Source organism: Lytechinus variegatus, chromosome 2 (assembly GCF_018143015.1).
Source record: "Lytechinus variegatus isolate NC3 chromosome 2, Lvar_3.0, whole genome shotgun sequence".
Classification (NCBI taxonomy): Eukaryota; Metazoa; Echinodermata; class Echinoidea; order Temnopleuroida; family Toxopneustidae; genus Lytechinus; species Lytechinus variegatus.
Genome location: NC_054741.1, coordinates 12,338,755 through 12,402,127, shown reverse-complemented (window position 1 = coordinate 12,402,127; position 63,373 = coordinate 12,338,755). Strand labels below are relative to the sequence as shown.

Here is a 63,373-nt window from a genome sequence, read left to right as displayed (position 1 = left end):
AAGTGGAAGATGACATGACACACAAGAAACAGTAGGAAGTTCTTCAGGTACGGAACAACATGAAAAATTGTGGTAAGGAGAGAAAAGAGACTTCTACCTGAAGGAACCCAACTAAAATCCTGATTAGGCTATCTTTACTCCAATATCATATTCAATCACCCATTATCCGAGCACATATCATTCTCAGGTCTCATATTATTATATATCTCATAATCTGCTTAATCTTACCAATGCAACAAGACACCATATCCCTAACCATTGATTCTTACGAACAATCCCCCCAAAGCCTGCCATAATCAAGATCTTCAATCCACAGACTACACCCAATGAAACCCTGGGGAACATTTCATGAGACAAAGTAAGTGACTTTCACTGACTAAATTGCTGTAAGCGACTGAAATCCTGGCAGTTGATTGGCCCAGAAAAAAAAGGCAGTGAAAACCACTGACAAGATGTTTCATGGAACACCACCCAGATGTAACCAGATCCAATGTCCATTCCTGACTGTCACATTTCACAATGTTCTGGACACCAAATGAGATGGCAGCATCTCCCTCCAACTTGTAAAAGAAAGAAACCACTGAAGTGCTTTCACACCTGCCCATCAAGAAAAATGGTAATATTAACTTGGTATACAAGCAGTTGGTCTACTTTTCAGATAGTCTATTACCACATTGGCTAAAACCATTTGGTCTAATGTCAACTTCATCTAATTCTCATTTAGTCTTATGCCTATTTTCACTTAACATCTACTATCATTTATACCTTGTCAAAAGAAAATTTGGTGAGTAAACACATATCATACAGATGCTAGACCAAATGCTAAGTAGAAAAGTGGTTGTATATAAACAAGATGAACTTCATAATTTATGAGTACTTTTGTTACCTGCTGGGTGTGAATATGCCTGTGGTACCTGAAATTGAATCAGTGATGCTAGCAAAGACAGGAAGTACTTCCAAGATGAGCTTGCGCACTGTAAGGTATCTTTAAGTGGACGTAATCAAATATGGACAGTGTGTCATTAGAAGTGATGTCCACTTTAACGGTTCGCCCCAATGTCACATGTATCAACGCTGATCTAGAGTGGGCAACAAGTTCTCGTTTTCTGGCAAGAAAAATTAAATGAAGATTGACTCTGCTTCATTCTAACAAAATATTTTCTTATTCTGCCTTTAATTTTGTTTATTCTTTCCCTTTTTACCCACAAATCATCAAATTTCTTTCAAATACTGTTTATATACAATTATCCAAGCCAGGCTTGGATAATTGTTTAGCCCCCCACCCCCTCTCTCTCTCTACATAGCTGGTTGTGTTGCATACTGGTTAGTTACAGCTAGTATTCAAGAATAGATATATCAGTAAAGAATTTTGACTAATAATGCCTTGGGCTATTTGCAGCATTCTATAATTATCATTTTTCACTATACCATTATCAACTCAACTTTTGAAGCAGATGTTTATTTCAGGGTACTACTGCTTCCGTAAAACAATTGAAACATTCTTTGTAACCATCTGCCATTTTCAAGGAGAATGTTCCTAGGAAATCACCTCTAGTATCACCATCATCACGCAAGTGAAATCTCCAATGCGCAAAGATTCTTTCTCCCGACCCCTACCAAAAATGTCAAGACGCCAAGCCAACGATGATGATAAAACGAGATGATAAAAGACGCAATAAATCAACACAAACCACTTTTTAACAATCACTGCTCTCTCTCTTTCCCCCATGCTCAAACTCCCCGCCGTCCCAGTGGGGATAGAGTTTCATCGCAGCCCTGCCATAGCGCACTGCGCTCCTACATCAAACGCAAGTTTAGACCCGTTCATTTCTCTAGACAATTCAGCGCGCTTCAGAATTAAAAAACAGCCGCAATCTAAATCATGCTGGCTCACTTTACACTCCAATTTTCATTTTGTTGATGAGAGTGATTGGACACAAAAAGACGTAAAGAATGGGGCACCACTTATGACAGGAAATAAACTCTCTCTGCGGCATCGACGTCCTCTCTCGTCTCTTCTCCCTCGACTCCTGAAAAGGATATTGAATACAATTGTAGAACTGTTCATTTTTTAGCCATGATTGATAAAACCCCATGAAGCTAAATGCAGAGAACATGGTTTATCATATTACGGGATGCTGTACAGAAATGGAGGTCGGCACTTTGGAACTGGCTGAAAGTGTCGGCATCTAGGTGACAATGGACATGAAGCCCCTCGTGACGAATACTCTCCCAATTATTCTAACCAAATTTCACAATTTAGCCTTTCACAAAATCATCTAACATTGCTGTTGTCCGAGTCACAGTGGCACAATGCAATCATGATGCCCACATGGTGAACAGAATGATTATTCAAGTATTCAATGTCTCCAAGTCTTCCAAGGTTGTTTGTATCTCTGGAGAGAATGTCACGAGCAAAACTTAATCACTTTAAAAACCTGTAGCTCTTAAATTTCAATAACAGCATGAGACAAAATACAAAACTCATTTATTCTCACCTTTGACACAACTCTCTGGTCTTTCCTAATCATGTCAGTCAGAAAAGAATAACTGGAAACATTTACAAACTGTAAAGGCTTGTCAAACTTAGATATAATAAATTAATAAACTTTTGCAACATGCAAACCTCAAGATCAAATCAAATGGAGATACCAGGCAATGGAGCATGTTCCGTCTTCTGAATATAAAACAAATGAAAAAATAAAAACTTTTGAAAAATGTGACATCATTATTTTGTCTGTGCAAGCTTAGACAAAAACCTTGTTTAATTGACAGGAGAAGAGTAAACATTTCAAAGGACAAGTTGTCCAAGTAGGTCTACATGCAATATATTCATATCTACTAGTGATAAGTATGATTCAATGTATAAATACAGTCAATGACATCCCTGGAAAGCTTCATCAGAATGGACAAAACTATCCTGACGTCAAAAACAGAAGTAAACAAAGGAACAGTCCCAATTTCAAGAAGTGCTTTCCTATAAAAACAATCTGAAAGGAAAGAAGAGGGTTATAAAAAAAAATTCGGGAGATATAATTTTGGTGTCCCCCCCCAGTTCACAAGTGCTATTACTGAATGAAACAAAAATAACACTGGTAAGATTTTATTTCACTTTCGAGAAAAAATAAATTTTAGGCAAGTTATTTATTATCATATTGTGCTGAATAAATTTCCCTCATGTCACACAATACACATAAAATAAAAAAAATTCCTCTGTTTTTGCCCAACCTATCATTATATGTTTCTCTGATTCTTCTGATTTTAAGACCAAAAAAGTACCAAGCTCAATTTGTACTTCATACATGTAGTTCTAATTTGAATTTATATATTTTTTGCTGTAACTTCTAACAAAAAAAATAAAAATACCATGTATGACTGTAATAGTATTCTACTGTAAGGTTTGTAAATATTTCTATTGAATTGATAAGTGCCTTGGGCATTCCTTGGAATGTATATAGTATGTTCGCATTTGAAATTATGTTACTACTACAAATTAAAAATAGGCATATTCTCCTTGGGGAGCAAACTCATTTCAAGAAAAAAAACACATAAGGGAATAGGCAAATAACATGAACTTCATAAAAACACAGCAAATAGAGCCTTCATTGTACCAAGCCAAGTCATAATTATTTGAACAGAATATAAGGTCAAGTTTTCATTGATCAACATACAAGGTTCCAGCAAACATGGTTACTGGTCAAAACTAGGGCACATGTATTATTTTGATATATTTATATCCTGAGGCAAATGAAGAACAAGCACTTGAAATTGAATGTCAGATTTGAAATCATAGCTATTCATCCATGCAGAGAAAAAGTGAGAAATTCTTTGAATCATGTACGATTGAGATAGAAAATAAAGATAGAATCCAGGGGCCGTTGCATAAAGCTGTTTGTAAGTTAAGAGTGACTTATAAAACAACTAGTGATCCTTTCTCACATGATAAGCAATGGTGAATACCATTACCACAAAACAATTAACACCAGTTCTTGAAGTCGCTCTTAATTTACGAATAGCTCTGAAACAGCCACCAGTTGTGGAAATGATCATACATGTAAAATGAATTCCAAGTATACAAAATAAAAAATGACAAGTATATATTTGTATATATTTAGATAACTCATGTCAGTATGAATGTATCTTATACACATGACTTCAGAAGAAAATTAAATGACTAATTTCTCCATGATAAAAAAATATATACACAGGACATTTTGTTACAAGATGTTTTTTTACACAGGTATTATAGAAGTTTGTAAAAGGGTACTGAGTAGCTTTCAGCTTTTCCTGCTTACTTCTATTGTTTAACAACACATTTTGCTTGCTTAAAAATTAAACATAACACAAAAGGCTATCTCCTCCTAAATCAAAATGGTTTCACCTTTCAACAAAAGTATTTTGTGAAATATTACTTAGAAAAGCTCCTAAACCTAATGTAATTATCAATTTATGTGTAAAAGTACACAATTGATCTGCCAAGCTGTGTATAAATGAGCATAAATTAAAGCAAAATGTTCACTTTCAATAAAGGATTCATTTTCAGAATTTATCTATCCCAACTCTTATTTTATTTAGGTGAATGGTTGTTTATCATTGCAAGACCAATTGATTTATCCTTGACAGTTATATTCTTTTAAATAGCTGACAATTTTAGAGGAAAAATTGTGATATTTGGACCACCTTAAATTGCAACCAGAAAATTTTAACAAATTATTTTCAAATCTAAAAAAAGTTAATTGTTGTATGTAGTAAGTTAAGACATAAGTTTTCTCTCACTGCTGAATGAGCATGTTTTGACATAAGATAAATGCCAAGATTCATATGTAACATAAGAAATATCCTGTGAAATTAAAAAATGACAATTCTGCATTTCATGTGTACTGAATACCTTTTCTTAAAAAGTTACCCAAGATGACCGGGAGAACATTCTGTTAGTGTCAATCAAACTTTATTTTTTTTCTGAACATTTATTTTCAAGTGGGATGATCAATGTTCTAAGTAAAATCAATGTTTGGTAGCTATACATATGCATTAAAACACAACATAACTAAACCATCTTTTGCATATCAATATCATGATTTAGAATATGTATTTCAATTTCAAGCATTTTAGATGTTACGTTTATTTTTGATATTCTTACTACATTACCGTTTCAAAATAAAACATCGTGCAGGAAGACTTTAAAAATATCTGATCCAGTCTTTTTTCCGCTCTCAATTATGTTGCTCATTAAAGATAAGGATGAAGTTGCCTACATGTATCTACCAAAGAGAGATTGCTAAAAAATCCACCAGGGAACGTTAATCACTGCCCGTTGCACAAGGCGAGATGATAATTTTTCAGGATGTTTTTGTTTAAGACTGCTTGCTTGTGGCTACTTGCTTCATGACTTGAAGCACGTGTCAACAACTGTTCTTTATTGAACCACCTCCGTTATTAAAAAAAAAGTTTAATGATGCCTTTTTCTTTGTAAGATGAGAACATTGCACGTAACATTTTTCCAATATTAATTTCCATCTGGCGGCCATGTTTTTTCTATGACCACCAAAGGAGGTCGCTTTCTGTTCTCTCCCTTTTTCATCAAAAACTTTTTCATTTTCTTGTTCCTTGTCCTACTATGTACTAACATATCGTCGCAAAGAACCTTGTATCTATAAATGGAAAGGCTGTGACAGAAATATGAACTATTACTTACATGTATGTATTGTTTTTTTATCATGTATATGGTTGTTTGGCAATCTATTGTTAGAGTTCTCCATAAGCAAAATAAAAATAATATAAGAAAACACTAATCATGAAAATCCATATTTGTTTTTCTTAATACAAATCTGGAACAGTAATGCTCTGAAAATTCATTCTGCCCAACTGATCATGGGCCCAGCAGCCACTATGCACCCCTAGATCAATGTTGCTCTTTCCCTTGATTTTGTTGAACGCTAAACAGGGGAGCAGCAACTCCCATCTTTTAATGTCTTTTGGTCTTATGTGACCGGGGTTTGAACTCCCAACCTACCAGTTGAGATGGACGCTCTACCAACTAATCCAACACACTGGTCACCAGTTATCACACATCATATGCAAGTCTCAACTTATGCATTAAGAAGTTTGGCAACTATTTCTGGATAACGATAACATCGCTTCTTGTGTTAACTATACTAGTCCTCTATTTGCATTCAATTATGCAGTACTTAGGAATACTGAATTTAAAATAACCCAACTGAAAAATTTGGAAAACAGTTTTTCATTACTTAGCTTAATAAAGATGGAGCAGAAATATAGATGACAGATCAGATTTGTACAAATATATTGATCAGTCACAAAAAATAAGCTGATTAATACTACAAAGTAAAATGCCGTCTTACGTCTGAAAAATGTTAACACTTTGGCGTTAAAAGCATACAAAAGAAATTGATATACATATTGCTTGAAAAATAATGGAAGTGGGTATTGATACTAACCACATTTAGATAATAGTAACCCTTTTCATATTTTACTTTTTAATATTATTCATTTTTTTCAAAGATTTTATTATCATTTGCTTTGCATTTGCTTTGGGTTTTTTTCCCTTCAAATAACCAACATATACTCACAGGTTATTAGGCGTGAGTGAATTGGAAGAGTTTTAACCGCATTCGCAAGTTTTGGCAAGTTAACGCAAATCTCTGTACATGCAAGACTGTATGGATATTGTTCTTGACCGATGATCCATGAATTCTCAATTCTTTTTTAAAACATAAGAAAATCATGCACCCCAGTAGCCAGCAAATATTCAACTATATGCTTAATTTAACAAGCTTGAGCTAAAATGCCCAAAATGATAAGGAATCTCAAGCCAGAAGTTGTCTGCAAGAGGCAGTCGGCATTTTTTTTTTTTTTTTGGTTTAAGGGGAAGTTCACCCTGACAAAAAGTTTATTGTAAATATAGCAGAAAAACAAGAAATGTTGCTGAAGACTTGAGTAAAATCCATCAAAGAATTAAAAAGTTATTACATTATCATTATTTGATTCATGATGTCATATGTGGCAGCTTTCTACATATCAAATGGCATAAAATAAATGATATGTCATTTTCTCAAAAAATTGATAATTGTGTGTTGGGAATGAAATTTCATTTACCACAGGAAGATGTAGAGCCAAATGATAACATTACCTTTTGATTTTCAACATTGTTCTGATATAATACTCTTTCAAGACAGAAAAGTAAAAATAAATTAATTCACAAATGATTCAAAAGATATCATCATCACCATACCATTATTAATTTATTTTTATTATCATTACTATTCTATTATTAAATTCATTACAGTATCATCATTATCATAAAAACTCTCATTATAGAATATATCAAGCATATTTCCTCGCTTTTGAAACATTTTTTGTCTCTGTCCAACATCCCACTCAATAATAACATGAAAACATGGAATGCATTACGAGACACAGATTTGAAGCTAATTTACCACGGCACCAACAAAAACATTCACGACCCTATTTCTTCCACCTTGCCCCGGAGGTTACGGGCTTTCAAATTGTCGCATCACACGCGCCACCTCGCCATTGCGATCATTACATCCCCCTCAAATGAACGGCAAATTGGCAATGCTCTGGGCAGAGACGGCCGGAACGCCAGGAAATGAGGGAGTTTGTTTGATGAAAAAACATCGATGGAGCCATTGTGAGGTTAGATCACCCCCCCTTTTTAAAAATAAGTTGCATAAAAAAAGAACGATTGTTTCATACACAATCATATTTATCTTTGGAATGTCTGAGGTGGATGTTGCCAATGTGATCTCCAAGGTAAGGTAATTGTTACGCTCCATTAATCAAAAGTGCAGGTATAAACTGTTCAGCAAGCCAAGAGAAGTTCCACTTTTTACTGCCATTAGGTAATGCTAGTGCATTATGAAATTAGGTGCGAGTGTGGCCAAACAGTTGAGATAATTGCTTCAAGTTACAGGAGGTAGCTCAAGGATTTGATAAGGGGGGGAGGAAGAATCACTGACCAACGAAAAAAATCAGCTCTTGGCTTTTCTATAATAATCTGTTCTCTATAAGAAATGAGCAAAGAGAGCTTGAAGTAATCCAAGGCCTTGAATGCCCTAGTAATTGGTCTTGGGTGCCCTATCAATTAGCCTCAATATCCCTTTCATCGGTTATGGAGATTTTGTAACCCCTTATGTTTCCATACTTGTGCTGTAATATGTAAAATAGCTCTATTGAAAAATAGTCTTGCCCCAAAACTAAAAACAACCGAACAAACAAGAAATTAATTCTAAAAATTAGGCCTGAGCAACATAAGATTGTGTTATATTTTTTTATGGAAGTTTTTACAAAAATAATGAAGCCTTTATAGGAAACAAGATCAAAGAAAAGAGAGAGTGAGATAGAAGACTGTCATTAAAATGCATGAAGAAAAAAATAGGACTTCAGGTTGCGCTTAAAGGAAATGAGTTTGCATTTATGGCATATTTCAAATAAGAGTGAGGGGAAAGGGAGGGGGTGCGCCTGAACACATGGACAACTGAACCAGCCCCTATCATTACAGTAGGGTGTCTGAGAACATTGAGAAATTAGAGCACATTATTGGTTGATTGCACACACCATGTGACCTTTATATCCACTTCTGCCGAGTGATAGATGAAACTCATCTCACATCTACTCTAGATGACAGAATCAGTCAAAGAGAGCAATACAAATATGCAGTTACCACCTACTATGTAGTATTGCTCTACATACAATGTGTAACCTCTACACAGTATTCACTTAAACACATTTATAAGAAGATAATACATTTATGTATTTTCCAGAGTCAGTGTAATAACAAATTTATTAACAAGCACACATCAAAATATGAATGTTTTTATCATTCAACTCATTTCACATCTAATGTAGATGACATTTGTATCTCTTTTTGTGTGTAAAACATTCCTAATTTCTTCCAGCAAACACTCAGTAATCATCCTAATTGCTCTACATAAAAATTTGTAACTTTTACTTAGTACTTGACATTTATATGATTGAAGATTACATCAATTTCATGTATTTTGCCAACTATACGCTGCACATAAAAATTTGATTGTTTCAACTATTGATAGAAACCTGATTGAATTTGTATCCTTTATAAGTGTGAAAAACGATCCTTATTTTATTTCTTCAGCTAATTAAAAATTCAGTTGTTGCAAGTTTGGAGGGGTAGGTGATATCGACAATCAGGTGATTACATTCTGCCTCAAAGAGAATCTTCTTGTTCATGAGGTTGCAACAAACTTTGTATATCACAACCAAAATGTGTATATCCCAACCAAAATATGTATACTTAATTCTCTATCTCTTTCTTCCTTCCTTCTTTCCTTCTTTTTGTAATCTTTCTTTCTGTCCTTCTGTCTATAAATCTCCCTCCCCTTCTCCCTCTCTGTCTCTTTAAACTAAAAGAAACAAAAGATAAATGTGCCAATTTCAAAATTACCCTCTTCAATTAATGAATGTTCTTAGTAACCAATCTTTACTGTACATACTGTATCCAATGTAATAAAAAGTTCTGAATCCATGTCACTTCCCATCCAAGGCTAGCATCAATTATGTAATGAATGCCGATTGTTGAATCTTCGGGCTAGATTTATCTGAATTTCCCAACCATCTGACTAATATGTAGTGGAATTTGCTGACATCTAAGGCTAAATCTGACATTGTAAATATATCAAGCCATTCTTCCTGAGGCGTATTTCTACATTTGTTTTTACTATCCTACCCTTTGAGTATCAAATTTGAGAAATGGCAGTCTTAGATATCATACTGCCCAAATTGATCATATTTATAATCTTTTTACTTTTGGTATATCTGACAAACATGTCAAAACCTATACAATAATCCCGCCCAAAGTGATAGATGTTAACATATTTCTTGGAATTTCTTTAATTTGATAGCATCCAGTCACCAAAATTGGTCAGTAATACCTCTATTAAATTCAAATTCAGTTCAATACTACTATCAAAGTTTTGGTAATGTGCAAAAAAATTGTTTTCAAGAGTATTTTTAATAATCATGTTGCATGTATATTTGGCCAAAGTTGTCTCGATGAGAATTCAGAAAATGATTTTAAATGTTATGTTACATTCTCAAAGATAGTGAAATCAAGTTGCCACAAATCTAAATATCCAAACTGGTCAAAATTATCAGTATTATCTGAAGAATATCAAACATTAAAAATCCTTTGCACCCCCCCCCCCTTTATTTCACCTGACCCCTCCAATTCTCTGCCATATTCCCCCTCCTTTCCTACCCTTAAAACTCCTTTGCTGATGTTTTTATTTGTTCTGACAATACAAAGTCATGGATATCTTCAATAAAAGCAAAAGTTGTAAGTGACAACAAATAAATATCCTCATCTTTGAAATAACCTCTTTTTATCTAGATGACGTTAAATTCCAATACTTACACATAAAAATATTAGCCACTGACAGGTGAGCAATGGTTCTCAACCCTCGGGTATTCTAATCATCTTGTCAAAGAAAATTGGGTCACAAATGAAGACAAAGTTTATCATCTTGATAACCAGATTGACAGAACAAGATTACTAAATTGCTTCCAGGCTGAATACACAAGTATATACTGTCTCCTATCTGAGAATTATCAACATTTATGTTTATATTTTATTGAATGGTCGTGAGTACCCAACTGCTGTTGCTTGAAAATATAGGCCTGGTTAATTATACATGTATAATATCAAAGCTGCATGAAAGTTTCAATATGTATCACACATATTTTTTTAATGAACTTCTGTTTAATTGAAAAAAAATCACAATAACTGTGCACCCTAAATTATGTATCTTGTATATTGCTCTCCATCACCAACAATTCGTTCATATAAATATCCATAGCAATAGCACTTTAGATCAAAATATGTAAAAAAATTTAAAGAGGAATTTGAAAAAAAGAAGCCTTTAACTTGTAAGGCTGAATTCCAAAAGATTTTTGCCACGATGGGGTTGAACCAAGGCGTGTTCAGACTTACTGTAGCCTATATGAATGTGCTTCATTCAGCCGGTACACTGAGTAAGTTTCAATAATAAATACATGTACAAAACATATGCATACTCCTAGATCATGACAACCATACATTTAGTGCCTTATGCCAGAGTGAACATTTATTTTTGTACATTTCTCAGTGAATGTGTTGAATTTAGTGCAATAATACACAAATAATGCACGTAAGCGCCTTCATGCAGGGCCAAACAATGAACGATGTGCGAGAAGAGCCAATGGATGTACCCCACCAAGGTCCGCAGGACCAAGTGCGGAATATCCATCTGGCGAGTCGAACACAGATATCATTGAGGTCCTCTATGCACAAGAAAGTGTGTATTGTTTGTTTTATACAACCCCCCCACCCTCACCCATGTTACTGAGTTGCCCCGAATGCTATATTTGATCTAAATTCTAGATAATTCTAGATAACTTCAGAACTCGCACTATCCTGCACTCTGATGTCAGAGTGCAGGATAGTGCATTTTGGATGCAATAGTGCAATTTGCTAAATATCATGTGATCCGATTTCGACCAATCAGATTACAGAACATTCTTTCTGCACTGTCCGTGGTAAAAATTTAACCCATAGTTTCACATCTATTAAAATACATACAATGCAGTAATGCTGTAGCTGCAGAACCCGTTTTCTTATTTATTTTTCAGAAAAACTGCTAAAAACTGCCAAATTCTATAATTATTCAGGTTTATTTTAAAAGAAATCATTCACATCAACTTGCAACTTTTTTTACAATCAGTCACAGCTTTGCAGGTTAATGGTTTGAAACAGTAAGAGTTCCAACTATAGCTCGAAGAACAAAGGAGGTTTAAACAAACAAAATATAAATGCAGTTTTCTTCAATCCTGAGCTTGAAAATCTAAAATGATTCTTTTTTTGATAATGGGAGTCTCTAAGTCATGGAATTCTTCCAAAGAAACTGATCCTCATTCATATAAAAGACCTTTGTATAAGAAAAACACCGTCCAACTTTGCAGCATTACCTGTACCACAACAATTCCTCAACTTGGATTGAACCAGTCAGTAGGAGCTCTCTACACCTGATGTAGACAGCTGGCAGCCGTCTGTTTCGAGGAGTTTTTTAACATTTTTTTTTTTCATTTCTCCTCGTACACAGACGGCTCGCTATCGTGCAGCCACCATTAGGGGACTTGCAATGCAAAATCCCCCCGTTGGGGCTTTCCAATTTTTGTCTTTAATGAATAAAATTTTCGAAAATTATAGTGACCAGAGTGTAAATTTATATTCCCTCTTGGCATCAATTGCCAAAAAACGGAGAAAAATGAAGTTAAAAGGAACAAAAACAGTGACTTACCTCGGCTGTCGCGCAAATTCACTTCCCCGTTTTATCCGATCTTAAGTACATAAACATATGGCCATAGAGTCCCCTGTACAGATCGCGCTAGAACTTCGGTCTCTGTATTTGGTGAGTGAAGCCAACGAAGTTCAGCTGAACAACCAACATAACAGAGTACCGAAGCTTTTGGTCTACACCTGATGATGCACACACAGCAGAAAATGTCAACATCTTCATGACTTTGATATTTTCTATAAATTCTACTTTGACTGGATTTAATCATGAAATAGAAGTTAAAAATAATTTCATTAGTGAAATTTTAAAGTTGACATTAGTGAATTTATATTTTTCATTGTTTGAGGTTTGTTCTAATTTTTTTTCTGTTTAAATTAAAAAAAAAATCCAATGTTAATTTTCAAAAATCTGATTTTTCTAATTTGAAAAAAAAAACACCCTGCAGGTCATCAAAGATCACGTTTCCAGTGTCAATGAAATCCTTATTCTGCAATTACCATGAGTTATGTTTGTGTTTTGGATGATACGTTTTTCTGATTTCTGCTTATGTGGTTGCATAAACACAGCCCTAAACATATACAATCTCTTAACCACAGCACAGCAATCATGATTACAGTACACCAAACAATTTCCTTTCAGAATCAGGATGAGATTGGCTTAACTTGATTAAGAGTTAACGGTACCTACCGAGAAACATATGGCTTGCCAGAGTCCTGGAAAATAATTATCACTCATCAGACCTACTACAGAGAGCGAAAAGGTGAACGACCTGAAACCATGGCTATTGCCTATCAGCGCTGCCTATAAAATACAATTGCAGCAGTCATATCTTTTCGGGGCTGGTTTACGCAGATCTCCATTTTGGCCTGAAAGTCGGCGGTCAGAAAAGGCATGTTAATAAAGTAGCCTAATCAGCAAAGTGATTCATCTCATAGGGGCTAAGATCAATTTAAAGAGATAGATTAGGAGGGGTAACAGCAAAGAAATCCTGCTGAAATTAAGAGCCTTGGAAGAGCCATGGAGTAGAGGTTCTGACTCTTGACTTGTAATCAGAGGGTCGTGATTTTGAATCCCACCGCAGCCTAGGGTCCTCTGGCAAGGCATTAATCCAGACTTTGTTACTCTGCACCCAGGTGCTAACTAAATGGGTACCCAGTAGGATTTGAAATCATTGTGACTTGTCCAGTACTGCACCTCAATGACTGGCTGAAATACTCCTCAGGAGTGGAGGATTTGCATAAATTGTGTGTGGGAATGAATAATCAAATACCTGAAGATACCTGCAATTTATATCTCAAGAGCATTACAAATATCACATTTATTATTACTATTAAAAAGCGTCTCATACGACTACGCATGTAGGTATGTGTGACGAAATTGTGTGACATTCCTCACTTGCATTCTGGCAAATATACGTAATGTCCTTTTCATGTATTTTATTAGACTGTCTCTATTTTGTCAATGAATGAAAATCCAAATCTTTTATTGTTTGATATTGAAATCAAAATTGGAATCATTGGAAAATTCATTTTGCCAAATACATGTAGATCATGCGCCCAGCAGCCAACAAGCAGCGCCAGATCAATGTTGCTCTTTTCCATATATCTTTGAATGCCAAACAGGGTAGCAGCAACTTCCATCTTTTAATGTCTTTTGGCCTGACCCAGCCAGGGCTTGAACTCTCGGCCTCTTGGTCGTGACACAGATGCTCTACCAACTGAGCCAACACACTGGTATCTCCACTACCCTCCCAGGCTCCAACTGTCACTATAAAATGGTGTTTTATTTGTAAAACATCACAGAAAATATATCGACTTATTCACACATTGATTCCAGACCAATAAAATAAAACCAGCATCAAATTTCCACATTTAAATTTGTAACTCTCAAATATACATCTTCGTTTTAAGGCAGAATTCAACCCAATTCCATTAATCTGTAACAGATCACATCTTAATTCGAAAGACCAAAGGAAGGGAAATTTCTTAGGGCAAGCAGATGGTAAAGAATGATAAATCAATAATATCAAAGAGTTTGTATAATCTACAAGGATCCCATAATTCAAAGCCCAGGGATCATCCCTTTCAAACAATCACATGATACCAAGGGTCACATGACATCAAAGGTCATGTGATACCTAGAGACAATGGCATAGGCCAGCTGAATTTACAGAGATAAAAGTTGGCAAATACCGAGCCATCCAGAGCCCTTTAGACAAGTGACTTTGATACTTTACTCACAAGCGGAATAATCAATATTACTACAAGGACAGTAAAAATTTCAAATCCATTTTCGGGCAATTCTACCTAAACGAAAAATTGATCTAAATAAAAGGATAAAAATCATAAAGGGATAACACTAAATATTTCATCAAAATCGGAAGCAAGATAAAGTTTTGACCATTAAAATGTTTAAATTCACAAGACAGATAATAATCCTAGGCATTTATATACATGTAGCAACATCTATCTAGAAATAATCTATTCCGAAGCACATTGTTATTATCATATTGTTAGTATTACCTCCAGCTTTAGCTCAAGCTGCCTTTCAGCGCGCAGTGCATTCAAGGAATTAATCCTGCCGGTACCCATTCAGTTCACCTGGGTTGAGTGCAGCACAATGTGGATGAATTTCTTGCTGAAGGAAAACATGCCATGGGTGAAATTCGAACCAACGTCCATCTAGTTGAAAGATGAGTCATAACCACTGTGCCCCATATATGCAAATCCTGTGCATGTAAACAGAGTTTTTCTGGATGAACAGTGTTTATCATGCCAGAAACACTGTTTATCCCTTGATAAACATTGTTTTCGTGGATAAACAGTGTTTACCAGATTCAGCTAATGCATCAGAGAATGGTCATTGCCCCTATTTTATCCTCATGAATGCTATATATACATAGAAGCAATATTTGTAAAATTGCAATCACAGAAGATAATGTCACATCAATTTTTTTTGCCAACAAATGACCTTCTATTTAACAAGATTCTCCAAGCATGCTCAAAGTATCCAGTCAATTATAAAAAGTGGTCATGCTGAATCACAGTTGTTAAAATTTTTTTAACACCACAGAGATCTTTGAATACAATTCTATGGCTGAACTTCTTTTGTATTTGCATGTTGACCTTTTCCCTGAATCAAGAGAATATCAATGTAGATTAGTAAAAATAACTGAATGCTATCCTGCAGTGTCTTTTTTTAATGTTTGATTTGTGGTTCATTTTTGTGATTCTTGCCTAAGAAAATCAATTGACCATGCTCTAGAAACACCTACAAATACACACCTTTGAAACTAAAAATAGTCTTAATAGTATCATTTGTTGAACTTATAATCATATGTACTTGCAGAAATAGCGCTCAAAACACTTGCTTTATCCAAAGTCTCTAAAGCGCTTTACAACAACTCAGCACAATGTAGCTGTTATGCGCAATGCCTTTCAAGGAATGCCACGTTTGCGTTTTACATCACTGGGTGAGAGTAGCACAAATAGATCAGTTTCTTGGTGAAGGACACTGACGCCAGGTCCAGGAGTAGGATTTGATCCGAAGACCTTCTGATTCATGGTCAAGAGTCAGAACCACTGCATCATGTACAGTGACTACAGTCCAACACTTGGAAGATGCAAATTTCTGCTAATACACTAGAGTATCTGGTGACGCATCTTCAATCACAATCTTCTAGGGAGCATTTCACAAAACAATTAGTCAGTGGACTATTGTTATAAGCTATTGAAAATCATGCATCTGATTGGTTGAGAGCAAATAAGTGGTGAAAATCAAAGACTTAACTATGAATGCTCCCTAAGACTCCTGAAAAAAGCACTAAGTTTAGTAATTGAAATTTATGGTCCCTTGATGGGTAACTGGACTCAGAATAATGGAAAAAACGATTGCATGTTAATCATTGAACCTTCATGAGGGAACCCCTTCGTGTTCTGCCAAAGCCTCTGTAAATTAGATATGTTAAGGTTCGATCACACTGACTAACAATTTGATGATGCATGCAACCTCAACTCAGTCCTGATAGATACAATTCTAAGATGGGGAATATAATGTTCTTTCATAAACTAAATTTTAATAGGTTTTTGCACTGTACAGGTGAAAAAAAAATTGTAGGCAGTGGGAAGAATTCCAATTGACTCGTAATCACTTGATGTCTACAATATCAAAACAGAACTTCAAATTCTCTCCTGTTCCCACGGTGAGTGATGCACACTGGAATTTCAATGTATGGGACTACAATATGTGATTTCATCACCTTCGGGGTTGAGCATCGCATTACGAATAACCTAGCCAGTGAGAACAAAATACTGAACCTCTGAAATTGCTTCTCAGAGAACTTTGCCAAATGGCAATGAAGCATTAAGGGTTACAATTTTAGAAACAAAACGTGATGCCGTTAGCCAGGAGTGAACATAATTGGCTTTGAAACTTTCAACAGAGCTCTCAGTTTTATAGCTCTGCATGTGGAAGGGGAGGGGGAAAAAAGGCAAAATGATGTGAGATGCTATGCCTTCTTGGCGATAAATCAAATTCATAACATGACACTTACATGTACATACAATGTGTCAAAGCACTCAACCCACCCCACCCCCCCAAAAAAAGTGTACAACAAGGTGCAGATTCAAATGGAATAGACACAATACGTTGTTCAGAGGGGTCGAATACTGACTACAATTAATGCTGACCCTGAAATGGAATTGCAATCAAACTCCCTGGATCTGCCAGTGTGTACAAAAGGGGAATGGATGTTTGGTCTACAGTTCGTCTAACTTGTGTTCAAATGGTCCAATCGTAATTCACTTACAACCAGTTTGTCTAATTTCAATTTGGTCTAATTACAATTAGGCCCCCTTACCATTTTGTTTAGTTTATACCCATTCCTTTTTATATCTTAGCCTATATTAAGGTTAGGTGAGTAAACAAGTGGAAATAAGACCATTTGGGGATTCTGGGCATTAGACTTAGTTGAAATTAGACCAAATGTAGTGTAGACCAAACAGAAATTCAACCATACCGATAGTAACCCAAGTGGGTTTAGCCCATGTGGTATTAGAATATCTAAAAAGAAGACCAACTTCATGTTGGACCAAGGGATCATGAAACATACCATGCAAATTCATGTGACAATGAAGTTCTATACTCGGTGAAGATCCAGAAGAAGACTTTTACGGATGCAAATTTGTCCCAAAAATTGACAATCCATATATGCTTGCACATAATTATTAATAGCCTCAGTGCAGAAATACACTTAGGACATATTTGTGAGTTGCTAAAATGATTTTGCCCGGAGAAAAAACAGAATTTCCTTTGCTCACCACAAAGCTGATTTTAGTAACAACAGAAGCAATTCTTCACAACTTTACAACTTTCAATTTTAATTTGATTATGTCTCTCAATTAAATACGGTAGGTGGTGTTCTGGCCAAATTCTTATGAAGATTTGCGATTTGCAATGAAAATAGTCCACCTCATACTGTATTCATTTTCATAAGAAATTTGATTTTGTTCCAGTGAAGATTGAGAATCATAATAATGGTATCATAAAATCCTCATCCTGGGTCCAATAACACAAAGGTGAATGATTAATCGTACGCTTGACTTCTACGGCTACGCTTGATTGTACATTGTAGTCAATGGAATCAATCGTAGAAAAATGTTCTACGATCATTGCTAAGCTTTGTGTTACGGGCCACTGGGCCTATAACATAAAGCTTAGACCTAGATTTTAGACTGATTTTTACAATTGATCATACACAATAATCAATGCAATCTATTGTAGAGATCAGCGCTACAATCAATTACTAAGCCTTGTGTTACGGTCCCACATGGATAAGTGTAGCATATACATCTGAGGTCAAGCAATGAACAGAAGTACCTGCACGAACTTCAAATAATGCATCCAGGTTAATGAGCAGTGCTTCACCTGGGGAGTTCGAACACTTCTTAATGGGGGGGGGGGGGGATAAGAAAATACCCTTTAAAACATATTAAAAAGGTTGGAAATCATTGTTTAATAGGGAAGAGCTGAAGTGATAAAGAATCATGGGTACTCGCATCTTCTTGCTATTCCTGGCTTGTTTGATGTTACTTAATGTGTAGTGTCACCAATGGAAAGCCTGACACAGGAAAATTAGCTGCTATGAAAGAAGGATGAGTAGAGGGGGGGGGGTGAATAGGGAAAAATAATCGATAAAAGGAGAAATATTACAAGGCATAAACAAAGAATAATAAATAAGAGAAAAAGAGAGAGCAGATTTTAGGAAAAAAAACAGAGGGGAGATTAAAGTGATGAGAGAAAAGGGCAATGAACAAGGTGGTGGAGGGGAGAAAAATGGAGTGAGAGAGACAGAGGAAGAAGAGGAGAAAAAGGAGAACAGGGAGAGAGAGGGGAAGAAGGGGCAAGGTGAGCAACAAGAAACGGAAGAGGAGGGAATGATGAAGAGTAAGGAGAAAGAAGAAATAAAGAGAAGGAAAGAGGGAAATGGGAGTGAGGGGAAGAATAGAGAATGGAAAATTATGGGCAAGAGAGACATGAGAGGAAAGGGAGAGAAAAAGAAGTAGGGGGAAAGGGAGAGAAAGAAGAGTAAGGCAGGAAGAGGAGAGCAAGGGGGAGATGGGCGAGATGAGAGAAAGGAGAATAATACTTCCATAGAATATATACTTAAAATACTTTGCAGTACATTTTCAGACCAAACTTGAAGCAGAATAGAAACCCTTCTCCTTGAACCTCACCTTTCAAAACAGATGCAAAAGAAGCCAACATTTTCATTTCTATTTTTGAAAAATATTAGGTCTCCCCTCTAGACAATTAAATTTCTTTTTCATACCAATTTAATAAATGAAATATCCAAACAATCAATAATACTCCATTGCCACTTCCTCCCTCTTTTCTCTCCTATATGCTTATTATATTCCAGCTGTACAGACATTACATCACATAGGTTAAATGCTTGTCGCTCTGAAGCCCAGAGGCAAATAAAATTATATGAAGGCATTATTCAAACCAGGGGGACGGGAACATAAAACATAGGGATTAATTGTAGAGACTGATTTTATGATCGACCATACAAAATCATCAATGCAATCAATCATAGAAATTATCCTAAAATCAATCACTAAAGCTTTGTGAAATGGGGTCCAAGCCGTTTGCAGTATGAAGAAGATTACAATCCAAATAACATGGGCAACTCTTAGTTCCATTTCATTCGATTGGATTACAATACAAAATCGTTCCAAAAATGCTATAAGTATGAAACTTAATGGCACCATATATATATTCCATGTTTCATAAATTAATTTAAAAGAAAACTTAGATTTTGCTACATTTGTGTACAGAAATTCATTATAAAGTGTCTTTTCATGTTTATACACTTCAAAGTTGAAGGTATATGTAAAAAAAAAAACTTTCTCATCAAATTTAAATCTTTATCCATCCACAGGAATACATGTTTAAGAAAATCATATTTCTGAGAGTTCTGTCTCTTTCAGCAAACAAAAATACTGAAAAAGTGTCTAAATGAGAGAGGAGAGATGGAAAGAGAGAACAAAAGAGAGGTTGAGCTGGGAATGACAAAATAATTTAACTGAACCAACAACGGTCGAGAGAGGGCACTCTTTCTTTTCTCGCTACTGGGCAGATGATGCTTGCTATATTTCAAAACCCTCACACATATAACAGACTTGTTTGCTTCCAGAAGCTGGTGGTTCCTACACTAATATAACAACAATAGAACAAAAAACAAGCTTAAAGATAAATACCTATTGTGGCAACGATCTCCTAATGAGTTCAAACAAAATCAAATAGAATGAACACCCATATATAGTGCCAAATGGCTCTGGAAAAAATGTGCAATTGCTGAGAAATGAGCAAAATAAGCACAGAATTTCATAAGATGTCAGTTATTTTTTCAAATAATATCAATACACTGTCCCACATATGCCTTTTTTGTTGGTGATCATCAGAATTATCGGTTTTCAGCTAAGATTTCATGATTTCATAAAGATAAGTATATTTCAATGTACCTACATGTATTAAGCATTTAACCTTGATTTTAATGATTTTCTTTATAATTATTTTACAATCACCATCATCATCAACATGATACTCATAACCACCAACACCACAATCATCATCATCATCAATACCATCATCACCACCATCATCATCATCATCACCACTTCACCACCACCATCATCATCATCAAATTCAGTGGCATACCTGTTAACACCTTGTCAAGAGAGACTAACAAACTCTGACAAGCAAAAAAGGTGGAAACAGGAGTCAAAGATCACCATTTCTGGTAGAACTTACCAGTTAAAAAAAGGGAAGATTTAAAATAGAATAGAGGGCATTCCTCCCCTGCACCCCCCTCTGGTGACCATCACTACTATGACACCATTCTCACTACCATCCTAAAACTAGTTTAGTGGAAACTAGTTTAATACGTAATGAGTACGGTCGAAGCAGTCTTGGAAGCGATCTTCCAAAAGAGTTCGGAAAACCACATCGTGATGTAGTTTTCAACTTTCAAGATCACTTTACTTGTTAAACTGGTTTTAGTGTAAGTGAGGACACAACCGTTCTTTGGGAAGCAATCTTCACATGTGCACACTATTGTGTGTGGAATGCCTACGCTGCAGTTTCAAATCTCGTGCGAAACATTTGACCCCCACTGACAGCATTCCCATTGCAACAAGACCGCTCTACGTAAAGTGGTTTTGAAAACCACTTTCTAATGATCAAAAGGGAATGCTAGCAAAGCATTCTTCCAAACTGGTTTCCTTAACCGGTTTCCAGTAAACCAGTTTTAGAAAGTGTAATGAGAACGGTGTCTATCATAGCCATCATCTTAATTGCCATTATCACCATCATCAAAATAATTTTCATAACCATGATCAATTAATTAAACATTATAATCAACATCCAATAAGCATATCTACAATATATAATTTCCAAGGACATTGAGCTTGCAACTACAGAGTTTCATTATCACCGTTATTGATACAATTATTGCAACATCAATTTTTTCTGCAATCACCCTCAAAATAACTGATGGCCAAATACATCAAATTATCATTCTGTCAGAAACAGATACTACCTCAACACAAACACTACCATTACCAATACCACCATCACCACTGATCATCATCACTTTTACTACCACCACCATCACCAACATCACAATCACCATCATCATCATCACCATCATCATCATCATCATAACATCATCATCATCGTCTATCTCATTCCGCTACCATGACCTTCAGTTCACCCTCACGTTGTTTAATAGTCCTATTTATGATCATCATTACCATCAGTGTCATTGATAAGATCTATTTATCTCTCAAAGTTGGTATTTGATTCCGACACATTCATGGAATTTGTTACCAATACCAATCCCCCACTGCATGCCAACCAGACGCTGCGCACTGCCACTGGAATTTCGACTACAACTTCACTTCAACGGTCCTCATCACACAGAAGTCACCGTCATCATGCATTGATGCAGTCAGCGGGGAGCTATACCCGCGAGATCCCCGTTTACATCTCGATCGCAGGTGATGCACGCCCAAAGATATTAGATCTAGTCCCATCATGTTAAGCATTAAATGAGCAATACAATCATAGAATATCAATCCGGTACTCACATGAGCCAAATGCATCCAGATGAATGTATTTTTGCTATATAAAGGGCTACTATGGTATCACATCATCCACGTACGGCCGGAGGAGATTTACATGAAACCACTCGACTCACCGGCACCAGCGCGGCATCACGTCGCACTTGTTTGTAAACATAACTGGGATCGAGCATGTTAGCGTAGCATTCATAGCTCGCTGAAGTCGCATCTTCACCGCAGATGGGAGTATTCCAATTTCAATCACAATCCGACCCCCGGCAGCGAGGTTGCATGCTACTCGCGAATATCTGCACGACCTCATACTTTGGTGTACTTTGGGTACTCCGGGCTGAAATTGTTTTTATCTAAATGATTGTGTCTAACCAATGATTCAACCTATCAGAGCAACTTTGAACAAGGTAGGCCCTACATTTACGCATGAATCTCATCATATAGGCCTAGGCATATAATTATTTTCTGCCAATTAATAAACGAAATTGGCAAATCCCCTTTTCCATAGGCGGATCCAGGTGAGTTATGTATATCTCTAAATTAATTCTAAAAAAAATTCTTAAAAACACCCTTTCCATGACAGATGATAAAAAAATTCGGCTCGAGATAACCCATGCATCCTATTCCTAATTATAAAAGTGCTTAAAATGACAGGTTTTCAGGCCATAATATCAACAAATTTTGCGTTGTTATTAGGCTTATTAGAAAATAATGATATATTCACGAATTTTCCCCCCCTTTTCAGATTGGAATATCGACAAGTTTCATCTCGAGCTTATAGCAAGAAGAATAGGAAGATATCATTATGATGACATAATGTCTTTAAAATATCCCGGTCCTGAATAAAAATAACACTATTGATATATCAGCTCGCGCCTCACGCTCGCACCATTTATTCATTGCGATCATTATCCACTTCACAAATTCCCTATACAGCCCTTGAAATAGGGCATAAAGTGACCCTTCTTAAGATCGGAATATCATTTTTTTTCAGCTCGCGCTTTGCGCTCGCATTATTGGCTATCATAATAAAAGAAATGTATTTAGAATGTCCAGAATCCACGTCGCATTATCAATGTATGAAGATACCCAATTACTCATCCTTTTCACGATTTCCAAAACATTAATAGAGTGTTCCATTTTTAGGCCCGGTCTAACTGTCAATTTTTTCCCGCTCGCGCTTCGTACTCGCATTGTTCTGTTACACCTATCTTCTTCATGATTACAAAAAGTGCCTAGAATTTCCAGTTGTTAGGTCGGAATGACAAAAAAAATTCCGCTCGCCGACTTCGCGCTCGCATTATTTAATTTTCGAATTATGTTTTGTCTTCATGGGTAACTGCAAACAGTCCTTAACATGCCCCTTTCAAGCCCAGAACGTATCATCTTGCTCGCGCTTGGTGCTCGCAATATTATTATTTAGTAACAGGCACATCTTGTTCAGGATCACAAACATTGCTCAGAATGTATATATAAACTCCTCAAAAAAAATTGGAAATCAGAGTTTGGCCATTAAGTTCTCAAAACTTTCGATTTACACAATTCATATTTGACATTATTTTAAAATCATTTAATTTTCTTTAAAATGATACCCTACATGATATGAATATTGTTCACATGGAGGTGCAGTGCCTTGAAATGTGGGGGCAAGGTCAAAATTCAAAAGTTGCAAAATGACACAATATTGAAAGTCACTGTGCGTTTTTTCCGTGGTGAAGAGTGAGCTTATCAGCGGGTTTTTTTTCATGCACCTCTGCATCAACAATTTTTATCATACAATCAAACACACCTCTGCACAAGCAAACAAATAACAAACAAACAGACGTTTATGTTGATGTTAAGGTGCATGAAAACAAAAGAAACTACTGAGAAACTCATTCATCACCACGGAAAAAAAAGAACAGTGACTTTCAATATTGTCATTTTGCAACTTTTTAATTTTGACCATACGCCTCTAAAAGAGAATTAAATGATCTTCGATCTTTTCATTGGTATCAATAAATCAAAAGAGGGATTATCGATCAAAGTCAGACTTTCAAACTTTTTGAGGAGTTTATATATGTATATATATATTTAGAAAAAAATATCATAATTTTGTCATTGCACTTTCCCTTTCTTTATATATTGAGTCATTGGCAGTGGAAGTAGTAGGGCCTAGTAGATGTCAATGTTCCCGTCGGTCTCGGTGTTGTGCTCTAAGTCAACGAGGATAGACTCCGAGTCAACTAGAGCGCATGGGGTGAGCTCGTTCATTTTACCGCCATTTTGAAAATCACTTGATTTTTGTTAGTTCACTTCATTCAGATTCATGATGTAAAATAATTGGAAAACATACAAATGATATGAGAATTGAGGTCTAAAAGAGTGTATAAAGGGAAGTAACCATGAAAACCGACAAGGGTCCTTAAAATAGCTCATTTTCAGTTCACTTTTTCAAAATTTTAACTTGCGCTTCGCGCTCGCATTAAAGGTATTGTCCTTCTCGTTTTTTTAAGAAGTGTGGATCTTGGGGGCCATGGACCCCAACAAAGGTTCACGACCAAAAAAGGATAAAAAATAAAAGGAAAATTAAAAAATGTGAAATATGGTATATTCCTTTTCATACCTTGGTCAGCTCGGTGTGCAACCTTTGGCTTCATGCACTCGGAGATCTTCAGGCAATCTGATGATTTGACGACTTTGTTGTCTCTGCGTGCTGGGATGGGTCGTCTCACCTCAATGGTTTTATGGGGGGGGGGGGTCTTCGGCGTCGTTGACGGCACTTTGATATTATTTTTGATCTTTTGTTGAGACACTTTTTGGCTATTGGTGATAATAGTAGGCTTATATGATAATAATATTCTAATTTGTAGAGTGCAGAAATATGTGCATATATTCTACTGCGCTGTAATGCTTATGAAATGCTTGAAAACAAATTTAGAAGAGGGAAAAGGATGTATGGGAATTAAGTGAAAATATAGGTTTTTAGTCTAAGTTTGAACGTTTCTACTAATGGAGAGGATCTAATTAAATATGGCAAACTATTCCATAATTTTCGGGCTGCACAGGCAAAAGCACGATCTCCCAAAGTGATTTTTGTATTACGAGTGTGGATGTCAAGGAGCAAATTTATCGTCAGAACTGCACAGGTTGTGAGTGTGAACTTTTCTCTGTAAAAGCCGATAAATATAGCTGGGGGCTCGGCCACTTCGTGCCTTGTATACAAATAACAAAATATTGAAAGATATTCGTTCAGAGATTGCAGAGTCCGCTTTTTCTTTGATTAGTATTTGACAATTTTTTTTTCTATTCGCCAGCTTTCATTCGAATTTGGTGTTTGATTTAGTTTAGTTTTCCATATACTTGGAGAGTTGAGATTCATTTTTGCATTTTTCATGTTTCATTGATTTGATGTGGTTCCTGTATCTGTCCTTGCAACTATGGTCTTGCGGGGGGTGTACAAAAAGTAAATTGATATTTAATAAAAATATGACCAAGTTTACGATGTAGAACCATTATTATATATGTGTGTGGGCGTTTTGGGGGGAAAGGGGGGGGGGGCATGGGGAGAGGGATTGGTAGGCTGCTGTGTATCATGAATAATCGTGCAATCACATTGCCTAAAGTGGTATAGCGACCTCTCGCCTCATGCACGATGATATTAAGGGATTTCTTAAGCATGACAAACTGCAACCTACCATTCATACTATTCCCCTCCTCTATATTGTCTTCTTTCTGTCATCCCATTACCACTATCATTGCCACCCCCTCTGTGTGTGTGTGTTTTATAATACATTAAATATCCAGGGTAGCCAATAACAAATCTTTTGTCCCGGGTCTTTTGTATTATTCATTCGGTCAGTTACTTATCCCAAACATTTTACAAATATTTTCTGACCCATTATTTTGGCTAGTTGTTCAGTACAGCAATTACAAAACCTTAATCATAATTTCTCTATCACTTTTCTATTATTTTAGCGTAAGAAATCTCAGTAACCCATTAATCCACTATCTGAATCACCTATACCACCACGACCATCCTCCTCCTCCTCTTCCTCATCATCATCATCATCGCCACCCCTATGCACCACCTTCAAAATCATCATCACCACCACCATCACCACTACCACCTCTACTATCCTCGTCACCATCAGCACCACCTTCAAAATCAGCACCATCATCATCATCACCACCACCACCACCGCCACCACCATCACCACCAACACCACTATCCTCCTCAGCACCATCATCAACATCGCCTTCAAAATCAATACCATCATCAACACCACCACCACCACAACCATCTCAACGACCATCAACACCACCACCACCGCCATCCTCATTACCATCATCAATACCGCCTTCAAAGTCAACACCATCTCCACCACCATCACCATCACTGTCCTCCTCATCACCATCATCAACGTGATGATCAGGATTATGGACACCACCCTAACACAAACACAACCACAGGGGCGGATCCAGCCTTCGCCAATAGAGGGGGCCCGGAATTTTTTTCAGCCATATTTTCCCCGATCGGCCGCTCGAATATGATTTTTGCCGGGATTTTTGTTTCTTTGAAGGGGTATTCCTAATGGTCACTTTTTAGCTTTATTCTTGTGAAACATAAAAGTATAATACCATAACCCTTATTTATATAATGCGAGTGCGAAGCGCGAGCTAATCTTTTTGGAAATCTTATGTACTTTTTCCTAAAATTTTGAACATTCTGGGAAATGTTTGTCTTCCTGAAAAAAAGATGTGTATGCAAGTTAATAATTACTACGAACGTAAAGAGTGAGCAGAAGTGAAGTGATGGAAAAGGTACTGTTAAATACTTGCTTGCAATTAGCCATGAAAACGTTACACATTTTTAAAAATCAAATAATGCGAGCGCGAAGCGCGAGCCGAAATTTTTTGAAATTTTTACCTAAGGAATGGAAATTCTTAGCACGTTTTGTTAAACAGAATAGGTATATAATTAAACATGCGAGCACGAAGCGTGAGAATTTTTTTTCGAGATTTAGACCTACTGAACAAGACACTCTATTCAATTAGTTTTGTAAATGAAAAGGATGAGTAAGTGGGGATCTTCCTTACATTAATAATGTGAGCGCAGAGCGCGAGCAGAAAATTTTTGTATACGTTTTGAACTGCTCGAAATTGTACCTGTTATGGACTGCTTGCATTTAGCCATGAAGACGTTGTATATTTCAACATTCAAATATTACGAGCGCGAAGCGCGAGCTGAAAATTTTTGACTTTTTTTACCTGAATAGTGGAAATGCTAAGCACTTTTTGTAATCTTGGAAGGACTCTGAGTATATAAATTAAACTTTATTGATGCGAGCACGAAGCGCGAGCGGAAAAAGTCTGGACACTCTATTCATGTTTTGTAAATCATGAAAAGGATAAGTTATTTATCTGCGAGCTGACACTTTTTGATATTGTGATCTGAAACTGGATAATGATTTAAATAGAGAACAATCTGCGTATCTGAATTAACGTGTGTTTTAGATTTCGACCTAGAATTTGGGTATTCTAAGTACCTTTCTTATCATGAAAATCAATAAAGCGAGCGCAAAGCGCGAGCTAAAAATATATGATATTCCGATCTAACAAAGGGTTAATTTAAGCTCTGTATTGCAAACAATTTGTGGGAAAATTGTGGATCGTGATGGATGACAGTTAAAAAAGAGCTAATGTATTTTATTATTATTACTTTGAGTTTTTACATAGGACCGGGACATTCTATAAGGGCATTATGTCATCATAAGAAAATGATGACTATCTTCCTATTTGTCTTCCTAAGCATGAGAGCGCGAAATCTGTTAATATTATGGCCTGAAAACTGGACATTTAAAGCACTTTTGTAATTATGCATAAAATGCATATCTATCAATGCGAGCGGAAATCGCGAGCCGAAATTTTTGATAAACTGTCATCGAAGTAGTTTGATTTAGAATTAATATTGGGATATACATAACTTACTAATCAAAATGCTAGCGTGCAGCGCTAGCTGATACGTTTTGACAATCTTACCTGAATAGGGAACTTTTTGAGAACTTTATGGAATACAGGAACATAAATAGGTACCTGACAAATCAAATTTTGCGAGCGCGCAGCGCAAGCAGAAAATGATAATATTCAGACTACAACACAGACATTTTTACAGAGCACTTTTTTAAAATCAATTTGTAAATCAAACAAAATAATGAAAGTTCAATTTCCCAGCTGAAATATGTTTTGTATATTGACTTAAAAGTTTGATATTTCAAGCTCCATATTGAGCAAGATATGCAAATTTCCTAAAAGACAATAAGAGCGCGAAGCGCGAGCGAAAATTTTATATCCTAACAAAAAGATTTTTCAAAAAATTATTTTCAAAGTCTTCCCTCATGTGCCCCCCTATGAACCATATTTATACAGTATCATATATATATTTCACCACTCTCTTCCTCTTTCTGCCCACATAGACAAAAACACTCTAGCAATCCCTACTTTTTGTGGGGAGCGGATGGTTAAATGTCGGAAAAAGTTATATAAAAAGAAGAAGCAACATTATATGCTTTCATCTGTCTGTCGCACTTTATTTCATGATTTCATCTCATACCCATAATAATTATAGTATAAGAAGCAAATTTAAATATGAGTTTCTTTATAGCATAACAGAATATTAATTCAGCAAACAATAGGATCAAAGGTTATAAAAGTGGTAATAAATGAGTTTAATAGAGTGCAACATGATCTGTGAAATATGCGTTTTCATATTTTGAAAACGAAGTTGCAATGCTATTTTTAAAAATAGCTTATTAGAAATTTAATGCACATAATTCATATGTGTATTTGTTCTACTAGATTGCCTATGGCTGTTAAACATAATGGGCGTTAAATATAAACGTTGAAATACAGACACTGATTTCAATCATACATGGAATACAATACAAGTATATGATATTTTCACAAGGAGTTACGAGAAAGATCCTTCTACATTTAACATTATTTACCCGTGTTCAAAATAGAGTTACATTAGTACGTTGAGTTCAATAATAATGGCTGGCTTTTCAAAAAGATAATGAGGGAAAGAATAAATATTTCTTTGTAATTTCATCATCAGATGACTATTTAGAATAAGGGTTTGACATTCTTTCCAAAGGACTTGGTATATTTGACTTAATCAGAGGACACTGAAACATCAGTTGGGTTTCGCTCCAAGGGGACCTGGATTATATTACACAAAGCAACCAATCGAACTAAGGATATAATTTCATGATTGATAACCAGAATGATTAATCACTTGGTATCATGTTATAGGACCCTAGATGTGAGGCCAACTGCTATATCAACAGATACATCAAATCTTGAGGATAACCAATCCTGCCATTTGATTTACAATAGGCAAGCCAGTGATGCAATGTTCGTTCACTCTTATCTCAAAACACAACAAATGCAATGGCGAAAAACACCAGGATATTCTCTCTGCACTGAATATATGAGGCAGAGTTATAATGGTGTAGTGATAGTGATGGTGTAGTAATAAGGATGGTGTAGTGATATTGAGGGTGTAATGATATTGAGGGTGTAATAATAGTGACGGTGTAGTAATAGTGACGGTGTAATGATAGTGACGGTGTAATGATAGTGACGGTGTAATGATAGTGACGGTGTAGTGATAATGAAGGTGTAGTAATAGTGAAGGTGTAATGATAGTGACGGTGTAATGATAGTGACGGTGTAGTGATAGTGATGGTGTAGTAATAGTAACGGTGTAGTAACAGTGACGATTTAGTGATAGTGGCAGTGTTGTAATATTGGCAAGGATATGTTTGAGGTCTCAAGACCATTGATCAACATTATTAACAAACATAACATGGACGTTAATAAGATTATATTTTTTCTATACAAGTTGTTAACTTGACCTAGCCTTCCTGAATAATTTGTTTGAAATATTCACAAATATTTGAATTCTGCTAGTTATTCATTCATTTTATTAATTTGTTTGTCGTTGATATCATAAGCCTTGTGACAACTAAGTTAAAGTTTGGACTCCTTTACCACAAATTAATATTCTACTTACATGTATATGTTCAGGCAAAGTATTATCCCTCTTAGACATTTGGTTGAGAAAACTGTGACACATACCACAGATATGCCTTCCCGTCATTTCATGATGATAGTACAATGATGAACTTGAAATAATGGTTTAGTTAAACATTAAGACTATAAAGTTATTCTACATGTCAAAAGATACGAATGATACTTCTCATAGGCAAGAAAAATGGCTCGTGAGTCAAAAACGCAGTAAAATACAATCCTTTTCTTCATGGATTAGTGATAGTCTTGTTTCAGTTAGTTCATACAAGTTTTAAAGAAAAAAGACACGCATACAGGGAGTAGAGTAGTTTAAACGAATTAAGTTTCAGAATGACCATTAATCAATATCTTTTCTCATTAAGCACTATCAACCAGGGGTGGGCAATGGGGGTCAACCATCACCAATTGGAGGGACATAATAGGAAAGAAGAGTAAATAGTGTAAAGAGAGTTCTTGGTCCTAGAATATAATTTCTTTGAGAAATATAAGATGTCTTCTTAAGGTTGTCAGTTTCCCCAGCAAAAATACACTTGCTTGATCCCTATTATCACGCAACCATTTGATTAATTTTGAAATTAATAACTAAACACTTGTGAATTTTTGTGCACTGCTTGAATTGAGATAAATGACATCAAGCATAATACGTAGAAAAACATAGAAACTGATCCCCTATCCCGGGATAAAAGCAGAAATATGAATACAGTAAAATTATGCAGTAAAAGGTAGGATCACGGCTATCAATATTCTCATAGATTAATGAATACATTTGGATAAATTTATAATTCATATATTTGAAAAATAGGGATAAGAAAACACAAATTGAAAGAAAATTAATACATCCTCCTTATCAACATTGTGTTAAACGCACGCAGAGCAGCTGCAAATAAATACGTTTAAGCATGTAAACATTGAAAAAAATAAAGATAAAGAAAATGCATAAATTTGGCAATTTTCCTAAATCATCAGAACATAAAATTAATGAAAAATAAAACTCCAATGTGTACAAATGTGACTTATTTGTAAATTCAGATCACAAGCACTCATATCTTCTTTTTTTTCCTGTAAAAAATAACATGCTTTTTTGATATAAGGTGAGTATAATAAAGTATGAGATACATTTTTTTTGAGGCCTTTAAAATATAAATGTCATTTGAAAATGATATTTACATATGTACATAGAAAGTGGGAGATACTAAAAAAATCGCCATACTATGTACATATTTACAATAATTTCATATACAAAATACTGTACAAAATTTAGCAATGAATTACCACACAAACAGTAATGCATATCAAAACATATGCAACACTCAATACACAATGCAATTTGATAATTTTGGAAATCATGTTGATGTGGGTTCATAGCATATCATATTTTCTGAGTATTTTCATAAGTTCACATCACAACATAATCTACTGAAAACAAAGAATTGTAGAAGAAATAATGCACTAAGTGCATGACACAGGTAGAATTTTAGAATCAAGAATCAAGTAATCCAGTATTATCAACTCTTACAACCCTTGGAATTAGCAGACAAATTGCTAAAAAAGAGGGCCACAATACAGATAAAGTAAACAGAGGTAAGTTGCAAACCAACGTATTTAGCAAAAGATCCATGGATTTTATCTCTTTGTAACTTGATACATGCAAAAATGCATTAGTTTTCTAACCTGTTTCACTCTTAAAGTGCGTTTTGATCTATTTCATAAACATGAGCCAAAGTTGCTCATATACTCAAAAGCTGATGTTCAAATTGTAGAATAAATTAACAATAATTTTCTGAAAATTAGGTATAAGAATATAAAACATTGTAACATAATCCAAATGAAAACACAACACGTTACTGCAGTTGAGGCACTTACATGCATATGCAAAAGTTTGAGTCAGAACTATGTGTACAATTGAACGTCACAATCACTGAATGAATATATACCTATATAAGATAACATTTTTCATACATATTTTCTACAATATACCACACAATTTGCGCGAATTTAGGACAGTACTTGGAAGATGAACACATTTTGTACAATACAACATGACATGGTCATTCAAAGTATTCAAACTGGCTCCTTCTCTCATTGGCTATTTGACAGGACACAAGGTGTACTGGAGAGAACCTCGATTCAAATTCAGGATGGTACCCCTATACCTATTCATTATACTCACTGGAAAAAGATGTTCATACAAAGCAGACATTTCTTGGTCTTTATGCTCGGTGATGTCTTTGGCAATGACCATGGATACTTTGTGAGGAACTTTGAAGGTCAGCCATTCAGTGCACAGTTTGGCAGAAGAGAAATGTTCCATCCATACAGTCTCCAACATCAACTTTGATAAGGACAGCGCCAATGTACATGAGGTCTTGTGGGCAACACTGCAAACAAACTTTGATATCCTGAAGGCCACAATCGACGCTGAAAAGTTAGCAACACATCAAGAAAAAAACCACTGCTTAATGAACCGATTGTCTTTGAACCTCTGACATATCATCAAATCATCTGCTTGCATGATTGATGCTTCATCGGTTTCATCTGATGTGCTCTGATTGAGAACAGAGGTGGATTGTTGTTAACTAGGTTTGTCACATAATGTTCAAACAGACACAAGATGGTAGACAGGTACATAGTTCTAGTTGGTTTCTAGAAAATATCATGTTCTACTGATGAATCGGAACTGTGCAGGCCTGTCAGGAACATTTGTGAGTCTGAAGATAAGTTCCATGTCTTCCTCATGGTGCCACTCAATCTTGAAGTTCTGAATGATCTGTAACAAAAGAAAAGAGGTTCACAGATTAACATTTTGGAAACTACACATCTATACGAACTATCTCACTATCCCAATCATAACAAAAAATATGTAAAATGCATGTATATTTGTCATATGAGGGCGGAGGTGGTGGTTTATTTGCCATGTATTTTCACAATCAGTCATGGAAGTTGAGTAGTCTACAGTCCATGACTAGAGTTATGAAAGGACAGGATGATCCGTGGCTACAGCACCTATGCTCTTGAGCAAGGCATTTAATCAACAGTGCTCTTTTATCCTATGTTTAAATAGATGAAAGTGCTATAGGCGTTTTTGGTAACTACTGGTAACTTCTCTCTTGCAAATATTTGACTAAATGTATGTTGGTGGAAATAAATGATAAAATATTCCATGCACTTTCCTATGGTATTTTCATTTTGGTGGCAGCAGTGGGATTACTGACCCCTCTAAATACAACCCGAGTCCACTGACACAAAAAGATACCATCAATCACACAATTAAGTGCATCTTTAAGTCTACAGAAAACCATGTACAAAAAGTTACAATCAAATGTAAATATTTAGCATATCTCTTCATGTTACTCCTTCTGAGTACATACCTTGATGAGCATGATGTATAGGTCCTGTTCAGCCATCCGCCTACCCGTACACATCCTGGAACCATGACCGAATGGGAGGATGAGATAGGGATCAATGTTCTCACACTCTGCATCCCCCCTCAGCCATCTTTCAGGTTTGTATTTCTCTGGTGAAGGAAAGTACTCTTCCATGAGCCCGGCAATGCAGTGGATTCGGACGATTGTCTAAGATTAACATACACAAGTATTCAATCAATCAAAAAATCAAGAAATGCTTTCAACTGAGTAACTGGAGGAGGTTTCATCATTTTTTTCAAAATCAGTTTTGAATGATCTGACTGCCCCAGAAAATATATCACACATTAAATTCTATAAACGGTTGACACTGCATCTGCAAATTCCCATTAAAAATAATCTAAAACAAGAAATTTTCAACATAAACAGTATGTTGACTTTGATAACAATCTTCATACAATGGGAAGCTTTAACAAGCACAAATGACTAAAGAAATGTTCAATAAAAGTGAGTTGACTTAAGACAAAAGTAATCTTAAGAAATAAAAAATACATTACATTGAATGTACTATTAAGAGATTAAAAACAACTTACATCCGGAGGGATTTTGTAACCAGCAAGGGCAATTTCTCTCGATGGTATTCTGTTCGTTCCATCAACAGTTGGGAAGACCCTGGCAATAAAAAAATTAGAGAAATTGCACGATGTTAGTATTGTTTATTGATGCACGCCGTTTAAAAACTTGTTATCAGAATAATACTAATTATAGCAACATAATTTTGTGTAATCCATGACAAAAAACTTTTAGAAACTAACAATTGAGAAAGTTTAATTCGCAATGGAACAGTAATTTACTTTCAGCTGCAATAACATCTTCTATGAAAAAAACATCCCCAATTGCACTAATAAATTAAATTTGGTTGAGTTTAAATGACAACTGAAATCTTTTCAATCCCCTTTCCCATATCTTAAATAAGAAATTCTTCTTCAGACTAGCTCAATTTGACCTCAGTTCATTTATTAGTCTAGCGCCCTCTAACGGGGTAGCTAAAGTTGGCACCATCGCCAAAACATCTGAACAGGAGGGGTTTCGTATGCAAAGGGGAGACAAATATCTAAAAAGATGGAAACGCCACTCATCTTGAAGAAGCTAGAGCAAATAATACACAAGGGTTCCTCAAGGGTCCATTCACTCACCTGACAGTTTCTTTTATGCAAGCCTTGAGGTAAGGAAGATTCTGCAATGACTCTGCAGTGATTTTTGTTCCTGGTGGTATAGCTTCGTTGATCTCTTGAAACACCTTCTCTTGGACATCAGGGTTCTTAGCTAAGCAGTACAGGTTAAACGCCAGAGTGCTCGCTGTCTGCAAAGGTTTAAAAAAAATCAAAATCTATCACATTGTCCTGCTATTTACTGTTTTAATCAGTTAAACCCAGATCAGTTAAACCCAGTATAGATTTAAGTGACAAATGTATAGGACACTCGCCAAGTACGCCTATAGAGAAAATTTCTAAAACCAAATATTAAAATATTTTTTTGAGGGGTATTTCGTTATTGCACAATTCCATGAAGAATATCAGAAATCAAATTTTAGTCAGAGGCACCGGAATATGATTAGCAAACAAAATAAGGGGCTCTTTTGCTTACCCTTCCAATAGATTCTGCAGTATGTTCTAAGTTACTGAATGAATTAAAATTCACTTGTCGAGAAAACTCACCGTTTCAACTGCTGCAATCATGAGATCATTCATGAGATCACATAGGCTATCAATATCAAAGTCTCTCCGGGCCAGTAGGCATTCCAGAAAAGTTCCTTCAGAATTTTGAGTTCCAGTGCCGACAGCTGTCTTCATCCTTTCAAGTGCTAATGTGGCATACTTTTTCGACATTCTGTAGAAAATGCAGATATATTTATTTATTGAAAGGGTTTTGTTAATGCTTGCTTGAAGTCTGGAAAAAAAATATCTGATTTGGGGCATTTTTGTTTTAACAAAATTGGTATTAAATGAACTGTGAAAGATTCAGCCTATAATTTTTTTTATACTGTGGTATACATAAAATTCTGAGGTATAGATTAAAAAATAACTAAAAATTTGATTAGGAAAAAGATGAAAAATGATAAATAAATGCTTTAATAATGCAAAAATATGGTTCAAATCCTTTTGTTGGAGCTTGCCGATTATCTTAGAGGAGGAAAATTGGTATCTAGCATTTGATTCTGTTCACATCTTTAAATACTGATTCGTTACATCACAGCAACTAGCTCATGCAAGTAAGTTTAACTTTTGACCTAATTAAGTTTAACGGAAGTTCTTCATATCCAGGAGTTGGCCAAGACGGTAATTAGGTTCCCGGAGACACAACAGGGGATATCTAATTACTAGTCAAACAAGACTCCATCAACACTATCTTACTTCCTACTTCACCAGTGAGGAACTTTTCTTTCCCCGATATGGATAGATTAAGAGCCCAGTGGTGTAGTGTCTTGTGTCACTTAATATGGTTACATGATTCAAGCATAGTATTATTTACACTTACAATTCACAAATGAATCACAAATCAAAAGTGTGACACAAGCAATATATGAGCAGAATTTTAAATGCAATCAGTTTACGAGATAAATCAACATTAAAGTGAAATACTTCTGAGTGGTCAATTAATCCAATATGTTAAATGACAAATATGATTCCTAAAATCCGGTTTTAAATATCAATACTATTACAAGAGAGAATTTCAGAGAAAGATTTAATCTTGCTTTTTAAGTTCTATTGCACTAAAATGACGTAATCTATCCCATTACCATATTGGAATTCAGAACTTTTGTCATATCACCAAATTCAAAGTTATTTGATCATAAAATCATACTAAAACCTGACTTTTCCTTTTTACATCGAATGAAACACAACACTCCAACTTTTTAAAAGTATGATTTGTAAGAGATCCGATATCGTAAACTCTATATGCTGGCCAATTATTTCACTTTGATATTTTACAACTTCTGTTTACAATAAGAAAATGACCGCCATTTTTACTGATGGGTTAACAAGTTCTTGCAGGATTCTAGCTTAATATCTGCCCCATGAAGTGAACTTACCCGAAAAAGTAGTCCTGTGCCTCTGTGAACTTCGTCCATGCCTTTGTGGTGATACCAAACTTCCAGAAGGGAAAGCTGAAAGTAAGGTCTTTGAGACTGTCAAAGAAGTTGGACACCGAGACGATCATCTCTAAGGCTTCAGGGTTGTTGTCAAGACCGGTGTTCAGACACCCCATCCTTGTGTCAAAGACAATGGCACATGTGGCTGTGGACAAAGTGTGGAAGGGTGTGATTTATATTAACAACATATTGGAACAAATTTTTTGAAAGATGAAAACAATTGATTAAAAATTAGAAAGACAATGATGAGTATTCATGGTGTGAGATATTTAATTCTCCTACAAGATCATGAACAAATATTGTCTCTTTTTGATACCTTAGCCTAAATTTGATGTCAAATTCAAGAGCATTGCAAGCATGCTCATTCGTCCTCGAGTACACATGAAAATATTGACTATCAAAATAAGACCATATGACACTTCCACCATAGGTTAAGAAAAGACACGACTGTAAAGAAACAAGTTCAGATGAAATCCTAACAAGAATTGAATCAAGGAGGCCTACTGCTCTAGAGGTCAACTTACATTCTAACGTCCATCTTTGCATTTTGTGGTTGAAATCGGGCACTTCTTTAGATTCCATGTCTTGTGTTTCCCTCATCAGCGTCACAAAGTCATCGGCACATTCTTCCATGATGGGAATATAAGCATTCACGCTGTGAGGCTTCATCAAGAGATGCTGAACTGGTTTCCGAAGCTTCTGCCATTCGTCCCCCTCTCTGTGGATTTTCAGGATATAATATAAGCACACAAAAGTTTGAGCATGGAAAAAACGTCAACAGTAACAAACATAAAATGTTCAAAAAGGAATAATCATGATTGATATGTAATTACAAACCATACATCAAATACTGAAAATCACTGCCAAATTGATTTTCAAGGGCAGAATCTTCAAGTCTTTGACCCACAAACAGGCAGATACACCTCGTATGAATATGAATTATGTCTTCAAAGGGTATTATCATGGATTGTAATCAATAATATTAACTAACCACACATTTCGTCCGAAGACAATTTGTTGTTGGAAACAAGTACATGAAAGAGTGCCATTTTCGATAGAGGTAACATACTGCATCAAAGTTCATACCAAGCACTCAGTAAAACTATGTCAGGTGTAATTCTTATAAAAAATCTTTGCTACTAATATTTCAGGTGATAGGGTTGAAAGGGTCGAAAATTGAAAACAATATACCGGAAAAAATCTATATTTAATGCAGCCCATGTCCTCCAACTTTAAAATCAGTTTTGGAATTTGGTATGGCAAAATCTGCACAGTGACGCACTTCAGGATTTAAAGCATACTTGATCCTCTGACAGTGTAAGACTCCAAACTTTTTTATCTATTTGTTTTCAACATGTCAGTTGGCATTATGACGTAAAGCCCTTGACATATATTTCTTCCATAATGCATAATACTTTATCAAATAACCCAAGGAAAAGAAACTATTACAGTACAGTACCCCATTCAACACTTTGTCTTAAAATATACCTGAGCATAAACAATAACTAAATAGCTATTAATAGAAAATACAGCTTCTATGAATTTTCTTCAAATATATTCAATTTTGTTCTGTGGTTAAACCTAGATTTATCTGTCTGTAGACAACACAATCGAACACCTTTTGAATATTTAAAATGTACCGAAACACAGCAAATTGACATTCTCTTGTAACAGCAAAGTCTTATGGCAGGATGTTAATTCTGAGATAGGAAGGAATTGGACCCACAATATATGTGGATGACCTACGTGTTTGCCATGCCAATGTGTCTGCTCCTTGTCTGCCTGTATTTGACCATAGCATCTATAGGCGTTCTCTTTGGACTCCTCCCCTCGTTCCTGAAAAGTTCCCGGACATCTGTAGGGTCGATGATGTGGACATGCGTGACACCTGCCAGAGTCTCCTTGAAGATCGGTCCAAAGTTGCGGAATCTGTCTACAGTAGCTTCGTGAAGTTTGTCCAACTTGTAGGGGCCTGTATGAATGCAAAATGTTGACAACATTCACGATCTAAATTATATTACTTCATTATGTTTATATCAAGATTTAAGAAATTCACTTGAATTCATATACAATGATCAACATGCCCTGTTGTTTTATAATATTCAAGCAATGATTCCCTAAGCATAAAAAGTTTTTTCATAAGGTCAATTGATTTTGAATTTTCTGTTACGTATGTCTTCATCTGTACAGCTAGCTAAATAATAAAAATGTGTGTGTGTGTCTCAAGATCAAGAAAGTATAAGTATATATAGAATGACTGACTTATACGTAAAATATTTTTTCTAACTGCTAAGCTGTAGATTTCTTAAAACCAAGAAAGAAAGTTGAGATTTACCAAGGCCAGTGTAGTCAAAAAGTGATCCAAAGAAGGGTACTCCTTTAGGTCCTGGGATCTGATCAAAGGGTTTGACGTCTTCTGTATGTTCCGAGCTAACCATTGTACTAACTTGTCTGTGGAGGATCTGTTGAGCCATGGATGCCACACGGCAGGCCGATGTCCGGCCGACGCTTGATGGCAACATCTTTGACAATCTTGTTCTGCAAAGACACACAAAATAATCTGTTACACTATGAGATTCTGCAGTGATAGGAATAAAGAATTTATTGATCTATGAGGTTTAACTGTGCACTCTTGGTGAAAAAGGGGTAAACCTAGCATCTTAAATAATACCTGATTGGAAGCCCTGGAGGCAACACTTGTAATTCAGCATCTTTTTATTCTAAAAGATGCAAAACTGCTTTTTTAAAGGTTGCATCTTTTAAAAACGCAAAGTTGAAGCCGATATTAGGTGATCTTGGAGGGGGGCGGTGATCTTGAGTATGAGACAACCTGGATTCAATTTTTCCCGATATACTTGAAATGAAACAAGCTATTTCAGGAATTCAATGTTGCAAAAAGTTATTCCAGGATGTTTGCCAACATGATATAAAGGCTTAAAAATAGATGCCTGGGATCTGACATGATACGTTATGTAAACACTGGGAATGGAATTCAAGCTGGTGGAGGGGAGGATGTGGCGTACTCCTTTCATTGACTGAATCGGTTTCCGTGATGTGACATGAAAACCATGAAGCATTGAAGAATGTGATCAAGAATATGAATCAACATTGCTGTTTACTTAAAGAGACATTCCTTTACCCCCAGTGTACTGAACTCGCGGTTACTTCCATCTTCTTTGTAATGCCCTAATCTTAAGATATTCATATCACGACTTGTTCTCCATCCATCCCCACTCTCTCCAGCTTATTTTTTCTTTATCATCTTTTTCTACTCATGTGTAATTTAGATGGCACTGCTCTGGGAGTCATTCCATCGAATAAATATCGTCCTCCACCTTTGCCTCAGGTTTCAAGTTCAGCCTTCGTTGGAAGCCGGGGTGATTGACTTGCTACGGGAGCAGGAGGGGACCGAAGCTGAGCAATTTGTAAACACTTAACAAGAGGCTAACGGGGACAGCGTGCATTGGAACAGTTGTATGTATAAGCCCCTCTCCATTTTCTCCATCTTTCTCACGCGCACACTCGTGCACACCCACCATAGCACGCATTCCCAGCGTTACAAAAATCGTTCCTCTTACACCCGGCCAGTGATAACTCAACACCTGGTTATTATAGTTAACTTAAAATGGCACAGGCATCACGTTATTCTGTGTCATGAAAATGAAATTTCTATTTAAAAAACGTATCAATACTTTGCAAATTCATGTTAAAGCTCACTTCCTAAAGCTTACAAAATAGGTCCTATATAGCCTACATGTACATATATGTTTAAAACAATGGACAACATCCTACCTGCATCCTGCGTAGCCTATAAGTCGACCGCGCTCCTTACGATTGGTCTGCGACCCAATTTCATAATAAAATGTATTAGAATTTGATGATAATATTGAGACTTGGAATATCTTACTGTGTAATGTTCTAAATCATCGTACGAATACCTATGTTAAAATCTGTGACTATGCTATCATCCTTCTTAGAATAAAAGAGAATTAAATTTATAGTCGTAATGACGTCATAGCAGTCGTACGATTGGCTACGATTTGAAACTAATCAGGCCTTTAGTATTTACTCCAAAATAAAAGCATTTTTTCAAAATGCTTATATTAGTATTTTTTCAATTAATTTTAACCTCAAATAAAATGATATGTTCCATTCACATTTTCAGAAAATGAATAAAATGCGATTTGTTCCAAAATCGGATCGCGAACAGTCGTTTACAAGGTGTGCGGTGGCCTTAATACCCGCTGACATTTTATTCATGGGATTAAGAATAGTCTCCAACTTGGAAAGTCAATCGCTATTGGTCATAAAAAGAAAATGTAATTCATAGGAGCGAATAATCATGTGAATACATTTTTGAAATATCATTCTGATATGCAAAGCAATCCGACAAAATGTGCAATTGTACTACAAGTTCTTTCAAATTAACAATTATCTCTTCATTCAGGCAAACCATTTCCCCCGATGTCTGCAAAAAGTTGGGAGCTTTAAACATGACTTCTAAAGAATCTTTCATCTAAACACCCGTTGGTATTGAATCATGAGACATCCGAGGTATAACGCTCCGAGAAGAAAGAGAGAAGAAAAGAATACCTCTGAATTATCCATCAAATTTGAGCGAAGAATGGGGAAAGAAATACCATGTGTATAAATTCCTTTTGACATGATTGACTTTAACTCCCTCTTCATTGATTTATTGACCTACGAAGGCAGAGGTTCACTGACATCACCAAATACTAGTCTCAAACCACCAGTCGCTTTACATCCAGCTATTTGAATTCGAGAAAAGTTTTCAAAAGTTACTGGGAAACTTCGAAAGAAGTTTGTTAAAGCACGAATGTAAGTATTGCCCGCAAACAAAGATGCTGGATCAGAGAAATACTGGTTTCCTGAGGGGACAGTACAAAATCAAAAATATGGTTGGGTAAGGTTGGGGGGTGCAGTACAAACATAAGGTTCATCGGACTACCTTTCTTTCTCTGGTTTGCTCTTCCCTAATCGGACCCCAATCTGAGCAAACACTTAGAACAGCACTTGGGAGTTCAAGAGTTTAACTGCAGGATAAGATGACAAAGACGTTTATTTCTAGTTTGATAAATTAGTTCGGTTGTTGTGCAAAAAAAAAAAAAAAAGAAATCTATACCTCGTGGCTGAATATTAAGCCTTTGAACAATTGAAGACCGCGGTTTCTTTGCCAAGTTTATTCTCCTTCTATTTTGGTCGTAAATACTTGATAATCGGCATTTGTAAGAGTCGACGAAATAGGTTAATACTTTTGAAAGGTAATCATAACAACTGGTTGATCGCATATATAAACTTTAGAGTTTGGCCCACATACCATACTAAATATGTCGAAACAAGTTAATATGTAATTGCGAGCACAAAATTTAATGTGTAATTGACGTAAATCAAGCTATATATAGGATCTACAACCTTAAAGCTGCAAATACTACACTAAATATAAATTTTAGTTCAAGCTCGGGGGCTCTAGAAAAGCCACAATGAAGGATTCCGCTCACGTTCAAAGTAGCTATTTATGTGAACTACGTCCAGAGAAGGTAAACATGTTTGGTATTCTTTCTTTTTCAGACAAGACCAACCTATTAAAGCATATGATGCAATTTCTGTCTGAATTCAAAGTAAGTGGAAAACCAAGGTGTCGCGACTCATCTCATTTTTAAAAAAATAGCTTCATGTGGTATTAAATAGAAAATGAACAAGTAAAACATAATAATAAAACCTTGGACACAAATTGCCTCACAATGGTAGATCGACAACCTTCCAAAAATGTCTTATCATAATCGGTAAACTATAACAACTTTTTTTAAAAGCATAATACACTTCTCTGAACAAATTAAGAGAATAAAAACTCACATTCTGACACTGCATAGAAGTTGAAATACTGTTTAAAATGAAAGGGGGATGCCTCTATTCGTTACGAGTTATCTGTAGTCGCTTTTCGAGAAATGATCCCACGGACAATGACACTCGAATCCAAAGGTTGACACATTTGCTCAATCTAAACAAACGAGGTACCGTTTCTCATCCTGGGTAAATATTTGATTTAGGTTCAGTTGGAACAACTCGATAGTGCACATACACTTCTGGGAAATTGTGTTTATTCCTATCGTGAATTTTCACTGCTCCTTATTTCAATGATTGTGACAAGTCAGTAAATTGCAACACGTTTAGATCTTTTCCCCCCATTATCTTGGACAATAAAGACAATGGGAAACATCAGAGAGATCTCGTTAGAAACGAAATCTAGAACTTTGAATATGCGCTGTCTACTCAGTATTGATCATAGGGATATATCTTCGACTGAGAATCAATTAATTTCTTTGCCGGAGATAATACAGGAAACAAATGTAGTATTCTGAATGAAATAGTGATTGAGATCCAGTTTTCAGGGCTTCATTAATAACCTATAAAACACTATTTGCAACATTAACCCTAACATCTAAGACGAAATAAGGCCCTGAGCAATTATCGCAGGTGCAAATGTCATGTCAGCCATTTATACAACAGACACAGGTAACAATTAGACTACAGACACAGACCCTGATTGGAACTTTGATCAACAAGTGGGTTTCCACGCAAAGACTACCACATACAAGACTTGCTTTTTCAATGAGCGAGAGGGCTTTTAGTACACAAGGCATTAATAGGCTGCACATTCAGACCCTTAACTCGAGTGAAGGGTTTGCATAACAGACTAGGCAACAACTGGGACCTTACAGCTGGAGAGTAATCATTGTCGACCAATATCTAATGGCAGTCGAAAACTCACCAATCCGACATTACCCAGGGCTGACTGTATACTGATTACATGTAGTCCCATTATCAACACTTTTCACCAAGCGTTTAATACATCACTTTCGATATTTATGACGCATTTAATCCGTATAAATATTATGTACAGGTGCAAAAGGTGTTCCATCACGAAAAATGAATACGACTTTGCTCAGTTATTAACAGTATACTTTTGTGAATCAATGTGTTTGATACGATGTATGAACATCGTTCGGTCCTAATATTGAAGCTTCATACTGGTCTCTGTATACCAGTTTTCCAATATGCACACAATGTTCGTCACATTTCAAAAGAATTGGTCATATTTTACTACATGCTCCACTTCACTCACATTTCAAAGAACGGCATTATAAACTCGTATCAATTATATTTTAAGTTAATTTTACATTCAACAACCCTATCGAGCGATAAAGTTTTGTTATTCAAGGAGGTTAACCGGATAAACGTGAAAATGCCAAAATCGCAGACTCTAAAAACAGCCTTGCATCGACTTTATTAATCCAAGGAAAGGCGGGCAAAGAAGGCATTCCGAAATCCGATGTGCTAGAAAGATATAGGTCGCACTTGTCATCAGGATCGTGCAGCCAGTGTAGGTGTAAGGAAAACAACCCAAGGGGAAAGAAGACACCTAGCTTGTATCTGAGACGCTACCATCCCTAAGCTTATATCAATACAACCAGGCAAGGATGAAGGTGTGAACGACAGTCTCCTATCTTCGGTACATGTGAGGGAGGGGGAAGGAAAGGGGGTTTAGGTCGTACCATCGAACTCGTTTCACTTGATAAAACGCGTACTCAAAACTTGGGATGTGCATTTGGTTAATACAAAACCTCGTTCCCTTTAGTGTTGGTTTCGTCTACGGTAGATCGAAAGTCATTATTCTGGTTGATTACAGAAGCAAGAACTACAGCTTAGGGTTAATGTAAATATGGATAAACGCTGGTTAAATTGAAAATGATCAATTTGGAATCGCAAGTATTTTATGCTATTTATTAGAACTACACCTCTCTACTCATGAAAAAGTACTTAAATTAATTGCGTCATAATTGCAAACATAAAACTAACCTGACTGTATACATGGCGTTTGAAGAATAAATCAAAGACGTTATGCTTATGGTGTAGCCGTATGACACTCTCCCGTCATCAAGAAAAAACACCTCTTGTCTGAAAGTAAAGACATTTCCTCGTTTTGTCAAAAAATCATGGTGATAGTAGTTAATACACAAGTAAGATCAACCTTCTTTTTGTGACGCTCTCTGTGTTATCACTTGGAACCAGGTCTCTATGGGACAGGTAGGCACGTATCATCAGTGATCTCCTCATCAGCAGCAGCTTCGGTAGTAGCAGCAGTAGCAGCGGCTAGGGACGATGTGGAAATGACAGGACTATCTAAGCCACCAATTAGGGCGGGACCCCGCTTGCAAGGGGGTGATTGGTATTAAGCTGTCACTGACACTTGGAATGCGACACGTTTCGACCATTCCCCTCCCGCCCTCCTACACCACGAGATAGTGCGTGACAGATTACCAGCAAATAAAAGGGGGATCCCTGGACCCCGTGCCATATTATTCTAACACCAAGACGCCGTGGGATCAAGACGCCGTGGGATCCAAACGCATCTATCTACTCTAAAGTGGGCAAAGAAAACTAAATTCGACAAGTCTTTGCCGAGAACGAGACTTTGACTAACTTTAAAGTCAGCCGCTTAACTGTTAATAGTTTCCTATTAAATTCAAGAAATTATTCAAACTTCCCTCCCTTTCGAAATGGAGACTGCAGTGCTGATCGAGTCCCCCTGATATGTGCTAGCCGAGACCGACGTGGATTAATCACCATTTAACATGACCGGGTTCGGAATTTCAGATATTCCTATCCCACCGCTAACTTGGCCCAGTTTAAGGTTAGCCGCACGTGGTTGGAATTCACATCTAGTTAACCCCTCTTAGGTACCCCCATTCCTGGATAAACCAGTGCTCGAAAAAAATCCGATGACTGATAAACCATCCATCTATAAAACTGTCTTTGTTAAGTTTATAGGCAATAGGGAATGTGTGCGCGTGCGTGGAAGTGTGCGCGTGTATGGGTACGTTACTTTCGCATTCCACATCAAATTATGAATGGGCCACAGACGGGGAAATCAACACTTACGAAGTTAGTTCCTATATGCACCCCATATAGGGTCAGAAGAATATCACACTGCGGTTAAACCACAGTTTTCTTGGGAGAACTCTGCCTCCTGACCGGCAGCAGGGAATCAGGGTAGCGAGACCGAACGGTTTCCCGGAGGATGCACTTTAAAACAATGACCTCAATACTTCACTGATCCTCCTGCTCTGCTTATGCAGTTCTATGTACTTTGCCATGGTAAGCCCATGTTAAATTAACTAATATGGAAAGGTAGGTGTACCAATGGAATAGAGCTGTGCGTGAAGGGACATCCCGCGGCGAGAGATTTGACGATCTCTATATAAATCAACAATACTTTCGTACAATCACTTAAATACACATGAAAATGTTGTATGTTAGATATCACTGAATAGTTGTTCATGTGTTGATTTGCGAAAGGAAGAAATGCAACTATCCAGCATGATTTTTTTCTCAATATTCTGATCCGTTGAAGACTGAACATCAATAGCAAAAAGACGCTTTTCTCTCATTTGACTTTGTATGCCAGGGATTTTGCAAGCAGCATCCAATTAATTGCAAATGCAGTCGTACGTTTGATCTTTTTTTCATAGAAAGTATATTCAGATATGTATTCATCACGAACTCGCAACTGATGAGGGGCAATGGCAAGAGTCACCGGCGTTATAAATTTCAGAATATTGCGCGAATTTCTGTCGTTTTCATATTCATTGACTATAACTATTCATCACGTTAAGCCGACAGTAAAAGCAAACTTCATGAAATATAATTTTTCTCGCAATTCATGACGTACAAGATAGTTTTAGCATATCAGATCTATTTCAATACGGTTTCTTTTAGGTGTGAATAAACTTTAACACAGTTTACTTTCGAAATATTTCATGCAACGTCGCTATTAACTGTCATTCATGAACGATTCTGACATAGCCTGATTTCTTGAGAAGCAATTAGCATATCTCTTGCTCATCGAATCCAATGAGTGGAAAAATCTGTCTTTCGAAGTATTTGGCGCCACCGAGAAGATAGGAACATGTTAGAGTGGGTTGTATCACTTTGACAAATAACTGACACTTTGCTTGCGCCTGAAGACTAGGTCTACTTGGCAGCTGACAAAAGCCTCTGACGTGAATGAATGTACACTCGTCAGTGTAACATACCTTGTAATAGGCTCTCATTCGTATGCTCGCTGGCGACTGACACAAGTCAACGACCCCCACACGGAAGTAGATCGGCATGCACACGGGAGAAAGCTGTCTGTTTGAATTACTTGCACTACCCTCGTAAATGCCGTCAGTTCACTCCTCGTGCTGCTCCATAACCTGAAGATCACTCTCACATGAGCTACACTTCCATTGCCTATCATTTTGTATGGCATTAAAAAACAGCATTCCAAGGCAAATGCTTTTGTAAGGATGAATAATGTTATGCTACATGAAATTGAATAATTACAATGCCTCCAAATCATGCATGTATTTTCATTACCGAACTGTTCTACCCCATGGAATCAAGAGAATCTTGTCCTTTTCCATCCACCTCCTGCTGAATCACACTATGCTAAAAGGGGTATCAAACGATTCTAGGGTTATTAACTCTGTTTTCAGAAAAAAAGTGAAGTTATAAATGCCTTTTAGACATGAAAACTGTTTCTTTAACGACGGATAGGGACTTGTATAGCTTCGGATGGTCCTGTGGTAGTTCTAATGATATTGTTTTTGACAGGTCTTGAATAAAAACGGTCTGGTAAATGGGGAAAAATGTCTACTGAATCATAGAAATTGATGGCACGACTCGCAAGAAAGTGACACCATAAGATCATAAGAGACATCGAAATTACAGCCACGCAAGGCCGGATCCCCCTGGGTAAAACGTCTATCATTGATTTGTCATCTAAGTTTTTGTGTCCGATTTGTCAGGCAATTACGTGCTTTGGCACTGGTGGCAGCATGACAAAATAGTTCGATAACTGAGAATTCCTAAATGTTTCTCGTTTCTTAACGGACTCTTACAGGAGACTTACATCGGAAAACGAGACACCATTCCGATTTTACCTTAGAATTCTTACGAAAAGGAGACTCCCATCCCGAATTCCTAAGACATAATTTTGTGAGTGACCCAATTAGCATTCCGAAAGAAGGAGGGCATATTGCTTCAGTTGCTGAGAAAGAATTTGTTGTGTAATTACGCGAACATTCACCGACCTCCAAAATATGTCTAGTGAATGAATGGATAATTACAGAGGGTGGGTGGTATTTTTCGCGATACTGTTATTTTATTCATTGCGATATGAAAAGGATATCATTACTGACAGCCATGCATAGCATGAAGGTGGGAATAAAAAAGCAAACACAATCCTTGAAAAGCCGAAGGACATACCTGAAATCATCTTCAGACAAGAAGAGAAGTGAAAAGAAAAAGAAAGAATGAGCACCAGAATAAAACTTTATCTGGACTTCCCATCGACAGATAAAATAACAATTCGTCTTACAGCGGAAGGGTGTTACAAAGCGTGAGCAAAATTCAAGATGATGTTCTGCAATTAATCATGTTACCATCCAACTGATGCCAATGTTTGCTGCCCTGGCAACAAGCAAGACAAACACGGCGTTTTCAACGAACAGCTGACGGGGAGATGTGACGTGACGTGGGAGCAGCGAAAAGTGAAGGAGCCCCTTTCAGCTCGGCCTGCGATGCCAATGACCTTAGGGGGAAGTCATTCGCTATGAGTCAATGACACTATCCATTAAACGGAGCTCTTTCCTGATCAGTCTAATGATACGAACCTGTTTATATTCGCTTTGAGAGTTGACAAGAACAAGAATGACAAGCCCCATGTTGCATGGTCTCGATTTCCTAATTTCACAAAGCTTCAGAAAATATTTAAGACGCGCGATGACTCTGAGTAATGTCAAGCTTGAAAATAAGCAAATAGGTGTCGACAGTTTACACCGATATGGAATGATGTCACGTGACCGAATTTCTAACATCGAGGGCAATTATCACGAACGTCCGATTAAATAAACCATGTGTGTAGTATGAGATTCATGAAGTAATTAAATCATAAAGGGGCTAATGCAGAAGTAGCATACGTTATAATCTATATGTGTACTACTAACTAATTTTTTAAACAGGGGACTACTGACGACATACTAAGTATATTGACAGAGCAGGGAGAGGCAGAGATGCGCGAGGAAGCTTATAACCGCGCACGTGAGATAGCAGGGGTAATTTGCACTCATTAGATGAGAAATTGATGATTCTAGAGCGAGGATGGGTGATGGCCTTAGATACAGGTGTGTTGCAAAGGCAAAGGCCAGGGAGGACAAAACACACAGGATATCACGAATGAATCGATTAGGAGGCAATCAGAGGTTTACCAAGTGCTAGGTTGTGCATTCAGCCTGCTGGCATTCACGGGCTTATACAGTCCCATCTGCATCCCAAGTGACAGGGCTGTGAAACACTTCAACTCTTCCACATCAATGGATTCCCCCGGGAATTGCTTTATAGGTGAGATTGTAATCACGGCGCAAGTGACCGGAAGTGCATAATCATCGTTCGGTATATTTCTTGATGATCTCTGTGCACCTTGAAGGCGACTACGGCACGGAGTGACCGTTAGTATGGGGCTAATATTTTGATTGATGGGGGCATGAAGATGTTCATTGACCTTTTCAACTGGAAGTGCTGTTACCTACTGCTAAAAGAGTGCCTCCCTGACGACGCTCTATTCAGCACGGATGACAGTTAGCATGCCACGCATATCATCAGACTATTCTTAGGTATCAAGAAGGGGACCATATCCTTATCTTACATCCAGGCACTTTGGATTGCACTGCGTTTCCTTTACACAATTGCTATCAATTACTATCCCAAGTATTCATTTCATTGACCTTGCAGAAACGAGGGAATAAAGTGTTCTGTCAAGACAAGCCGAATGCGCTATCTTCTGTAGATCAAGAACTATTATTGGGACAAATCTATTTCACCGGTTCCAAGTTATGCAAACAGCGCGAATGACACAATTTCAGTGCGACGGTGACCTTTTTACATTAAAAAATAAACTCTGGTCCTCGCTGGACCCTGATGTAAAAGATAGTAAACTGATGTGGAGCAATTGATGAATGATTGATTGGGGGTAAAAGCATGGACATTGAATAGTGTTTATTGGGGAATTATGGAACTATTACAGCTTTATGGGGAATGGTGACGTGAGAATTCTGGGGTTGTGACGTGACACGCAACAATCATCACCCTGAAGCCCCAAACCCCAATCTCTTCACGTCATTTTGAACCCATGTTGAACAGTTGCCAATCCTGTTTCATCACTGGTGTATGATGTTCATTTTGATGGCTTTATAAAGAGTACATTGCTCCACTGGCTCTGATCCCTTTCTAGGAACTGGTGTAAGAATGTTAAAGCAACATTTCTTGCCTCGATAAAACAAATACAAATCACACAATCTTTTAAAAAAAATCCTTTATATAAAAGTAATTTGTCCGGTAAAAAGGTATTTTTGTAACTACCCAACAATCAATGTCTTTAATGAGACAAAATAATCAAATCAAAGTAGAAACTTCTTGCGACGTGATTGAATTTACAAGGTCCTTACTCATTTTTATGTCACTTGAATTGGAGCAATTTCTAATCATATTCTGTTGAAAAATCTAAAATAACCTATCGATTCCAAACTAATTTCAGCAATAAATCATCTCCCTCTTTAAGACATGTCAACATGTTGAGTCCCGAGATCAGATGAGAATATTTGTCAATGACCAAATAGACAGGTAGAATCCATTAACAAGTCTTTAGCATCTGGAATGAGACCATGTGCGATCCATTCGTTTAGTCTGCGTGGGTGTCCTGTCGGTTCAAATCATAACCTGTCCATGAAAATCGACGACGTTACAGATGGCATAAATGACACGAGAAAATAACCTGTCTACACGATTCAAACGAGCAGTGCACGACTTATGGTTCGGTAATTATGACTCCTCTTTCAAACAGAGGGTCGTAGGTTCGAATCCCAGCAAGAACTTTATTCACACTGAGAGCGTTTAACAAGCCTTTAAATAAAGATATGTTTAATTATGTGTCAGAAACCATGATCAATAGTGAAGGTATATGGTGATACTTTACCTTCATGTGAAATGAGCTTTGTGGAAATTGTTTTTAAAAAATGAGTAATGACATCACTTTATACACTCTTTACTGCAGTGGTTTTCAATTATAGAGATTTACGATATTTAAACTTTATATCGAGAAAGATGATTACCAATACAAAATTTAAATGACTATAAGAATACGAAATAGAGGTGCGTGGAGAGAGATAGAGCAAATTGGGTACGCCTTTAGAAGAGAGCGCGGGTAGGGTTAAGGTGAAACTGGAAGAAAGGATGGGGTCACTCGAGGTGAATAAGTGACCTCAAATCGCAGGATTGCTTAACACGGTCAGCGCGCTAATTGGAACGCTCCTCGGGGCCATGCAGTGCAGTGTAAAAAACTGTCCACTTTGTAAAGCGTGTGATGATGACGGTGACACGAAGTCTCCGGCATCCGTTTTACTTCCAAGACACTCTTAATTCAAAGTCAAGAACATTCCTCACAAATAGACATTTATAAAATGAGTTTAGTACGCATTGTCAATTAAAACAAAAAATGAGACCGAGGTTCGCTTAACCTCGGTAAATTATTATAAAATTCTAAACCATGGACAGTATTTTCTGAGAAGCAATATTTTTAATGACAAAGGGACATAAGGTGGTAATTCGTTCTGTGACTCCTAAATCCCAGTCGAGGGAGAAACCTTCCAAAAGCCTTCGTCAACTCGAGAGTGTAGCACTTGAACTAGACTTCGCTTTCCCGGCCGCTCGATATAAGAAATATATACACTGCCCGCTTGCTTTTGAAAGCAGGGCATTCCCGCCTTGTACGATGCATTTTAGTAAGCTTTTCGTGTCCATGGAGAACATTCTGTGTATCAAGCAAGTCAGTTAAGGTTAAGTCTGAATTATTGGGCGGAAGAAATGCTGAGTTCCAGGAAAACGCTTGCTTTCATAGCTACCGTGGTCGCCGGGCGCCATTATTAAAACGAGTTGTTTAGCATGCGGTGTTGGATGCGGGGCTATATCGGCTTACCTTTACAAATTGCATGTACTTGCCGATGGGGAAAGAAAGGATGGCATCTGGATACTTTCTTCAAATTGGAATTTTACCTTCGAGGCGTATATACGATTAGGTGGGTTAGTGTGCCGTATTACAGACAGAAACATGCTTGTAAATACTTATGCCAGCTAAGTTTCCCAGGAAAACAGAAACCACTACAGCACTAAAATGCATAAAATAGAACAGATTTGGTATTATATTTGACTAAGATTCAGGGTTCATACAAACGTAAAATATGCAATTCCAGCTACACAATACCAATGAATTTGATCAAAGTTCCATATTCTAAGGCTTTTACCGTCTGTATTATTAATGTAAAATTATAATTAAGTTAATTACTAAAATTGCAAACATCTCACTGAAGGGCTTGCGACCTTAGTTAAAATTTACATTGAACGCTTCAAAACTAGGCCTCAAGATTAATCGCTATGCAATCCTTCGACAAAATTCGTCTTCTGCTCTATATTTTCACACCAACTCATCAGCGAATGAGAACGGAATAAACACCGGGAAAAGAGACAAGCCAGTAAACAAGAACTGTTGGTGATAGATGGCTTCGAAACAGAAGGGAGGTTCAGAATTGAAACGAAAAACTGAACCATGAAGATCCAGAGAAATGCCATGGCTATTTTTTTCTTTTAGTTGTGGAACCATCGACGATATTATTTTGAAGCAGTCACAATTCAATATATATAATAATTCTAAGTACAAATTTGGACGGTATCTTTCAATAAGATGGTATTTCCTCTGAAACAATCGCAATTGCAGAAAAACCATGTATACTCACGGAGCTATCTGTTAATAGCTCTATGGTATACTCGAGGCTAAACCACCAACTTAGAAAGATTTCTAGAGTCAAATATAACATCAGAAATTACAGTTTTGTAAATCAGATCGCGATTGGTCAAACTAATATTCCTTGAAAGAGAAGAAAAGTGCACACATCAATATCGATCCTCTTTTCAACATCCCCCGAACAATGACTTTATTAGATACCTAAGGGGACAGATAATAGATCATTAAGTAGGGAAAAAAAACTTTTAAGGTTTTTCCTTCATGAACAAATCCAAAGGAATGTTAAGTCTTCTTTGAAAAGGTTGCTCAGTGATGATGCAAGACGTTTCCGTTTCATACGATTCAGTGACTTTATTACAATTATTCGAGAATCAACTAACTGCAGTGATAATTGAGTAATCGTGTTTCATGTTTTTCTTTGTTTATAGTTTCTCTTATTTCATAGTTGAAAAAAAACCCATTGTGGTGGATTGTTTCAGTTTTATTTTCCAGATTAAAAGATTACTAGATTCAAAATAAACACATCCCAATTCCATAGTTCCACAAAAAACAACACATGACAAAATAAGATGGCATAGATAAATTTATGAAATAAGCAGTGTTCAGCAATGAGGAAGATTATTGTTCTTTATTCCAGGTTCCAGGATAGGAGTGAACATTAATACGAAGATTATAATCATACACCCATCACCAATCGAAAAAAAATCACGTCAACTTTTTTTCTTGTTCGAGTGCCCTTGACTATTGAACACCATAGGCGACCATATCGCATCAACTCCATCAAAAATCAATCCACGAGCTTTAACGGTTCGTAGTAAAGAGGTCAGGTAGCGGTCATGTACATGTAGCATCTATTTCTTTAATGGTTCCTTTTTGAATGAACGACAGTTTGTACAGGTAATATTACTATGTCGTTTCAAACCATATACTGATGTATCCAAAGGTTGCAGAGAATGTTATAGTCACAGACCAGTTTAATGACATTGGCTGAATCTGCAAATACTTCAAACAAGTAAAATAAAAACGTTATATTTTTCACGTGACTTGAGTAAGTATGGAATGGTGTTTGAATTTTGAGTCTCCAATGCAGCTCGATTCCTAGCCTACATGACTCGAAAAACATGCGCATATGATGGAAAGAGTGATTAATCATCAAACATGTCATAGTCAATCTTATCTGCTGGAATGTGATTTCCAATTCCCGACTGATAACCATCTATTCATTTTCAAACAAAGCTAGTATGTTCTACAGGTAAATGAACTTGGAGAACGCTACAGATTCGGTCCCCTGTTTGCCGTGTACTGAGGGGTCACCTCAAGTTAGATGGCGAACAGGGAGTTTGGGATTCAGGAAACAATAGTTGGTGATGAACTGCTCGTACTGAGGCTGTCAGTTCGTATTACTGTCAGTCCCATTCTTGTCACACCGATATCTCCGCCAAGGAAAGCACGCGTGCTATCTACTGTAGAAAGCTGGCGACATCGTTTCCCCCATAGACCGTTCCAGAAAAAAAAACCCTACAACATACCCTTCAAAGGTGATCTAGAATAAACTGGGACATCGTTTACTTTTGATGAAGAATCTAGGATAAAACGTGGATTCTTTTTCTTTAATAAAAAAATATTATATTTCACGGGGAATCTGGATGGTTGTTCATGCTCATACTTTCTAAAACATTGATTTGCATTATGTCTGTGATATTTACATTTTCGAATCGAGTGGCGATTCTCTAAAGCAATTAAAAACATAATATGAAAGACAAACTTCTTTTCAGAATACGTTGCGATGCAATTTACATATCCCTATAACTTAAACACGAACCTCTTGTGTATATGGGGTTTCATAAAGAGATCAGATATTCATGGCAGTGTAACTTCATTAATCGCAGAAGAGACATGCGCATAGCGCCGTTTTTCTTTTCTTCAATCAAATCGTTCTCCCTAGGCATTTCTGCAGCTCCCCTCCTCTCCCTTTCAACTTCTATTCTTTCTCCATTGATTCCTCATTGGTTCATGTCAAGTTTAAGTTTCTCTTCATCAATCTGTCATCGGGTCAATTATTCAGAGGGAACCCAATAGGAGAGAACGAGCCACTGCCCTGGAGATCGTTTGCCTTCCATCGAACGTGCTTCAGGTTACTCAAGGATTACGAGCGACAATGATTCTCTCGATTGCTCCTAAGAGCAAGACAGCAAAAGCTCTCCTAAAGACCACGTAACATGGAAAGGCATGTTGCATGTCACATCCTCTTACAGAGTAAGAATCGCCTTGTGCAAATTTTCTTCCTGATTTGAAAATCCCAGAGCTCCCGATCTTCGTTACAGCTGATCAACGATTGTAAAGTAAGGGGCCCTCTATGATAGCTATGAAGCATGAAGAGAAATATGATTCACATCAGGCTTTCGATGAAGGGGTATGGAACTTCAAAGAAAATGGAAGGGGGTGGGGAGGATAATTCAACATTCATATTGCATCGCATCGGTATAGAGTTGTAGGAAAGGCTATAGAGTTACATCATTTCTTGTATTTATCACATGATGATAATAACGATAACAACAATAATGAAAATATTCGTATTATAATACGAATAATAAAAGGCAAATAAGCACAGAGTTCTTGATACACGATTATAAATTTATTAGGAGCTTTGAAGTCATTCATTGGTATTCATTAATTGGTGTAGTAACGTTGAAAATTGAAATTATAACAAAAGTGTGCAGTAAGCCAATATAAAAGCAAAACTCATAAACGGGAGAATTGTAAAAAGAAAAAATATTCGAGAGTTTCAAGATGCTAGAAAAATTGATACAAAATTGATACCTTTTCCCGCCTCAAAATTCATTAATAACTCATCATCATCCCTTTTCTTTTGAAGTACCTAAAATCAAGAATCAAGATCAATGTAATGATCAAACAAGCATTTGAAAACCATCTCCTCCATGCACCTTGATCATAACAGAGTTCACGATGGTGACATAGTGGTTACATCAAGAAAATAGCTTAATAGGGTTAATGCCTGAAAGGCTTCGAGACAACATGACTTTCTTTGATGCTTTGGGATTCGGGGGTTTTCCGTTACGGAAACCCACCCTCCCCTTCCGAACTAGGTCAATCGTTTAAAAGGTTCTTGCCCTAGCTATCCTAGACAGATGGGCTATATCATCGGGATGAGAGGGTAGGAAGGAGGGGTGGATTGGGGGAGGGGTTCTATAGGAAGAGCACTGATTACAAAGGCCCCCTACAATGTGAGCGTTTTTATTATATTGTGTCAGGAGTCAGAACACCTCACCTTAACTGCATTTTATCATCACCGACTTCAAAACAAAAACACTTTCGAACCTGCATGTAATGTCAGTATCCTTTTTTAATACGGGTTATCTGAAGCAGAGAGGACTAGGTGTATATTGCAGTGCTGCAACATAATCACGAGGTGTTGGTCGTTGAAGGTTTCCTATATACTTACGCTGAAAGTTTAAACAAAAAATCCCCGGAATACAAATATTCTAGGATAGAAATTTCCTCGTACGAAATAATAACATTCTGATCACAGTTCATCCACTGTACATGTAACATGTCCCTTTGGTTCATCATTTTACAAGGCGAGACACAGAGGCAAATGACCGCCAAAACATGCTCGACTAAAACTCTACAAATCAATTCAGTGATTAGGAGAACCAGAATACCAGATTGCAAAACATCGAGTAAATCAAAAAGGGAATCGACGATCAAGTATACCGTGCGAATGAGACGAACATCGGCTAGTCATGCGGCTCATGTGTCGTTGCACTCTTTAATGAACACAACCTCTTATTTTTCGCTTTATTAAAATGTTCTTGCCCGAGGCAAGTTTCGCTTTTGGTGCATGATTGCATGCAAATACAGACACACTGGTTTAATGTTCTGAAACTAAATTTAGGTCTAATCAACAAAGGACGATTACCAAGGAGGCCCTTCACACATTCAGTTCAAGCATATACCCTGCAAAAACACACGCATTTTAAGTGCGAAAGAACCTCATAAGTTTCTATATGGGGGCCATACAAGAGTTGTGTATTTGTGTAACAAGACAAAAAACAGAAAAGTTCATGCTTTCATTCTGCAAATATCCATACACCTACAATGCACCTATACACACCAAGACCATAATTATTATCTATCTATAATTATAATCTATTAATATATATGTGAGTAACGCAATCTCAATACAAAGCCCTGCTGTTTAGCATCTTCTAGGCCTTAAATTACACGTAACTTATTTTTTAGAAATTCTATGAAAAAAAATCATCGTGGCATCAAATTCAACTTTGATTTTAGTATCAAATTTCAAAACCTCTTACCTTCAGTCTGTGAAAGCTGTTTAAATCTGGTAAAACCGGCGAAAACTAAATTTAAAGCTCCAAATCGTTTACAATGGCCATGGAAATAATATTATTTATGCCTTATGGCCTTGCACGTGCTTTTTGTGATGATTAATGTGTCTGCGAGTTGAATAAATTCCTCTCGCAGGTAACGTATTTGCTGTTTTCGAATAATGTCGTTGAGAGTCTCAGGCTAAAGCAGTTAGTATCGGTATTTCATTTGGTATTGGAATCGATTTTTTAAAGATGACACCGCTTCATAAAGTTTTAGAAGTATAAACAATGCCAACAGACTTCGAAGTGTACATTGAGGTCATGATCATCGATGAGTTTAATATGAAGAAAATTCCTTTTCGATAATCCTGACAATGTATATCAAAATGATGTTGATCTATTCTAGGTATGTTCCACACCCTTTCATCCGTAAGAGACCTGCGAGAAAATGCACCACTTGACTATACAGCATATAGTATCACCAGAAAGTCCGACTCCGATGGTTTGACTACACGCGAGAGGCCAACATACCGTAAGGATAGGTTCCAGAAAGTAGAGGCAGGTACACTAGAGTCTGTCTGTTCCGTACGTCCGCTCTGCATCACAGGATCATTGCTACTGACGATCGGCTCTTACAGCAGCGCCGCTTACCCTCGACAGGATACGACCCTCAAACAGATGTACATACTAGCATGATTGTCAGTTTACGATCAATTACCCACTGGCGGACTCACTCTATACAACGGTCAATGAACCAACCTTCCGCCCAGAATCTCCCTCTCACGACATAAAAGGCAAGGGCTAATGCCCTGTGATTATCGCCCCGATGAATAACAATGACTGATCCGAAGTGGCTTTGCCCCCCTATTCTTACCCCTATTCCCATTCATCACCAGCCCCCATGCTTCATTCATTCTATCACACAGACAATTGCTTCTTCTCTTACCCACTCCCCTTTTCTGTCTCTCTCTCGGAAACAACCACTGTGGTGACTTGCTCATGCGTGGACCGATAAATAGTAAACCCACAGAAGAAATAGCGAGGGACCAGAATGCAACTATTCTGGGAATAATAGGCCTAAACACATTTATCTTCCACCTTTTTCTCTTTTGACGTCACTTAGACAATGGAATAAATAGGAAAAAAGTAATGGGAATATGCACTTAATCGTAAACAACGTCAACATTAGTCACAATAAGTCGTGATTTATGCAGAAATTCGAGAATGTAATTTAATGTACATTTCAAGAGCAAGGGGTCATTCACCGAGTACTGATCTTTATTGTATTATTCTGCACAATGCACCGATCAAATATGTCTTCAAAACAATTTTAAGATGATAATCAAGATAACTATACCAAATGGTTAACAAAATATGATAAAAGTCAGTTCACTCGAATCCTTCAAATTAAATTAGCCTTACGGTAAACTAAAAGTATGCAGTTCGCATACATACACACCACTCATTATGTTCTGAAGAAGAAGACGCAGAAAAGTGAAAACATGAACATAAAATAGTAAGAGGGCTTTTATTTGAGATCTTATCTAGCTGCCATGGCTGTACCTCATGAAAGTAACAAAAAAGAAAACTCCAAACATCATTTTTTCTTGACAAAAAAAATCGGTGTACAAAGCCCACGCAATTAGATTTTTTTAACGAAATGTGTGACAAAATATGAATTACCAGTGCGCCAGGATATAAGAGCTTCCTAATTTTCCCGCCATTATATGCCTATTTGTAAACTTGTGCATGTTCACTAGCCTGCAAAAAGTACACTTCTACATTAGTCTTGGCGAAACAGACCTCAAATATCTGAATAATCGCAGTCTGATACCGACATAATCCTCTGCGTGCTGTGTGTGGGTGGATGACCCACAAGGCGACTTCGTCAAGGCGTTGTATTGTCTATATATTTTGGTGACACCGATTCACCTCCTTTCAGATCCCAGTAAAACATACATGACAGGTGAATGTATTCTTTCAATGAGTTGAAAATAGTTCCTCTTTGTGTACATCCCTCCCGGTCACTGACACTTACCGTAAGCTTAGAGCAGATAAGAGGATGCATGTCTTTAGCGAGCCATAGGATAAGTTAGTTAATCCTATAACGTGCCATTCACGGCCTAGCTGATATATATTTGTGCGCTATGGATTGGGTTTCTCCGGGAGCGCCTAGAACGCCTGGAAGTGTATTACAATTTCTCTCAGGCATGCTGGTGAAGGACTGAGCGAAGTATCTCACCTTCAGTGAATGTATCTGGGTATTTTGTAAGAAATTACCTATTTGTGACAAAAAATGTAATCTTGAAGACTTATGAATAAGTCTGAATTTTCGCAAAAACACAAATGTATTGAAATTATGGAGGAAAAAAATCACTGAAACATAAAAACTCTAAAGCTTACATAAGTAAAATAATAAATTTCCTTCTCTTCCTATACAGAGCTCGTGATCCAAAAGTGAGTGGGTTGCTTAAAAAGATTCAAGTCTGACCTAAAATTTTACAAATAAAAAAAATTGTAAGAAAGCAGGTTCAAAAGCAGAATTATACCCATTGCAATTTGTAAATGCAAAACACTGATTGTGACAAGAGTCTCTTGGTAGGGTCTACCGTCTACACCTTTGTCAGTCATTTCAAATTCCTAAATGTTAATTTCAGTTTCCGGGTTACAAAAAACGCATATACCTGCTGAAGTCTATAAAATGTATAAGACCTATACTCAACGAGAAATATGTAGAAATGTATAGAATATGTAGAAACGTCATCTGAGGCTCCATCTTTTGCATGACATGTTGCGAATAAATGATAATTATTAATGACGACGATGATGTCAAATTGTCGATATTCTCTTGCAGAACTGGTCTTTCGCATCTGCACAGAATACAAGGACAATCATTTTAAAATAATATTAACTTAACAAAAGCGCTAAGATTCGAAATTTGTGTTATAGCTGCAGCGTACATGAATAAGCAGTCGACAAGGAAAGTGCGTTTTTAGTATAGTATAGCTTATTTTTATTGGTGATGGGTGGTGCGCACACTTTAAGGGAGGAAATGCACTAAGTGTACGAGTGTTTAGAAAGCTGTGCGATACATCTGTGTGTGACAACGCACACACTCTTTCCCTTAAACCACTCTCATCCTCCACACACATGTACGATTTGATGCGGCCTCGGTGTGTGTAGTAGGATGGCGTACAGTAACACAGAGGCGGTTGAACTAAATTCAGAATCCAAGTAATGAAAATGGTGTTATTAAAAAGGTTATTCCCCTCGTACCTTGATTCGGAAAATGCGCATTGCAATTATCAATGTACCAGATTTCTCATGTATTTGGTACACACAATCTTGCGCTATCATCCAGCTCATCTGCAACAATGTAGCACTTTTAGTGGTCATGGAAACTAATTTAAAATCTGATATAATAATGTTGTAGCATACAACACTCGTTAAAAGTTTACGTTAACATAACAATCCTGTGAAAATTGTTTTACATTCCCTTTTGAATTTTCATTTTCTTTGGCTATTTCCTCTATTTCATCTTTTCACATATCGGGGTGAGAGTACGACCAAGAGCGTATTTGTAAGGATAAAAGCCCTACACTTAAAAACCACAAACCCAATAATTTACCAACAGCGTGAAATCCATTGAATTCATATTAATGGAACCACAGGAAGCAAACAGACGGATTATGAGGACTAATGTTAAATCATGAGTACAATGTGTCAATGACCGTGCTGTGTATCCTAATCATGTATTATCTTCAGTGACTCTGTTGCGTATAGGCCAAAGTATAGATAGATAAAGATATATAAATACATATGTGTGTTTATTAAAACCATTCAAGAAGCTAGAAACTTAAACACTTAGGCCAGTATTCTGAAGTCAGGTTTAACTTAGACCACGGTCTGTGCTAAAATTATGGGGACCCAAAATTCAAAAATTCTGTTTATACTTTACATCTCTTCTGTTTACTATTTTGTTTCCCGTTGCTTTCATAATGAATATAAATACTTCAGTTATCATTCCCAGATAGTTATGAAAGATTTTTAGTTTCAAATGAGTTGATAAAGTCAATGTATACTGTTAGGGATTTGTGCCCCAATTGGCTCTCGATAGTTAACCCACAACTTTAAGAGTTCAGAATACGGGCCTTATTGTTTGAATGAAATGCATATGAATAAGCTGATTCTTATTCACCCTGGGTAGGCACAGCTCTTATGAACTGTTCACCCACCGGACCCTGCATGTCAAAATATTTTTTTTTACCCTTCTTCATTCTTATACGTCCAAAACCTGATCCCGTTTTTAATTTGTATGACTCGACCAGGGATCGAACTCATGACTTCCGATTCATGGGTGCTCTACCACTTAGCCGCAATGGCCAGTCACCTTGTTTTGGACAGTCTTAATAAGAATTGATCAAAATCAATCTTGGATCTACTTTCTCCCACAGCAAAGAACTGAAAGAGCAAAACACACCAACCATCCACTACCAGGCGATGTTCATAATGCTCAACATTTCTCAGTCTTCACAATTATGTTAAAAAAAATACAGGACCCACTGTACCGCCTAGACCACAGAGCTCTTGTTAATCAAAGACAAGAGGTTCAATAAGCCATGGCTGAAGAAAACTAGATCTTCTTTATAAAGCTTGGGTTGTTTGTTTCAATCTATTTGTTATTCAACCGCTCTTCTATTTTACGATCCAAAGGATGAGGATGGTTCAATGTCTCTTCGCTCTTTCCACTGCTCATCACGGGCGAGTGAATCCATGATCGCTCTACATGGCCTTGGCAATGAACTATTTGCACACGCCATAGTCAAGAGCGCGAGGTAAGTGAACCATGCGGTGCTTATTTCCATAAGTGATAATGCAAAGGTGACTGACTGAATGCACTTGGGCCTACAATTTCTGTACCCCTAGCATATGTATGGATTTAAGAGAGGTTCATTTACCTCGTAAATGTTCACCTCGCCCGCCTCTTGACCTTGAGGTCTTGGGTTCGAACCCACCCGAGTTATAGAAATGGGGCCTTCTTGCCTTGTATAGCTGGGCGCTCAGTACTAGGATTGGAAAAGGGGTCATAAAGGGACTGCTGGGAGACGTGCAGACCGTGCCAGTAAGATTACTTTCTGTAAAACCACATTTCACGATATATTTTTTAAGTATGAAAAATTATAATTGAACGGTTTTCTAGTCAGCGTTACATGTTCTAAAGGTGAACCGAACCAAGCCCTTCTCTAAACTAACCCACTTCGTCCCACTTTCGCAATTGTTCCTTTTCCAAGATCAAGACATTATAATTTTTGAAATGCAAACACACCTGCAATACGCTAAAGATGGTGAGCGTGCTGAAGGCTTCGAGCTATCAACTAGAAACACAAAGATAGATTCATCCACCCATGGACCTCCATGATCCACCATTGCGAGACGGAATGTTACTTTAAATGAGCTTGTCAGGTGTGTCAAGGTGGGCGTATGTTCTTTATTTAGACCTGGAAGGTAAACAGTACCTTCATGTTCCGATTTATTATACGGTATAATGACCTTGATCGTCGGTGAGTTGTTTAATAACTCGTTATGTTCGCTTTAAATCCCTGTCACACAAACGAAATTGACTAAACATCGACCGATACTTTCGGATTCAAAATAAAGCGACTGCTGTGATCGGTCTGAAGTTGGAATCATCGATGTAAATGGAGCTTGAACTATGGGATAATCGAACAGAATCAATTCTGTTTCCCACGCTTAGTAAGAGGACAATGAAGGTATTGCAGAAATTAAAAAAAGAAATATCACGAAATTGCTGTTGTAAGAAAATTCTAACTTTGAGGGTCTGTGCATGTAAATGGGAATGCATCGACAATGGTAATTGACAACAGCTATTTGCAGAATAGAATTGTGATTTAACCCGAGACTTCCCTGTCATTATATTGAGACTGTAATTGACCTGGAAAGGATATTTGTTTGTGCCCTTTTAGCACTATTCGTCTCAATGACATGAAATAATCGTAAAATAAAAAGGCAGCGACCAAATTGTGAGCTGTTTCAGAAGAAAATGAAGCATATCTATTTATCTATTCAAATGACTTTTATTATTTCAAATGTTTAATATTATTCAAGTAATTTTTTTTCATACTTGAAACATTAGAACCATCTTTCTTCTCTAAATGAACTAGATAATAAATCAAATCATCTATTAGGCGATGACATAAAAATCATCTATTGGGTAATGGCATAAAGAGTTCAACGACATGAGCCTTTTCTCATTAACTCACATATTTCTCTTCTAGTTTTTAGATTCGATAAAAGCACGTAAATAATTACCTCACATTTCAACGTCCCTGTGGTCTTTCTGGCTGAGTGGTTCGGTGGCAAGAGCCCCGCTTGGAAAGACTGGAGTAATGAATTAACAGCTCTAGGGACATTCAAAGAGAAGGTGAATGAACGGAAGTAGTCTGCGAACTTCAATAGCTAGCTGCAGAGTAAAGATAATACCTTACTAATGAGGCTTAACGAGGTTTTAAT

General features: G+C 36.8%; 1 protein-coding gene across 2 annotated transcripts; it reads right to left on the bottom strand.

Moving 5' to 3' along the window:
• Positions 1 to 32,415: 32,415 nt before the first annotated feature.
• On the bottom strand, positions 32,416 to 57,471 carry LOC121407343 (cytochrome P450 10-like). Of its 2 annotated transcripts, none has more exons than XM_041598382.1 (10): positions 56,828 to 57,471; positions 38,910 to 39,112; positions 38,321 to 38,546; positions 37,099 to 37,292; positions 36,515 to 36,719; positions 35,139 to 35,310; positions 34,617 to 34,783; positions 34,014 to 34,092; positions 33,427 to 33,630; positions 32,416 to 32,825 (listed from the first exon to the last, which is right to left on the bottom strand). In XM_041598382.1, the coding sequence occupies exons 2-10, from the start codon at positions 39,094 to 39,096 to the stop codon at positions 32,712 to 32,714; spliced, it is 1,548 nt and encodes a 515-aa protein (XP_041454316.1). In that variant the 5' UTR covers positions 39,097 to 39,112; positions 56,828 to 57,471; the 3' UTR covers positions 32,416 to 32,711. The 2 variants fall into 2 exon arrangements, with proteins under 2 accessions (XP_041454316.1, XP_041454315.1); XM_041598381.1 differs by lacking the exon at positions 56,828 to 57,471 and adding an exon at positions 44,453 to 44,481.
• Between the last annotated feature and the right edge of the window lie 5,902 nt (positions 57,472 to 63,373).

Bases quoted from the DNA above. Each gene is read 5' to 3' on its own strand.
- LOC121407343 (XM_041598381.1), bottom strand. The intron at 36,720-37,098 runs GTAAGTTGACCT...CTTTGTCCACAG, and splicing joins GCAAAGATGGACGTTAGAAT to CCACATGTGCCATTGTCTTT. The intron at 34,784-35,138 runs GTGAGTTTTCTC...AAACCTTTGCAG, and splicing joins TGATTGCAGCAGTTGAAACG to ACAGCGAGCACTCTGGCGTT.